The sequence below is a fragment of the Vulpes vulpes genome, chromosome 14 (genome assembly GCF_048418805.1).
Source record: "Vulpes vulpes isolate BD-2025 chromosome 14, VulVul3, whole genome shotgun sequence".
Taxonomy (NCBI): Eukaryota; Metazoa; Chordata; class Mammalia; order Carnivora; family Canidae; genus Vulpes; species Vulpes vulpes.
Window position 1 is genome coordinate 26,162,916 of NC_132793.1, and position 61,341 is coordinate 26,224,256.

At 45.8% G+C, this 61,341-nt stretch overlaps 1 protein-coding gene and 1 pseudogene across 3 annotated transcripts; both read right to left on the reverse strand.

The window, feature by feature from the left end:
• Positions 1–4,553: 4,553 nt before the first annotated feature.
• HCK (HCK proto-oncogene, Src family tyrosine kinase) lies at positions 4,554–46,034 on the reverse strand. Of its 3 annotated transcripts, none has more exons than XM_025986121.2 (13): positions 45,458–46,034; positions 28,937–29,054; positions 26,126–26,168; positions 25,728–25,827; positions 24,840–24,938; positions 21,391–21,494; positions 18,308–18,457; positions 17,833–17,985; positions 16,092–16,271; positions 14,603–14,679; positions 9,262–9,415; positions 8,240–8,371; positions 4,554–5,055 (listed from the first exon to the last, which is right to left on the reverse strand). In XM_025986121.2, the coding sequence occupies exons 1-13, from the start codon at positions 45,829–45,831 to the stop codon at positions 4,853–4,855; spliced, it is 1,887 nt and encodes a 628-aa protein (XP_025841906.2). In that variant the 5' UTR covers positions 45,832–46,034; the 3' UTR covers positions 4,554–4,852. The 3 variants fall into 3 exon arrangements, with proteins under 3 accessions (XP_025841906.2, XP_072592246.1, XP_072592247.1); XM_072736145.1 differs by having other exon boundaries at positions 9,262–9,408; positions 45,458–45,875; XM_072736146.1 differs by lacking the exon at positions 17,833–17,985 and having other exon boundaries at positions 45,458–45,622.
• A 2,882-nt stretch (positions 46,035–48,916) lies between these two features.
• LOC140595560 (U4 spliceosomal RNA) lies at positions 48,917–49,039 on the reverse strand (annotated as a pseudogene).
• Between the last annotated feature and the right edge of the window lie 12,302 nt (positions 49,040–61,341).

Genomic DNA, 61,341 nt, shown 5'->3' on the forward strand with positions numbered 1-61,341 from the left:
AAATATGTTAGGCTTTGTAGATTGTGTGATTGTGTCATAATTCTCAACCCTGCCTTGCAGTACAAAAGCCACTACAGACAACAAATAATGGGTGTCGCTGTGTTCCAATAAAACATAGTCTAGTCTGCCCTAGTTTCCCATGCCCTGGTCTAGACTTAGCATGCTAAAGAAAAAGCCAGTAGTGCAGATTCAACGTTAAGTGTGTTGTATCTGTAGCTGTTACACACAGGGCAGCCCTGGTGGCTCAGCAGTTTAGCGCTGCCTGCAGCCCAGGGTGTGATCCTGGAGACCCGGGATCGGGTCCCACATCGGGCTCCCTGCATGGAGCCTGCTTCTCCCTCTGCCTGTGTCTCTGCTTCTCTCTCTCCTCTCTGTGTATTCTTATGAATAAATAAATAAAATATTTTTTAAAAATGTGACAGTATTTGAAACTCTTACCTGAGTTAGGAAAAAAGTTGGTCATGTCATTGACTAATGACTGAAGTTCCAATGTACATCTTCATTATTTCATTTTCATTGTATTCATGAATATAAATACAACTATCAACCCACAGTCATGTCAGAGCTATACTTGGAGAGGGTATGTTGTCAAGCAAGTTACCTCTGTAAGTAACTGAAGTGTAATCCTATGGGAAAACTCTAGAAAACAACCCCAAACACACACCTCACAGTTATCCCACCAAAAGAGCAAGGGAGCTGGGGTATTTATACACCAACTTCCAAAAGTCGTTAGTGAGGATTTATCCAAGAGAAGGTTAATTTCTCAGCACTTTGACCTTCTGAGAACACTGGCAGCTGAGGCTTTCTGCAATGTTAGGAAAAGAGCCCTTAGACTCACAGTGGTGGAATTAATGGCAGCTAAAAAAATCTAGCCCACTTTAAGGGATACTGACAGTGCATTCCACACTCTCTGAAGTAAGTCTGGAAGACCCTTCTAGTTGCTGTGCTGGCTGTGCTTAAAATATTGTCAGATATCTAGGCTCCATTTGGCTTTACCATCCCTAGAGTTAATTCATGTTCCTCAGGGTCCAATATGATAGCTACAGCTCCAGCCTTCACATGCACATTCTAGGCACCAAGATAGAGGAAGAGATGAAAAATAAGGAGCAAAGTGTCCACATCAGTTGTCTTTTAAGGGAGGATATTGAAAGATGCTTTAACACACTTCCACTTACAACCCATTGTTCAGAACTTAATCACCTGGCCTCACTTAGCTGCAAGAGGGAGTGGGAAGTGCAGCCTTCATTCTGGGTAGTCACGCACCCCCTGATAAAAATATCGTTTCTCTGGAAGAAGGAGGAATGTGGAAATGGCGACAACTAGCAGTCATTGCCAACTCCCAAAAGGGAAGAGATGCAAATGGAATGCAAATTGATATAACCTTATGTCAAAATATACTGTGATGAGGATAGACACACGTCAAAACTGAGGACCCAGGTCAGGGAATAAGGAGGTAGTTTTACTTCAATTCACCAGGGAAAAATGAAACAAGTCCTTTCCCTATATTTAGACTCAAAGCCACAGCTGGATACTAGATTACAGCAAGTCATTGATACTTAGAGTGGGGGCACCTTATTTGTGCCTTCCTGTGCCACCTTCCAGGGGAGGAGTGCATCAGTTTTCTCAAAGTATTGGTGGCACAAAATTTATCTCCATGTTTTTGTTTGCTTTTTTATTTAACAGACTTTATTTTTTAAGAGAAGTTTTAGGTTTACAGAAAGATGAATAGAAAACACAAAATTACCAAAATTACCGTATACCCTCTCATCCAGTTCCCAGTTTCCTCTGTTATTAACATGTTGCCTTAGTGTGCTACATATGTTACAGTTGATGAGCCTATTATCATTATTAACCTAAGTCCTTGGTTCACATGAGGATTTACTCTTTGTGTTGTACACTGAGTTTTGACAGATTTATCTACCATTAAGAGTATCATACAAAATAGCTTCACTACCATAAAAATCCCCTATATTCCATTCTATTCATCTCTCCCTCTCTGCCAAACCCCTGGCAACCACCAATCTTTTTATTATCTCTGCAATTTTGACTTTTCTAGAATGTTCTAGAGCTGGAATCCTACAACCTTTTCAGGTTGGTTTCTTTTACTCAGCTATGTGCATGTAGGTTTCTTCCATGTCTTGATAGCTTGTTTCTTTTGACCACTGAACAATATTCCATCGTATGGATATACCATAGTTTGTTGACGGACATCTTGGTTGCTTTCAAATTTTGACAATTATAAGTAAAGCTGCTACAAACATTAGTGTGTATGTTTTTATGTGGAAAAAGTTTTCTTTTTTTTCTTCTTTTTAAAAAATATTTATTTACTCATGAGAGACACACAGAGAGAGGCAGAGACACAGGCAGAGGGAGAAGCAGGCTTCATGCAGGGAGCCCGACATGGGACTCGATCCCGGGTCTCCAGGACCACGCCCTGGGCTGAAGGCAGACGCTAAACCACTGAGCCATCCAGGCTGCTCCTGGACAAAGTTTTCAACCTGCTTGAGTAAATATCAAGGAGTACAATTACTGGATTGTATGGTAAGACTATATTTAGTTGTGTAAGAAACTATCAAATGTCTTCCAGAGTGGCTGTACCATTTTGCATTCTTGCCAGCAATGAATGAGTTCTTGTTGCTCCATGTCCTTGTCAGCCTTTGGTGTTGTCAGTGTTTGGATTTTGGCCATTCTGAGTAGTGTGCAGTGGTATCTCATTGTTATTTTAATTTGTATTTCTCTAATGATATATAATGTTGAGCATCTTTTCATATGCTTATTTGCCTTCGGCATATCTTCTTTTGTGAGGTGTCTGTTCACGTCTTTGACTATGTCTTTAGTGGGTTGTTTGTTTTCTTATTGTTGGCTTTTAAGGGTTCTTTGTATATTTGGGATATTGGTCTTTTATTAGATATATTTTGCAAATATTTTCTCCCAGATTGAAGGTTTCCTTTTCATTTTCTTAACAGTATCTTTCTCAGAGCAGAGTTTTTAATTTTAGTAGAGTCTGATTTATCAATATTTTCTTTCATGGATTGTGCTTTGGTGTTGTATCTGTCCTCATGTTTTGATCTATCTTTCCTGTGGCTGGAGGGATAAATCCACAGGACAGTGTAAACTAAAAGAGCAAGAGGATAGGAATTGAATCCTGGTCTTGTCCGTGTAGCAAAAGGCTCCCTTGTATGGATTACTGAACAATGTACCACAAATCATGAGTGGAAATTCCTACTGTAGGAGCCTGAGCTCTGCTTTCAGATACCCAAAGACACATCCCAAATGAGAAAGCAGGAGAGAAATTCAGTTACCAACTAGGTACGTTGAAACACTGCTAGCTTCATTTTACACTGCTTATACTCAGTTCCTCTGTGCTTCTCAGAGGTACAGAATCAATTCAGTATAGGGTTCCAGGAGATCCCGGCAGGTGCTGTGATGTAAATTCTTCAGGGGATGCAATAATATAGAAAGGAATCCTCTCACTGTCCACCTCTTCCCATAATTCCCCTTATAACAAAAGCTAATGCTTTCAGCTGAGAAAATATGAAAGAAGGGCTCACTGCCTCCTTGTCTTCTCTGCTTTCTTCTCATATCTCCTCCTCCACTGAGAGCTTCCCATGCAAGTTACCAGATACCTCTCAGCAGCCACATCTCTAGACCCTGGTATTCCTTTTTTTTTTTTTTTTTTAGACCCTGGTATTCCTACAATGGTGGGTACCATCTTAATAACCATGATGGCTGCTTGTGCATGGGAAATGCTCAGACTGTGGACAGCCCTGCAGCCCTTGGGGGGACCCAGACTAACTAGCTCATGTATCAGTGTGGGTTGTCAGGAAAATCAGAGCCCCAATCATGAAAAAATCATTCCTATAATTTTGGCAAACTCAAGCTCTTTGGAGATAAAACCCCACTGGCATCCCAGTGCCAGTGTGATAGGCAGAATAATGCCCCTCCACCTTGCCCACGATGTCACTGTCCTAATCCTTGAAACCTATGAATGTGTTGCCTTACGTGGCAAAAGAGGCTTTGTAGATGCGATTAAGGATCTTGAAATGGAAACGTTAGTCTGGATTATCGAGGTGGACCCAATGTACCAACAGGTGTCCTTACAAGAGAAAGAGGGAGGCAGTAGACAGACTCAAAGTGGGAGATGTGATGTCAAGCAGTTTGGAGTGATGAGTGTAAGAGAAGAACGAGTCAGGGAACATGTCAGCCTGTAGAAGCCGGAAAAGACAAGGAAGTGAATTCTCCCCTAGAGGCTCCAAATGCACATAGCCCTGCTAAACCCATTTCAGACATCTGACCTCTGGAACTGTAAGGTAATGAATTTGTATTTTAAGCCACCAAGTTTGTGGTCATATGTTACAGAAGCCATAGGAAACGAACACATACAGGGACTATTTTGGGGCAGTTAGAAACCTTGGGAGACTTAGACCCCTTTTCTCTTCATACTACTGTTTTTTGGAAGGGTCCCTTTCCCCTTTCTGACTCATCATCCAGCAATAGGCAAATAGATATTCAGGAACTGGCAGGACAAGACAAGCCGAACTGTCAGTAAAGGCTTTAGCATTCATATCTTTTATTTAAATATTTATTTCATTATTTTTAAAAGTTTTCCATCCAAAGCACGCTGTAACTGGAATCCAGCTGTCCTAGGCAATAGAAATATCAACTTGGGGTCTCCTGAGGATGGCGGATTATAGATTGCTAGAGTCAAAAAGAGATTGTCCTGTTCAACCCACCCACTTGACAGACGAGGAACTGTGGGCTGGAACGAGGTGGGGTGTCGGGATGGGAAGGGTGAGCAGGCACCAGACAGACGGCATCAGCTGGGTCCCTGGCCCCGCCCTGGTTCCTCCCATCACGGCTGCTGTTGGTACTGGCTCTCAGTGGCCGTGTAGAAGTCCTCCAGCACACTCTGGATATATTCAAAGGTGGGCCGCTCCTCAGGGCGGTTCTTCCAGCAGCGTGTCATAATGTTGTAGAGCTCCTCAGGGCAGTGCTCTGGTCGAGGCATCCGGTATCCGCGCTCCAGTGCCCGGATCACCTCAGGGTTTGACATCCCTGAGAAGGAGCCGTGGAATTAAAAAGGGAAGGATTGGGACAGGGAAACCCCAGGTGCCTCTCCAGCAACCATCACTTCCCACCTCCCCAGGGAGCTGAGCCCCTCCCACTATGAAAGCCAGGAACCCCTTCCCAGACTCTCCTACTAGGGCAGGAGCATGGCACCCAGTTTGGACCAATGAGAGCTGAGGAGCATTCTCCCAGAGACTGCCAGGAAAAGTGTTCCTCCTTTGGAAGATACACCCTTCTTCTTTCCTACGACACTGAGAGACAACATGATCTTTGGAGCTGCGCAGCCTCCCAGGGAAGACCATCACAGACAAGCTAACCTAGAGTCCTGAGTGCTATTGAGTGCCTGAAGCAGCCAGTCACCAATGCCAGACTCCTTGTCACGGAGACCAATCACTGGCCTATTGTTTCCACCACTCTTTATTATTTTGTTACTTATGGCCTAATGCTTCCTAATGGATATAGGTTCCATAACCCATTGCCTGGTTTTTACTGATGTACTCTCAAGACAAAACAGGAAGTCTATCTCAATGTCACTCTGTGAGTGGAACTATTTCCTTGCTCCATTGAAGTTTATGCGAGATATCCTTAAGAACAGTCTTCTAGGGTGACAGGCATTAAGGAGGGCAAGTGATGGGACGCCTGGGTGGCTCAGTGGTTGAGTGTCTGCCTTTGGCTCAGCGCATGATCCTGGGGTCCTGGGATCAAGTCCTGCATCGGGTTCCCAATAGGGAGCCTGCTTCTCCCTCTACCTGTGTCTCTGTCTCTGTCTCTCTCTCTCTCTGTATATCTCTCATGAATAAATAAAATCTTAAAAAAAAAAAGGAGGGCAAGTGATGAGATGAGCACTGGATGTTATACTATAATGTTGGCAAATCGAATTTAAATTAAAAAATTAAAAATAAACACATGCACACAAGAACAATGTTCTACATGTCTATGATGCCCAATTTTCTATTAACAGTCTAAAGATCCAAACTCATATATCCAAGTGCTTCCCTGAACATCTTTACTTGGATCTTTACAAGTCACCTCAATTTCAACAGGGCCAAAACAGAACTCTTGAATTTCTACCCCCAGACCATCACCCACCTGGCTGCTCAATTAAAACCAAGAGGATCAACCTTGATTCTTCTCTCTCTTTCTCTCTCTCTCACCTTCCATATCACCAAGTCACATTTTTACTTCTTTTGAAACATAGTATCAATCCATCCACTTACCTCTGTCTCCATCACTTCTTCCTGTCCCACTGCTGTGACTGCTACCTTCTCCCCAGCCCCCAATCCACTCCCATGCTGAATGAACCAAAGCTTCACTTAAAGATGGAAATCAGATGATGCCACTTCCCTGCCTCAAACCCTCCCATGGCTTCCATACACTTAGACTAACATCCACAGTCCACACTCTTCACCATGACCATGGGCCCTCTGGATCTGGCCCCTGACGACCTCCTCATTTACCATCTGCTCTCATTCCTTGTCTCCAGCTACCAGGCTTCCTTGCTTTTTCTTCAGGCACACCTCAAGGCCAAAGAGCTAGCAGTGCCTTCTACCTGGAATCTTTTCCCTAGTTCTTCACTAAGCTATCTTTCAACTCAAATAGGACCGGCTCTGATAGGAGCTGGGGAGCACCATAGGTGCTCCATTCACTCCCTCTCACACGCCCTGCTTCATTTTCTATTCAGCAGTGATCTCCAGTTGAGAATGTGTATGCATGTTCCTCCAGGCTAGAATGTACTCATCTCACTATATCCTCCATGCATAACACACAGGAGAAATCTGATAATAATGATGAATGAACCAACTGTCTATGCCTTTTATTTCTAATCTTCACAACCACTTCTGCAAAGTAGATAGCATTACCCATATTTTTTAAAGGTGAAGACGCTAGGGTAGGAGAAGTGACGTGAATTTCTCAAAGTGTGATTGTTGATGGGGCAAGATTCAAATTCAGGATGGTTTATATACAAAGTCAAGGATCTGCCTTTCTCCTTCTCCCCAGTGTTCTGGCTATAGATAGCCAAGAGACATCTCAACCAGAAAGGAACAGAGAATAACATTATTTATGGAGTCTCAGGCAATCTACATACACATTGGGTATATCTTTGTACCTACATGGTCTACTCAGCATAGGGTGTTGCCCATAGGCATGGGGATAAATTCATCCATTCAACAAGGAGTTATTGAGCACCCACCATGTGCCAAGCACAGAGGTGGGCAGTGCACATATACTAGTGAGGAATATAGACATGATTCCTGGCCTCATGGAGTTCAGTGTCCTGTGGGAAAAATGTTAAACAAATACTACTTATCAATTTCAATGAATGCTATGAATGAGACTGTATGGGGTCTTATGAATGAGAAGCAGGGGATGTATGATACTTTAGATGACTGCCTGGTGGGGTACAGAATGAGATGAAGCTGGAGAAATAGGCAGGGGCTGGATCATGCAGGACCTGCAGGCCATAATTAGAAGTTTGAGATTATGTCCCAATTATGATGGGAGACCATTAAAGAGAGGTAGAGAAGGGACAAGATCTGTTTCACAATCCTAGAAGGATCCTTCTGGCCTCAGAAGAGAATGGCCTATGGGGGAGAAGGGAGAAAGCAGGGAGACTGCATAGGAGGCCACCGCACCATCAAGGTTGGAGATGATATCGGCCTGAATGAGGGTGGAGGCAGTGGAATTAGAAGTAAGCCTGTATTTTGGAGTCAAGTGGCCAGAACCTTGGGATTGTTTGGATGTAGTAAGGGGTGAGAGAAAAGGAAGGGCCAAGCAAGCCCCCAGATTTTCAGCTTAAGAAACCAGGTGGGGGAGCCTGGGTGGCTCAGTTGGTTAAGCATCTGCTGTCAGCTCAGGTCATGATCCCAGGATCCTGGGATGGAGCCCCGCATAAGGTTCCCTGCTCAGTGGGGAGCCTGATTCTCCCTCCCTCTTTCTCTCTGATGCTCCTCTCTGCTCTCTCTCTCTCTGTCAAATAAATAAATAAATAAATAAATAAAATCTTAAAATAAAAAAAAGAAACTAAGTGGATGGTGGTACCTTTAACTGAGATGGGGCAGGTGTGGGGAGGTTGAGGGCAAGGATCAAGAACTGTCTGAATGGACACACTGACAACAGAAGAGACCCAGGTTGGAGCATGGAAGCAGCTACCAGCTGATGCCGCCTTCACTACCTGGGTAAGGGATCCGGCCGTAGGTGACGATCTCCATCAGCAGAATACCAAAGGACCAGACATCTGACTTGATGGTGAAAGAGCCAAAGTTGATAGCTTCAGGAGCTGTCCACTTGATGGGGAACTTGGCCCCTGTGGGGTTGGACAGGGTAGAGTCAGGGAGAGTCTGGGAACAGTCAGGCCTGGGTGTCTGCTAGAGTGAGGGAACAGGACAGGGACACAGCTGCTAACATCTGTCCTCAATCTGGTCTCCGCAGAAGCAAGGGCTCTCCATTCTGAAGACAGGTGTCTAGTGTGGAGAGGAGTGGGCAGAGGGGTGCGTGCTGGGGGAGCTGACACTCCATGCCACCTGGGTGATTCAGCCAATACCCCAGCGAACTACAGATTCTGAAGAGTAGAGTCCTTGAGGACTCATATAAAAGGAATCATACAATATGCAGTCTTTGCCACTTAACATGATGTTCTGAAAGTTTTTCCACGGTCAGCACGTAGCTCAGTACTTCACCCCTTCTTGTGGCTGAATAATATGCTCTTGTTTCTTCCACTTTTTTGGCTGTTATGAATCATTGCTATTCATACAAGAGTTTGCCTGTTACTGAGTTTTATAAAAGTGGAGCTGTCCAGCATCCGCTTTTTGGGGAGTCTGATCTCTTTCATTTCAATATTCTGTCCATGAGAGCCAACCATTTTGTTACATGGGGCATTGGTTTGTAATTTTTCATTGCTGCATCACATTATATTGCATGAATGCACCACAATTTATATATCTGTTCCACTACTCATGGATATTTGGATTCTTCCCAGTTTTTGTCTATTATGCATCAAGTTGCTCTCACCCTTAATTTCAACATGCACTTGGCGAACTCAGTCTAGAATTGATCAGAGTCTATGGGCCAGGACACTCTATCCAGAAGGAATCCATCAAGCTTAATAACACACAGCTAATATGGAGACAAACACATATCTTAACTGTCAACTCTCGCAACTCATCCAGGTGGATGTCCCCTGGCAGTGCTCCCTACCTTCCCGAGCGGTGTATTCATTGTCCTCGATGACACGCGCCAGGCCAAAGTCTGCAATCTTACACACCAGGGACGCAGAGACCAGGATGTTGGCGGCTCGGAGGTCTCGGTGAATGTAGTTCCTCTGCTCAATGAAGGCCATGCCTTCTGCAATCTCCCCCCCAAAACAGAGACACCCTCATTTTCACATCTGGCTCAGCCTCAGCCCAAGATGGGTCCCACCCAAGAATACAAGAGGAGCATCCAAGTTTGAGAAAACAGGAAAATGTGTGTGCCAGCTTTCCCTTTCTTGTGGAAGGATCCTGCTGGCATTTCTCTATCCCCTCATCTAGGCTGGGGGGAATCTCAGGTCCTAGGCTCTTTAGGGGCTTCTCTGAGGTTCCAAGACTTCCAGATACTACTTTGAGGAAAAAACAATGGCATTATTTCCTCAGGACCTACACACACACACACACACACACACACACACACACACACACACACCAGAACACTATAAGATACTCTCATCCCCAACCCTCTTTCTGGGGGACGACCTAGGTTAACATCATATTCTGCTGTATCTCTTGTCTTCCTTCATCCTCAAGCCTGGGTAGGGAAAATTCATTTATTCATTCAACAAATATCTACTGAGTGCCTCATGGGTGCCAGACATATTATTTAAACAAGTGGTGAGCCAAGCAAGGCTCCTACAAGGAGTAGTAAATGCCATCAAGGATAAAGCAGGATAGCAGGACATGAAGTGTAGAGAGGGCTGTTTTGGATTGAGTGGTCAGGGAAGGCTGCATTGAGGAGGTGAAATTTTAGCAAAGATCTGAGTGGTGATAATAATAAATGTATCAAATAAGAGCATTCCTGGCAGAGAGAACATCACGTGCAAAGGTCCGGAGGTAGGAATGAGTTTGGGTGTTCATGGAACAGGTGGCTGAGCAGAAGTTGGCCTAGGGAGATGGGGGCTAAGGTGAGGGAGGGGAGCTGAGGTTAAGAGGGAGGCTTCTGATTATGATGAACCTTCTAGATTTGGAGAGGAGGTTGAAGGGATAGTATTCTGAATGCAATGGGAAGATGGTAGAAGTCCTTGAGCAGGAGTGTTGACATGGTCTGATATATTTGAATGTCATCATGGCTGCTGAATGAATAATAGACTGTGTGGAGAATTCTTATTCACAACGGGTGCCTGGAAGCCTCTGATGGAAAGATGTGGGGTATTTCCTTAGGGACCTTTTTCAAGGACTTGTGCATTAACCCTCATAAAGAGGCTTATAATTAACACCCAGACACCCAGAAAACAGCACTTATGGTTTACGAACTGGCCTTCGAGCTCCTCGAGACAGATGTTATCACAATCTCTGTTTTACAGGGGAGGTGTGTGTTGGGGGGCGGGGGAAGACACTTTTTCCAGATCATCCCACCAGGAAAATTCCCAATGTCAGACTCCAACCAGTCTGCGGATTTCCAGTCTTTCTGCCTCATGTTGCCTCTAATTACTGCAGAACTCCAATGCTCTGGAGCTGGGTGCACCCCACCGGGGTGGGAGTGGGGAGTAGGGGGTAGGGTGGAGCCTGGCAAGACAAACCAAACATAAGCCTGCTCAAGGTCAGACAGGCGGGTGGTGCACTTGCGAGACGTGGCCAGCAGGGGGCACCCAATAGCTACCGGAACGGAGGTGTGAGGCTTCAGACTTTCTAACAAAAACTTGAGACTGATTTTGCTTTTGGAGTAGCAAGCCAGGGCTGAGAAGAGAGGTCTTGCCTGGGCAGGAGAGGGCGAAGGGGAGGGCGATTTAGCAGGCGTCCTCAAAGAGAACAGCTAGCAAGGGTATAATGTTAGTGGCAGACACTGTAGCTTAGTCATTTGTTACAAGATGATACCTGAGTTTAAGGAGCATTTGCTCTGCGCTTTGGGGGAGGTACTGTTGCTGTCAGCCATCACAGGAGAGTCATCTACAGGCAAGAAGGCTGAATCCTAGAGAAATAACCGGTCCAAGTGGAGACCAGGAGTGGAACCCCGGCAGCCCCGCTCAGAGTCTGTGCCGGGATCCATCACTCTACCTGGAACTTTGGCCTTGGATTTGGCAGAGCAGGCACTAATGCTGCTGGTTTCCACTTTTTTAGTACCCGTGGGCAGATATTCACGTTATTGATTCTCGCAGGCCCTCAGTGGGGCAGGTGGGGTTAACCCAATTCAGGAGACTGCAGAGGATAATGCCCAAGTAGCTCTGGAGCTGGACCTGGGGCTCTGGCTGAACTACTTCACTCCTCTGTACCTTACTTTTCTTCTCTGTAAAATGAGGACAACAATAGAACCTGCTTCTGAGGGGTCATGTGAAGATTGATCCTCTAAACCTACATCAAAGGTGTAGAACACTGGCACATAAGTATTCACTTCAGTCATGGCTATTAACGCTCCCTGTTGAGGAAGGTGGCATTCAGAGAGGTTAAGCAGCCTGCTCACAGCTACACAGGCGGAGCTGGGATCAAAACCAAAACTCGATGTGACTCCTGAGCCCCTACACTTTCACAGCGTTGCTTCTCAAGGGCTTGTTACCTGAATGGATGATGGAGAGGTTCACTGGGTTCAGGGGTTGGTCTGAGAACTAGGGTTTGATGAAGTGGTGACATTTCATGACCAGCGAGCAGGCTGCCATGATGTTGGGCATTAAAACTTGGGTTTGAAAAAAAACAAAACAAAACAAAACTTGGGTTTCCTTCTGATGGTATCAGGGAACCACAGAATCAGAGCTGGACGGGCCTCATGGGGGCTCTTCAAACTGAATCCTGCTGATACCTCAGGGTTTCCGGGAGAGTATGGGGGGCAAAGCAAAAAGCACTCTCTTCAATCAGAGCAGCTGTTTTGACCTAAATTTTAAAATATTCAGCTACTGTGTATGATTTCATTTGACCAACAGAGTTATGGCTTTATAAAAGACTTTTGAACTTGAAAAGCACAAATGTGGTCTAATTTCCTCATATGACAAATGAAGACACCAAAGCCCACACAGCACGTGGGTGACAGGACTGGGGCATGTTCTACTGCACCACCTGCCTCTCTCAGACTGGAGGTTAAGCCCTGGTCCCCAGGTTGCCTTCTTGGTCTCCCTGGGCCCTCTGCTCCGGGACATACAGGGGCCAGGAACTTCCTTCCCTCCCTTGGCTTCTGTCTTCCCTTCTGTGAAGCAGGGAGAATGGCCTTGCCCAGCCTGACTCTCCCCCAACAACATTTCTGCCAGTTTGATGGTTATAATTTAGTTACAGGCCAGACTATTGTTTCCCTAGGGATGGGGCCCATTCAAGTGAAAATGTCTTGATTTCCATATGCCTCTGGCATTTCAGATTCCAAAATTTAAAGCCTTTTTTAAATACCACTGGACATTCCCTCCTTCTCCTGGGATTTGCATACTCAAATGAGTTCTGCCTTAGGGATCTCTAGAAGGCACCGCCTTAGGCCGTTTCCCTTAACACCCTCCAGGCTGCAAACTACACCCCTCTTATCTATGCCAGCCCCAGGTACCAGCTGCCCAGGCTCAGTTCTTTTGCTTTTCCCCATGGGTTTTGCACTGGCTGTTTCTTCCATCTAGAATATCCTTCTCTCTCCAATTCAGCTGCCTAACTTCCATTTATCCTTCAGGGTTCAGCCCAAAAGCCAGTTCCTCTGGGAAGCCTTCTTGGGTTGCTCCTGGACCAGGCTGAACACTCCAGCCATATCCTCCCACACAGCATCCCTTTCTTCTCCTGTTTTCCCACAGAGAGGAGAGGATGAGAGAGGACAGACGCGAAAAGCACTCAAGCCGGGGGTAAGAGGAGCTGAAGAAAGTGAGAGGAAGATGAGAGAGAAAATGGGATTTTAAGAAGTGTTCCTGGGGTTTGTATACATTATTTATTTTGCTGGATACTGCATCCTTCAACACTGAGCCGGGATCACTTGCATAATGGGTGTCTTGGAGATTTAGTTGTCTAATGTCTATAAACTCTGGGAGGACAGAAATACTCTCCATTTTCATTCACCGCTGGATCCCCTGACATCAACACAGTAATTTAGGCAAACTACTTCACCTCACTGGGCCTCAGTTTCCTCATCTACACTCAACTTCTTTTCGATGCCTTACTTTCCTATTCTGTAAAACGGAATGACAATTTCCTACCTGTGGGTGGACTGTTACATTGGTGACCCCCAATGGACTGTGCCTCCTGAGACTCATGCCCTTGTGCAGCCTCCTCCCACACTGACCTGGGGCTGGGCCATGGGCCATACTTTGGCCAATGAAACAGTAGCAAACATGATGGGAGCAGAAGATTCACAAGTACTTGCACATTAGGACTTAGCCCCTGGGAACCCTCCCTCTTGGAACCTAGCTACCATGCTATAAAAAAGCTCTGGCTGGACTACTGAGTGATGAGGGGCCACAGGAGAGACACCCCACGGGATGAGCCACCGTGTTGGACATTCTAACCCAGGCAAGCTCTCAACAGAATGCATCCACACGAGTGACCTCAGTCTCATCACGTGGAGCAGAAGAGCCACCCAACCAACCCCAGTCAACACACAACATACAAGAAATAATACACTGCTGTTGTTTTAAGCTACTAAGCTTTGGAAGAATCTGTTACATAAGAATAAATAACAAAGGGGCACCTGGGTGGCTCAGTCAGTTAAACATCTGCCTTCAGCTCAGGTTGTGATCCCAGAGTCCTGGGATAGAGTCTGCTTCTCCCTCTTCCCTCTGCCCTCCCCCACTTGTGTGCATGCTCTCTCAAATCAATAAATAAAATCTTAAAAAAAAAAAAAAAAAGAATAGATAATAAAAATCCCACTGTCTAAGGCTGATGTGAGGAAAAAATGAGTTAATATCTGCAAGACACATACAAAAAAGTGGACATTTGACTCTTGAACAATGTAAGGGTTAGGGGTGCCAACCCCTGCACAGCGAAAAACCCACATATAACTTCTGATTCCCTCAAAACTTAACTACTAATATCCTAATGCTGATGAGAAGCCTCACCAATACCATAAGCAATTGATTAATGTGTTTCGTATGTTATATGTATTACACTCCATATCCTTACCATAAAGTCAGCTAGAGAGGAGATGTTATTAAGGAAATCATAAGAAAGAGAACATACATTTAGAGTACTGTACTCTATTCATAAAAAAAATCTGCTTATAGGTGGACCCATCACAGTCCTAACTCACGTTGTTCGAGGGTCAACTGTACACTCATATGGAGTGCTAAGCGCATGTTAGCTATTACTGCTGGCACTACTACTGTGCCTGTCCAATAAACATGTGTTAAATAAATCATTGAATTCCTGTCCCCTCCCTGCTGACATCCCCCGTAGACTCTCACCTGGGCTGAGAAGTCAATGAGTTTCGGCAATGGCTGCTTGCTACCCTCTGAACTTTTCAGGAAATCCAGCAGGCTTCCTATGGGGAGATGAGAAGCAACACGTACTGCTCACACTGCTTTGGTCTATGGTTAAAATTGTTCAGAGTAATGGATTTTTTTTTTAGATTAATTAATTAATTAATTAATCCATTCATGAGAGACGCAGAGAGGCAGAGACACAGGCAGAGGGAGAAGCAGCTCCATGCGGGGAGCCTAATGTGGGACTCGATCCAGGGACCCGGGGATCATGACCTGAGCAGATGCTCAACCGCTGAGCCACCCAGGTGTCCCCATAGTAATGTATTTAAATAAAAGTCTTTGGGACGCCTGGGTGGCTCAGCGGTTGAGCATCTGCCTTTGGTTCAGGGAGTGATCCTGGAGTCCTGGAATCGAGTCCCACATCGGACTCCCTGCATGGAGCCTGCTTCTCCCTCTGCCTATGTCTCTGTCTCTCTCTCTGTGTCTCTCATGAATAAATAAATAAAATCTTAAAAACTAAAATAAGCAGGGACGCCTGAGTGTCTCAGCCATTGAGCACCTGCCTTTGACTCGGCGTGATCCCGGATTCCCGGGTTTGAGTCCCACGTTGGGCCCCTTGCATGGAGCCTGCCTCTCCCTCTGCCTGTGTCTCTGCCTCTCTTTCTGTGTCTCTCATGGATAAATAAATAGAATATTTTTTAAAATAAGTAAGTAAATAAATAAATGTCTTTATTTACCAGTCCTAGTGTTTGTGAACTAGAATTTGAGTGTTTTAAAAATGACTTGGTGATTACTAGATGGGGGGTAATCACAATTTCTTTGACCGAGACCACTTTCTAAGTCTGGATGGCTGACTGGGGCCGTGCTTTCACAGCGCAGGAAGAACTGTGTATTTAGAACACCGAAAGCGTTTTTGAGATTTCAGAATCGCACCAAATGAGGTTGTGTGAGATGTTTGTGTTCATAAAAAAATGGGCAAGGATTGAAGATGGATGTGAAGTGGTGGCCAAAAAAAAAAAAAAAAAAATCCCTTGGAAACCTTGGATTGTGGGCTGGCAGGGTGGGGGAAGCCCAAAACAAATGCTTTGCCAACTCTTAATTCCAGGGCATGGGTCTACCCCAGGAAGACAGCTTGTGAGGCAGGAAGCTGCCCCAAGCCTTGAAGGCTTATCATGAGCCCATAAGCCTCTTCTACCATCACCCAGCGGGGTTCTGGCCCCATTCCCCTCTCTTGTAGTCCCATGAGCTCCCCTTCCCCTGGCATTCCCTTAATGGTTTCACCCCGTTAACCGGGAGGGCTGGGCCATTGCTTGTGAAGGCCCAAGTACTCAAGTTCAATGGGTACTTGCTAGAAGAGCCCCTGGCCAGACTGAGGCATCTGGAGGGCAAGAACCATGTCAGGGTCACCTTTGAGTCTGCAAGTGACTAGTATGAGCCACAGCCTGCACCCTCAGCCCCCAGAGTGCAGCACCTTTGGCCATGAACTCAGTGATGATGTAGATGGGTTCCTCTGTGACTACCGCGTGCAGCTTCACCAGCTTGTCATGCTGCAGAGTCTTCATCAGGTTGGCCTCTGCCAGGAAGGCCTCCACAGACATGCTCCCTGGCTTCATCGTCTTCACAGCCACCTTGGTGTGCTTGTTGTAGGTGGCTGGAACAGGAGAGGGGACAGGAAAGGTGGTCAGAACCCTCTGCTCCTTCCCCCAGCCCTAGAAGGCCCAGCCGCAGACCTGCTTCCTCTGGGACACCTTCCCTGCTCCTCTCAGCCCTCAGAGAGGGAAAAGGAAATGCAGGCTTAGGCTTTGGAAAGATGTAGGTCAGAAGTCTGGTTCACCACTTCCTAGCTCTGTGCCCTTGGGCAAGTCACTTAACTTCTCTGAACTGTGATTTCCTCATCTGCAAAGTGGAAATGATCAGCACTGCCTTTCCAGAAGCTATTGTAAGAATTAAAGAATAACCTCAAAACATCACTCAGATTGTTACCTGCGTGCACACACACATGCACACACACACACCACCTTTGTTTGTCACTCACTGATATACACACATACCATCTCTGCTTAAAATATTTTCATCTTAATACTGCCCTCAATGAAACGACCAGTCTCACCATGGTCCACAAGGCCCTGTAGGATTTGGCCTCACCCACCTTGCCAGCCTCATCCACCAAACTCCCCCTTGCCTTTTGTGCACCAGTCAGCCTGCCTATTAATCAATCTCAAGCACCCAGATCCTGCTCCTAGCATAGGGACTCAACCCAACCCACCCCTGGTTCATCTTGTTGCTCTTGTAAATCTCTTAATTATTTTTGCTTCCATTTTTGCCTTGGCTGCCAGGAAACTCAAATCTAGATTTGGGGTCTTCCTGTAGTGAGAAGCTAAGGCCTAATATAATATAATATAATTATATAATATTTTTACATAATATATAATTATTTACATAATTATATAATATTTTTGGTTTTCTAACCTTATCACTCAGATCCATTTTGCATGCTTCACTATACTTTCTTTGCCACATTCTCTTATTCAATGCTTGGCACACAGCAAGGTCTTGGTAAATGTAGTTGAAACGAGTGGATTTTAAACTGATTTTTTCTGGCTGAATTGTTTGCATCTCTGTAAGTTGTCTTCGCTCCCATGTGAAACATGGTGGAATGCATCAGGCCCTGGGCCAGGCACTGCATCTCCCCCACATTCTGCAAAGCAGGCATCACTGTTCTCAAGTTATTAGGAGCAGGACAGTAGGGGTGGCCCGTGCCTTTTGGGTACCCCACAATGCCCTAGCGTGGTCCTGGGTACATGACGGGTGCTCAGAGCTGCTTACTCATCTGTTGCCAACATCAACTTGCCTGGAAATCTCCAAACTACATTTCCCTACTCTTAGTTTTCTTCATCCTAAGAGGTCTCTGATTATCTCAACCAAACTGGTGGGCCACCCCAGCTCCATACAAGGGAGAAGGAGTAGATCCCTCACCCAGGACTCCTCCTTCCCAGAAGGAAGATCTGGAGCCCAACAAGCCTGGCCTCAAAGGCAAATCAGTGTTTGCATAGCAGGACAATGTGGTTACTATCAGAGGAATTGCTCCTTTATGGTTATTCAAATCTCCCCTTCTACCCTGGGTGGCATCCCCACTTTGCCTCAGGCTGTTCCTGAAAGCAAAGACCTCCCTCATCCCATCCTCCCACCACCCTCTGGCCCTAGGTCCTTACCCATCCACACTTCCCCAAACTGCCCGGCTCCGAGTTTCTTCTCCAGCTTGAGAGATTCCCGGGGGATCTCCCAGGCATCTTTCTCCCATGGCTTCTGGGGCTTGGAGGACACGCAGGGCACTGTCAGCTTCTGGCAGAGTCCATCACTCCCCTCTGGAACAGAGCTCCTGGTCAGTCGAGGGCAGCCAGCCAGAGGCTTCCCCTCGGAGGCCTCCCTGCCCCGTCCACTGCCTGGGACCAATGTTCCAATGGGTTGCCACCACTGGGGACAAGAGCACAGAGCATGATGACATGCCACCTCAACCCTCCTGCTCAAAAGGCCTAAGACTTCAGGAAAATCAAAGCAACTCTTTGTCTGGGGTGGGTCAGGAAGAGCTCAGCAGGCTCCAGAGGCTGCAGCGCACCTCACCCTTCGCTAGGATTCCGGGGAGACAGGTCCCCACCCTAGTTATGATGCCCCCCGGGCAGGACTCACTCTTGTAGTGGGCCACCAGCTCCTGCAGGCTATTGAAGGTGCTCCGTGGGGAGATGTAGAAGCCTCCGCTGTCCAGGGTCCGGATCTTGTAATGTTTCACCGAGTCCCTGTGCTGGGGGTCGTAGTCTCGCACAGACAAAGAGTAGCTTCCTGTAATGGCCGGAGGGAAACCCCTCAGTTGTGGGATCTCAGAGCCCTGCCACCTCATGTCAGCATCCTGACACCTGCTCCTGGCACCCCTGAAAGGCCCCTGCTGGCACCGTGTGAGCCCCCAGGCAGCAGGGACAGGGTAATAGTGGGTTGTGGAGTCCGGCTGTCCGGGCTCTCGTCTAGCCTCCTCCATGTCCAGCTGTGAGGCTCTGAACTAGTGATTCTGTCACCACTTTGTGCCTCGACTTCCTTATCTGTATGATGGGCTTGGTCAGCATATCTCCGTATCTCCTCACATTACCTGATGATTAAAAGAAGTAATGCTCCAAAGCACTCAGGGTGTGAACACTCAAGCAAATGTTGGCCTCAATCAGCGTCTTCATTATTTCGATCTATCTATCATCTGTTGCAAAGGCCAACACACCACATCAGATCCGCAAATAGGTTACTCAGAAACAATGGAACAAACAAAAAGATCTGCAGCAACAACAAAATGCGGTCTGATTCTGGAAATGTAAACAACAAAATGTACCATGTCAACAGTAGTGGTGGTAGGCTGAATTAATGGCCCCCCCAAATGGCCGTGTCCTCATCGCTGGCACTTAGGACTTTGTTAGCTTACACGGTTAAAGGACTTGGGGGATGTGATCCTGTTAAGGGTCTGGAGATGGGGAGGTTATTGTGGATTGTCCAGGTGGGCCTGATGGAATCACAAGGGTCCTTGTAAGAGGAGGTGGGAAGGTCAAAGTCAATAGGAGGGGACAGCCCGGGTGGCTCAGCAGGTTAGCACCGCCTTCAGCCCAGGGCATGATCCTGGAGACCTGGGATTGAGTCCCACGTCGGGTTCCCTGCATGGAGCCTGCTTCTCCCTCTGCCTGTGTCTCTGCCGCTCTCTCTCTCTCTCTCTGTCTCTCATTAATAAATAAATAAATCTAAAAAAAAAAAAGTCAATAGGAGGATAGGTGAAGATGGAAACACAAGGTTAGAGGGATGTGAAAAAGGGGCCATGAGCCAAGGAATGCCGGTGGCCTCTAAAGCTGACAAAGGCAAGGAATCAGATTATTTCCTGAAGCCTCTAGAAGGAACCAGCTCTTTGGACACCTTGACTTGAGTCTAGTGAGATTTCAAACTTCTGATCTCCAGAAAGTAAGATAATAAATTTATCTTGTTCTAAGCCATGGAAGTTTGTGGTAATTTGATAGCAGCAATAAGCATGTAATGTGTATGACATCACATAGATCAGAAACACACAAGTCTTTTAGTGGGTGACCATGCTTCTGCCATTTGCAAGCTGTGTGTCCTTGGGCAAGCTATTAGCCTCTCTGGCTCTCAGTTTGCTCTGTATGCAATGTGTGCGCTATGTCACAGGCTTTTGGGGAGGCTTAAATTGTTGCATGGATAACAAGTGACCATACATGCCAGCCACTGTTCTAAGAACTTCAACCACATAAGCCGTGAGTGCATATGAATAGTGATCACTCTAATGAATTATAATTATATGAATATAATGAATTATGTTATTCATTATAATGAATGAATAACCCCACAAGGTAGACATTTTAGATCACCATCATTTTACAGGCAAGGAGACTGAGGTCCAAGCAGATAAGCTAACTCACTTGCAGTCATGCAGTTGCGAAGTGGCAGAGTCAGGATTCAAACCCAGGAAGCTGGCTCCGGGCCCCACTCTGCCACTCTGCCTGGCCAAGATGAGGCTGGCTTGGCTGACACTAGATGGGGTGGGGAGGAACCCAAGAAGCTCTGGGATGGGATTCAGGGCACTCGTGGTGCCAGTTTTATTAAATTGGCTCTACTGGCCCCTCTGCTCCACTTCTAAGGAGCTGTGAGAGTGAACCAGGCTGACTTTCCTGCCCTGCAGGTCTGTGGGGTGGGGTGGGGGGCGTGGGGGGCTTTGTTTCTTTAGCTTCCCTGCCCCTATCTGCAGGATGGACCAGCCTAATCAACCCCCCAGCTATCCTGGGAGTAGCTGGAGAGTAGAAGCCGGGGCCTGTGTGTACAGCTTTGTCTTTTTGCCCTATTTCCCTTGCCCTGAGGCTTGAAAGGGGACTTGTTGGGTGGGAGCAAATAAAGTCTAAATATTCACTGGCTTGAAACATTGGTTGTGAGTGGCATTATCTTATCATGTTCAGGCTTGGTCAATTCGGGTATCTAGGGGTAGAGTAGAAGGCCACACAGATGCCTTTGATGGACGTCTGCAAGACTGTTTGCTCAGGGTACTGTGAGGTCACACTTTATACAATTTACTTGATTGATCGGAAGCAAGCAGCTTTGAGACTAAATGTATTAGAAAAGAATCACTCCATGTGTGAAGTCCGAAATCCCAAGACTCCTTATTGACATCCATTCCTTTGGGAAAATTAGCCTCAACTGATGGGAGTTTGAGTTATGTTATGTTTGGGGGGTACTGTTCTTGCTTCCTGTGCACCAACCTGGCAGAAAGCCACCTTCCCAGCACAGGAATTTCAGGAAATAGTTTGCCAACATCAAAACATCCAAAAAACATCAAAAGAACCAGTTGAAGCAGAGTCTTCCAGGAGGCTGGCCTGGGGCTCTTCTTGCCTCCTGGTCTACCCTCTCCTTATGGGAGGAGGGAGATCAGGTTTGCGGATAAGATCTATTGTGATGAGTATTTTAAGTAATACAAGCTACTGAAGATCAAGCTTCAACAGAATATTAGTTTTGGGGGTCCATGACCCCTTGGGCCTGCTTCCAGGGACCCATCTAGGAACTACAGAGGCTGAGAAGACCCAAACCAGGCTCCAGCAAAGGGCAGGAGAAAACTTGACTGTCTGGTGCCTGGGGGAGTCACTCAGCACCCCCTTGCCCCAGAGCATTTACAGAGGGAGAGTGGTGGCCAGTCATGCTCAGGGTATCCCTGCAGGGCAGGGCAGGGTGGGGAGGGCTGGCGTCACCTTTGGTGGTCTCGCTGTCCCGAATCATGAAGGAGCCCAACACGTTGCCGGGGGCCAGGAGTTGGCGCTCTGCATCCTTCCGGCTGATGCCCTTGAAGAACCACCTGGTGGAAAGGGGCAGGAGTAGCGTGTGAACCCAGGGTAGGCAGTCCTGGCATGGAGATACCAAGAACCTGGCTTCCCGCAGCATGGATTTTCCCACAAGATCCTTTGGGAAAAAGAACCATTCTTTTGATATCAAAACAGACATTTTACCAAGAGTGAAGCCAGTTTGCTGAGATGGGAACTTATGCAGTTTGGGGAGCTTTCTTTAAGAACAATACCAAAATACCAAAGGAAAGAGGTCCCCCAGAACTCTAAGAAAAGAAAAGGAAAAACTTTTTTTCGAAAAAAAGAACACAGTGTTACAAATACAAAATGCCCATGGGTCATTCCAATGCCACCCAATGTGAAGTATATGGTGATGGATAGAAAAACTGGTAAGATAGGGCAGCCTGGGTGGCTCAGCGGTTTAGCGTTGCCTTCAGCCCAGGGCGTGATCCTGGAGACCTGGGATCAAGTCCCACATCAGGCTCCCTGCATGGAGCCTGCTTCTCCCTCTGCCTGTGTCTCTGCCTCTCTATCTCTCATGAATAAATAAATAAAATCTTTTAAAAAGAAAAAGAAAAACTGGTAAGATAGAGTAGTCTTAACCAACTGTGGTCAAAATCTTGCTTTTGCAAATTTCACAGGCACACATGACCATCCTCTCAGGGTCTCAGGTCCATGTGAGTGGGGAGGCTGAGGTTCATAAACTTTATAATGTATCCTCTTCTGTGTGTGCAAAGTTGGATATAAAGTCAACATGAATTTTCACGCTAAAATGTGAGGTTTCAAAGAATTTTATACTTGGGGCCATATCCTTGGACCTTTTTGTTTTTCTCTCTGGATATTTGGGATATTGAGTGGAAAAAGTCCAAGCAGCAGCATCAGTAGCAGCCAAATCCATTCCTACCCTCAGCTGGGTGAGGAGTAGTTTGTGTGCTGTAATGGAAAAACGTTCCAGACCCAAGGTCAGCTAGCCTTGCATCTGCCACAGATCTGCTGTGTGACTTTGAGCAAGTCGCTTTCCCTCTCTGGGCCTCTGCTTCCTCTGTATCAACTGGGGAAGAAAGACAGCTAACATTCATCAAGTTCTTGTTATCTACCCAACAACTACATGGAAATCATGGTCCTGATTATCCCCATTTTATAGATGAGGAAGCTGAGGAACGGAGAGAGCAAGTTACTTGACTGGCATCATAACAGCTGGTAAGTGGTGGAGGCAAGATTCAACTTCAGGCAGTCTAACTCTGGAGCCCACACTCTTAGTCACCATGTGACACTGCCTACTTGGCCTTCTTTGCTTTCATCTGTGAACTGCGTCGTGCTGTGTGAAATATTCAAGCAATGTAACAGAGTACCTGGTAAGAACCAACCATCTTCCTGGCAATCCCACCCTTGGGAAGTTATCTCAGGGATCTTGCATAAGGAAGAAATGACAGATACACCGGAGAGTCACTATAGCCCAAGACTGGAAGCGGTTTCAGTGACCACTAGTTGGGGACAATAGGGCATCTACATGATGGACACTGCAGCGGTAGAAGGAAAGAGGCCACTCTAGGTGCTTCATGTAAAATCTGAACAGAAGGTGCAGAATGCCATGTGTAGTATCTGCTACTGGTGTAAAATAAAGGGAAATATATGTATTTTCTCACACAAGTATGAAGCATTTGGGAAGACTCATAAGGAACTGGTTGCCTCTGGGGAGAAGTGGCTAGGTGGGGACAGGGTGGAAGGTAGACTTTTCATTCTTTATTCTATATCCTTCCCCACACTTTGCATTTTGAAACATTTGAAGTATTGTCTATTTCAAGGAGGGGGAGAACATAAGATCCCCAACCCCCTGCCCCGGCTTCCCAATGCCCTGACTGCCCTCCCCAAAGGCACCCTCTCTGTTGGTGGTTTCTTGATGCAGACACAAGAACCTGTGAGTGCACTCTGCAAGCCTGATATGTCTATATTCATGTCAGTGGTTCTCCAGGTGAGTCCCTGGACCTGCAGCAGCCTCCTCTGAGAACTTATTAGAAATGCAAATTCTGAATCAGACAGTTGCAGAGCAGGGCTCAGAAATCAGCCTTTTAACCAGCCCTCCAGGTGATGCTGACGCACTCAAGTCTGAGAACCACCATTTAGGTTATCCCCTTTTGTTCGCAAATGATAACCCATCATACATGTTGTCTGTACCCTGCCTTTTGCACACAGCAAGTTTGTTGCCTTTGGGGAGTACCATCCAGATGGCGCCTCCTCTCAGGCTGCGGGGAGAGGTGTGGTGCAAGGATTCTGTGTGTGTTGAGATCCTGGAATCTGGGAGCAGAGCCCTGGGGTGGCCCCGGACACAAGGGTCAGTGGTAGGACAGGGAAGACTTTTCACAGCACTTTGTGTACCCTGTGCACTAAGAAGGGCATGACTGTAAGATGGGAAAAGCCCAAACATTTTCATTTTTAGTTAGGTCAGCATTTCAAACCCTCAATACCATCTAGCCATACCATCTAGCCGGAGGGAGGAGGCAGGGGATATAAAACTCTAGGGACTGCCATGTCTTAACTTTTTGAATGGCTGGCTCTGAATGAGACCTGTCGTTGCATGGCCATTGTTTTACTTGCCACTCACCACCATGCTGTGAGCCTCTCCAGGGAGGAACCCTGTCTGAGTCACCTCGTGTCCCTAGAACAGGGCTGCTGGATGCTCAACAAATGTCTGTTGGATGGTGGGATGGATGCACACACACCGTATAACTGTGTCTTCAGAGTCAAGCTAGACATGGAGAAGAACCTGCAGCCTAGCCCTCTGGGTTACAGGTTGCTCTGTGAGGGCTGGGGTGTGCTGTGTCTTTTTGGTTCTTGCAGCCGCCTCTCGGGCACTGGTGCCATGCAGGCACATATCTACACTGAACCAAATGAGGGATGACTGACCAGGTGCGGGCAGCCTTGCCTCTCAGAAGTCCCTCTTTGGCATGACCTCAGTCAACAAGTATTTATTGAGCACCTACTGCATGCCAGCCTGTGCTGAGGATACACTTGCAGACAGACAAGGTCTCTGTCCTCAAATGCTCCCATCTAGTGGGGGAGGTAGACAGTGAACATGTGAGCAACCACAGAAACAAGATTGTTTTTGCTAGCGAGAAGTGTGCAGAAGGGAATAAAACAGGTCTCTCTGGGAGGCAGAGTCCCAGAGGGGATCTGCTTTAGACAGCGTGGTCGAGGAAGGCCTCTTTGAGACCTGAAGGGTGAGAAGGAGCCAGGCAAGTAGAGATCCTAGGAAGAGTGTGTCAGGCAGGGGAGATAGTAAGTGCAAAAGCCCCGAGGCAGGAACAAACCTGATTTTGCTCATACTTCCTTCTGTAGGACAAGAAAAATGGAATACTTACTCCTCTGTCTCCAGAGAGTCAACGCGGGCGACGTAGTTGCTTGGGATGTAGCCCTCTTTCCGGGTGGCCAGTGATCGAGCCTTCCACCACTCCCCAGACCTGAGGACAGGAAGTGAGCAAAGGAGTCAGGGAGCAGAGGGAATCCCCTGGTTCTTCTTGGGTCCCCCAGCCTTGGCCTAGGATACCCCCCAACCCCAGGAAGCTGATAGGGTAAAGGGCAGGGTCACCACTGCCTGGGCCCCCAGCATGCACTCCACAGTTAGGGTAGGGATCTTTACCACAGTCCCCACTGTGCATCTGAGGGTCTAGAATCAAGCCTGGTTCCTGCATTCACAGCCCACAGCCCTAGGTCCCTGGCCCCACTCTTTTCCCCTGGACCTGCAGGGGTCCGTACTTAGGGCATGGGGCCCTGTGCCCATGGAAGACTCATTGTGGGCCAAGAGCCACAGGGAGTGGTCTGACCAAGCATAACCACTCCCATTCTTGAGCTCCAGCACACAGTGACACTACACCCACTGATGGTGAAGAATATAGGGGACTGGAGGTAGCAAACTCAGATCCAGAGATTTCTGAATGCAAAGGTATCTCAGCAGGGTCTGGTCCATACACCTGTAGCTTAATTACAGGAGCCTGAGAAAGGCTTCCCTGAAAAAGCACTTTCACCGGTTCATTGTTGCCTGGATGTACACCGCTAGTAAGCACACAAGCTCCTTTGTGTACTTACTCTCATCCAGGTTAACCAAACCCTCCATCCTCTATTATTATTAGGTTTTTATCAGCCATTATACTCCCTAATATAAGATAGCTCAGGTTCTTTACTGAAACACAAGAGAGCATGATTGAGTATTGGAGGTAGCTATGCCTTAGAAGTGGGATAGAGAGACTCACTCTTCCAGGACCACCATCTGATCTCCCTTCTGGAAACTGAGGTCTTCATGGTGAATGGCCTCATAATCATACAGGGCGATCACAATTATGTCATCAGGACCTGTTGGAAGAGAGATACATGGGATGGTGAGGCTTTATCTGAGCACTACCACAACCCTGAGTGTTTCCTATCCCAACAACTGGCACCCAGCCCTGGACCCATTGACATGTCTGTCTCATGGTATAAGTCCTAGACAGTGTAATAGAAACAAAATAGCTTGCACAAAATACTTTGGGAGCAAGTTAAAGGGTTTTCAAGGGTGGTTTTGACTGCTTGGGATTTTTGCCTTAAACTCTAAGAACCCAACCTAATCCTCTACTTAACACAAGACTCCACCACATATTTGTCAGATACATACCTTCCTTGGACCCTGGTAGGTTGTCGTTACTGTGATCAGGACGCTGTGGGGAAGAAATGAGAGAAGGGGATGAATCTGATACTGTGTGGGGAGCTACAGAAGGTCTGTGTCAAAAAGGATACCCAAGAGTATCTCATCCCAGCTCTGTGTATCAAGGGAGGAAGACCCAAGAGGGTTGGGGATATATGGGAGGTCACAGCACACATCAGGGGCACCACAAAGATCCAGGTGTCTTGGGTTGTAGCCTTGGCCTTGGACATCCTGGGGGACGCTGGCTTGTCTCCCTCCTTGACATATGGAGAAGGGGTTGGTCCAGATCAGTGTTTTCTAAGATATGTTTGAAGAAACTGTAGGTCTACCAACACATCCCATGCATAAAGGCTCCATTATGTGTATGAAAGGATCTAAGTCTTCATCCAGAGGGGAACTGGCTTCTTTCCCTTGGCACGCTCACCATGGTGCTCTAAACAGCCCTCAGGGAGATGGAACTTCATTCTATGCCCAACTAGGTCTTAAAAATACATTGTTGAGTGAACAAAACTAGTTCTTCTGAATGAGCAACATGATACATTTATAGAGATCATGTACATACACATACATTCGGTGGACATATACTGTATATGTGTGAGTGTAAATTCTTGGAAATAAGTTTGCAAGGATCCACACTGACACCACAAGAGTTGATGCCTCTAGGGAGGGATGTGATACCACTGGGGAGGGGGACATAGGTCAGAAGAAACTGTAGCTTTAACTGTTATTTATGATTTTTCTTTTTCAAGGGCAATGTGTTTGTGTCTCACACAACTAAACTTAGAAAAACAAGTGTGGGAAACTATGACAGGTATGTCTTTTTAAGGGGAGACCCATAAAGCCCATCAAGATTCACAAAGCTTTGAGGACTCCCACAGGGAAGGAGCCTGTTTTGCCCCATGTTTCGTAAACTGATTTGGCCTGGGAACCCTTTCTCTGAAGAACACTTACTAACTTACCACTGAACTAATGCCCTGTAGGAGAACAACAAATGACTGATAATAGCATCCCTTAAGTCTGATGCTCAGGAGACAACCAAAAACTAGTGGGAGAAAACCCCCTGCCCTCCACTGGTGCCAAGCTAGAAGGCCTCAGAGAGCCTGAAGCCCTAACCATAGAAAGGGCCCAGGGCCACGCAGGTTAGGAAAGAACAGGTCTAGGAGTGACTTAGGGCTTAGGATGTCAGTTCAGGATGTCACTGGAGTGAGAAGCTCATATAATCAGGAGGTATTAATAGAAGTCAAGTGTCAGAGGGAGGGAGGTGACTATTCCACTATTCCCTTATTCCATGAATTAGCCCTGTTCTAGATACCATGCCTGGAGAAGGGCAAGCAGAATGGAAGGTGGGCAGGAAGCCATGTCATGTGAAAAATGATTTAGAAGGAATGGGTGATTTGGGTAAGGTCTTTGCCTTCATTCTCAACTGGTTGTCATAGGGCAAAGGGACTGGATGTATTTGGTACAGGGCTAAGGGGTAGGTTTGGGAACAAGCCATAAGCGTTATGAGACAAGAGGCTTCCCTTCCATCTGAGGAAGAACTTTCTGAGGGCCTGCCCGAGGAAGGAGTACACCCTTGCCCCTTGAGGCAGCAAGCAGAGGCTATGTTTCCCTAGATGAGCTCAGATAAGGGCATGGACTGCAGGATTCCAGAGAGAGCCCCGGCCTTGGGGTTAGAAAGACCTGGCTCTGCTGTTCCCAGCTGTGTGACTCCCAGAAGGCATTTCCCTTCTTTGAATCTTAGTGGCTTTAAAGTGCCATACCTCCTGCCTCTCAGTTTTTGGTGAGGACTAATGATGTAGAAGAAACACCTCACCCCAGTGCCTCAAACATGGCAGGTGGTCCAAGAATGGTAAGATTATTACAACCGTTCCTGCTGCTATAGTACCATCACCACCATCACTGGTTCTGTTACTGTTAACACCACTGTTAGTTCTATTGCCACTCTTGTATCACTCTCACAACTACAGGACAAGTAGTACCACTGCCGTGACAACTATGGCTCCCATTATCACCACTAGTACTGCCCTGACTACTTTCCTCATTAACATTTGGCTTCCGCCTAGTTTTTCCTGCTCCAACCACTGGTACTTTGGAGCTTGCACTGCCAGGTTTGACTCCTGCCCCTACCCCTTTCAATCCACGGCCTTCGGTAAATTATTAAACTCCGGGTCTCACCTGTATAATAAGAGTCATGACCTAGGATTACTGTGAGGCTTTAAGATGTTAATAACCATACAGCATTTAGGTCAGCACTTGGTGCCTCATAAGCCCTGCATATGCAGAAGATAAGTAAGCAAACAGCCTCTACTAGTATGACCACTTCTCTTATTTACTGCATCTGCGCTTGCCACTATATTCCCACTGGTCTTGCTGTTACAATGTTGTTATGGTTATTGCTATGGCACTGATATTATCATTCCTATCATTACTTCAACTGCTGTTGTTACTGGTCAGGTCACTGACTCCTCTCTGCACTGCTCATGCTACCGCCCAGGCTTGGGGCCTCTGCTGTGCCCACTGGGACCTGGTCCCTGGAGCCGAGGCTGAGGGGCCAAGAAGGCCTGGACAGCTGGACAAGGAGGAGTGATGTCATTGCCCTAGGTCCTTGGTGCAGTGCAGACTTGTCCCAGAGAGTTAGGGCACTGCTGGTGAAGAGTCAGCTCCATATTACCCCAAACACACCCTGCTGACCCTCTGGAAAACAGGAGACTGTTAGGGCAATTTGGGACGGCATGGGGCAGTCCTTCAGGCTACTGACCCCCCTTTTCTTTCCCCACTCACCCGCTTGTTTGCAGATGTGGGATCTGGCACATACACAGGGCTGTGTGGGTTGGCGCTGGGCTCAGTTTTTGAGACCTTGCCTCTGTCCTGGAGAAACTTGGACTTCATACACCCCATCCTGCATCAGAGAGAACGGAAGTGAGCCTGGTTTGCCCCGAGCCCCATACAGGGGAATCTTGGATGCTGGATTCCAGGCCGCCTGCCCTCAGGCTGGCTCCCTTTCCCCTACCCTGTCTCCCCCCACCCCCCAACCCACTGCCCCTGCCAGCCGCATTCAGTCCCAACCTTGCCACATAGAGCTCACTCTGCCCTTGTCACTGTTGGGCTTCCCCACGTCCATGTCTGCCACATACCCACACAGAGTTGGCAAGTTGTCATAGGGTCATGCTACCAAGGACCTCTGCAATGGGGAGTTTATTGAGAGAATAAGTCATGAGGATCATCATCATTCAGCATGCAGAGCCTTAGAGCAGCATGGGTGGTAGGCACCACAGGTTCTGAGATTAGAAAACCTTGAGCTGACACTTGGCCCCTCCACCCATCAACACCTCATTCATCACTCTCCCTGCTCCCCAGTCTCAGTTCCTTATCAGCAAAGTGGAGATGGCAATGATACCACATATTCTCAAGGTATTGGAAGGATGAGAAAACATGTAGGTGGGGAAATACTTAGCAGAGCATGGGACTCAGAGCAAACATTATAGGGAAACTATACTATTATTATATAATAAATTACCATTTTATATTAAATGACCAAGATGAGATCACATAATATGGCTCAGTCTAGCTAAATAATAGTCAAGGCATCATATTCCTTGTATCATTTTATAACTGCCTTATAATAGTTTCTTTCCTCCCTCCCTCTCTCCTTTCCTTTCTTCCTTCTTTCTCTCATTAGTTTATTTGGTTATTCATTCCTTTGTTCGCTAAGGAAACATTTATTGAGCACTCTTCTAAACGATGAATAAGACAGGCAAGTTCATTCCCTTATGGAGCTCACTCTGGAGGTGAATGGGAGACAGACAATAAACAGGTAAACAAATATGTAACAGGATAAATTTAGTCAGTGAAAAGTGTGAGGACAATTAAGGATGTGATAGGAAACAGTGCAGGGCTTTTTTAGACAGGGTGATTGGGGAAGCCTTTTCTGAGGAGGTGATGTCAGACCTGGGACCTGAGGGGTACAAAGCAGCCAGTCATGTAACACTGTGAGGGAACAGTGTTACAGGCAGAGGGAACAGCAAGTGCAAAAGCTCTGAGGCTAGAATGTGCTTGGAGAGAATGAGGTACTAAAAGGAGGCCATTGTGGCTGGAGGTCACAGGCAGGGAAGAGGAGTGCAGTTTGGGAAAAGATTGCCACATCTTTTTCAGCCAGTGAGGAATCTGAGTTTGATTCTAAAGATGTTGAGAAACCATGGGAAGTTTTAAGCAGGAGAATAATGGGATTCATTTGCATTTCAAATAATGGCTGCTTGGTGGAGTATGGACTCCAGGAGGCAGGGCAGGGAACCCTGTCCACTGCAGGAGTCCAGGCATGAGATGATGGTGGCCTGGCCCCCAGGTGGGGGTGGCGGGGTGACTGTCAAGGAGGTAAGCAATGGACAGATTTGGGGGAACATTTTGGAAATAAATCTGACAGACTTTGCTGATGGGTTCACAAAATTTAAAGATAAAAGTCAAACTCCAATCAGAGTCAAAACTTAATTGCAAAAGTGGCAGAAATGTTTTATTTCTTCTTTCAAAATGCCCACATGTATTTGCTGAGAAGATGAGCCATAAGCAGTCACATGAGAGAGTAATTGTTTTCCTCGGCTCTACACAATTGCAATTCTCCTCTAAAGCAGTTAGAACTCAGTTATACTTATCTTGTTAAAATAAACACATGTTTGTGGTTTAAGGGGAAAAAAATCCATATTCCTGGCTTAGGGGAGTTACTTTTTTAAAAAAGATTCTTTTATTCACAAGGATGTTTTTGTCTGTCCTTGTGGGAATTGGCAACAATTTACTACTTCAAGACTTAGGCGGTTTCTGCTTCATTTGCCTGTTGTGAATAAAATAAAGAACTTGTTCAGGCTCCCAGAGTGCTGGATCATTAATTTGAAAAATTATCACAATTAATCACTGCTTTATAATGTACTTATATGCATTTAAAATACCTCTCTTTGACTTGTGATAAATATGTATTACAGTTCTGGAAATAAAACAGCATATTGTGTGGTTCTGTATGGCATACAATCATATTACATTTCATATTTTTCGATTACATAAGAGTGTTCTGGGAAGAACACTGCTGTGTGATGCAGGGCAGTGCTTTTGCTTCTCTGAGCACCTACTGAGTATCATTTATGCCAGCAATTTACATATTCGAGATAGCTACAGGGTCCTGAACATCCGGTCTCAGCGGTTCTCATATTCATGCATGATCCGAGGCCACCTCTGAGAAAGGATGGTGGGCTTCTACACCACAGGGTGGTGGTGAGCACTGAATGACTTGATAAATGTAAAGATTCCTGGCACACAGCAAGCACTATAGAAATGTTAACCATAACCAGTTCTGTTTACTAGCAAACGTGGACCTACCCTGGAAGATAAAGCAGATACAGGTTGTAATTCCTCCAAATCACAAACTTAGAGATACGGCAACACTTAAGAAGTTAACTTTCTATTTTTATTTTATATTTTTTATTTTTATTTTTTTTAATTTTTTTTATTTATGATAGTCACACACAGAGAGAGAGAGAGAGAGGCAGAGACACAGGCAGAGGGAGGAGGAGCAGGCTCCATGCACCGGGAGCCCGATGTGGGATTCGATCCCCGGTCTCCAGGATCGCGCCCTGGGCCAAAGGCAGATGCTAAACCGCTGCGCCACCCAGGGATCCCTATATTTTTTATTTTTAAAAATTTTTAAGTAGGTCTGGAGTCTAATGTAGGGCTTGAACTCCGAACCCTGAGATCAAGACTTGAGCTGAGACTGAGTCACATGCTTAACTGACTGAGCCACCCAGGCACCCTAAAAAGTTAACTTTTTAAAATAAGGGGTTCCCATTAGATCAATTTTTGCACAATAAAATGATTTTTTAAAAGTTACATACTGGCAGGATTCAAATTTGCGTAAAATGCAACTGTCCCCCTAAACCAGGAGAACTATTCTACTGCTTGGCATAGAGTGACCTCAGACATACTCATTTTTGTGATCACCAGACCTGGAAATGTAATGGGAGCCATGTATATAATTTAAAATTTTCTACAGCCATATTTTTCCAGGTAAAAAGAAACAGGCGAATTAATCTTAAGATAAATTTATTTTCCCTTACGTGTCAAAAATTATTAACATGTAATCAATATAAAATTCTCATCAGTCAATAGAGTGTGTGACTCTTGATCTTGGGGTCGTGAGTTCAAGCCCCAGGTTGGGTTGAGAGCCTACTTAAAAATAAAAATACAATTATTTATTTATTTATTTAAAGTAAAAAATATTATCAATGAGATACTTTACACTTATTTTTTGCACACTAAGTCGTCCAATCCCAGTGTGTAAGTTACACACACATACAGCACATCTCTGTTAGGACTCGCCATGTTTCAGGTGCTCAATAGGTACCTGTGAGGAAGGGGAGTTGGGGGAGGGGGTAAACTGACTGATGGACATTAAGGAGGGCATGTGATGTAATGAGCACTGGATAGTGTATAAAACTAATGAATCACTGAACTCTACCTCTGAAACCAATAATATATTATTTGTTAATTAATTGAATCTAAATTTAAAAAAAATAGCCACCTGTGGCTCAAAGCTACTGAGTGTAACAGTGTAGATACAGAACATTTCCATCATGAGCAGAGGCTTGTTCTACTCACGTCTGTGTCCCTCAGAGCTTGGCTTAGCACCTCCCTGGCACATAGTAGGAGCATAATTCATAATTAGTGAATAAACTCATGCCCAGAGTCTGTCATCAGTTCAAAGTGAAAGCATCAGGACGTGGTTTCTGCTCCAGGAACTGAGTTGAGAAGGGAAGACTGAACATACAGAATGATATTCTAAAGCTGCATACAAAGAAGCTGTTACAGATGGGCAAAGACCTGTCAAAAAGCTATGTAAAGATCGCCAAGATACTTAGTGAGTAAAAAATGAAAACTTCAAAAGACATATAATATCAAGCCATTTTTGTAAAATGAATACATCTGGGTTCTGCTGCTAACATGTGTATTTTAATGCATTCATAGAAAAAGCAACCTGTTTATAATAATTGAGCAGCAGGATAACAAGTTGGGTTTTGAAGAATGGGTAGGATTTCAATCAAGATTTGGGGAAAGTCAAGAATCTTCCAAAGGGGTGCCTGGGTGGCTCTTGATCTGGCTCAAGCGTCTGACTTTTGTTTTCAGCTCAGGTCATGATCTCAGGGTCATGAGATGGAGCCTGCATTGGGGTCCTGCTCAGTGAGGAGTCTGCTTGAGATTCTTTCTCCTCCCTTCTCCCTCACCCTCTGCTCCTCTTCCCACTCACTCTTTCTCTCTCAGTCTCAAATAAATACATAAAATCTTAAAAAAAAAAAAAAAAAAAAAGAATGTTCCAAAGAAGCACTGAATTCCAAAAACAATTTGAGGGAGTTTATAATATTAGATCATATCCAGAGTGCTTCAAGACTCAAAAAAGGGTTATGCTACCCCATTTAGAAAGGAAAGAGTAATTGAACCAGAAGCCTAGGATGCCACTGCTACCATCTACTAGATTTACCTCTGAGCTTCTTAGTGGCCAAGATAAAAATAGAAATCTGTACATTGTCACTATAAAATTCCAGGAAGTACAGTAATTTTTTGACAGAAAAAAAAAATATTTTGTGAACACTAAATTCAAACGGGAATTCATTATGTGACTCCTTGTCTAAAGGTTACTGAAGAACACAATGGACAGTTTCTCCAGCTATGACTTGGCAGCTGAGTCTGCAGTATGTTGACAAGTTGGTTCCCAAATAGATGACGACGCTACTGTTTGGGTGGGTTGTGGGCCATGGGATGGGAGGGGGTGAGGAGAGGATGAGGGAAGAGGTTTATAGCCAAGGCTCTCTCTGCAGGATGCGACTGCAGAGGCCCTGTGACACAATGGCTTAAAGTGAGCTTAGAAATGTAACAGAGCACCTGGCTACTGTGTGTGACAGTGTGAGGACCAGCGGCAGCATCACACAGGAGCTGTTAGAAATGCAGAATCGGGTAGCCTGGGTGGCTCAACGGTTTAGCACCACCTTCAGCCCAGGGCCTGATCCTGGAGCCACGGGATCGAGTCCCATGTCAGACTCCTTGCATGGCGCCTGCTTCTCCCTCTGCCTGTGTCTCTGCTTCTCTCTCTCCTCTCTGTGTATTCTCAGAAATAAATAAAATCTTTTAAAAAAAAATGCAGAATCATAGTCCTCCGTCCATCAATCAGATTGTGCATTTTTTTTAAATTTTTTTGTATTTTTATTATTTTTTTTTATTTATGATAGTCACAGAGAGAGAGAGAGAGGCAGAGACACAGGCGGAGGAAGAAGCAGGCTCCATGCACCGGGAGCCTGATGTGGGATTCGATCCCGGGTCTCCAGGATCGCGCCCTGGGCCAAAGGCAGGCGCCAAACCGCTGCGCCACCCAGGGATCCCTAGATTGTGCATTTCAACAAGGCCCAGATGATTTGTGTGATTTTAGTTGAGAAGCAGTCATCACTTTTTGCTCTGGCTTCCTCAGCATCTATCCCTCTTCTGATAACAGCACCTGGATTTTCCTTGAAAAACTAGCTTTTTTCCACTCAATGCAAGGCATTTCAGGAGGCTAATCCCTCCCTTGCTTTCAGGGATTGACAACTTGATACAGGTCTGGCCAACCAGAGAATTCCACATTTCCCTGACAACTAACAGTGGCTAATTCAATTATACGTATGTATGTGATTCTAACTGAGGCGATCAGAACTGGCTTTGGGCTTTTACTGAAAAAATTAGGAAAAAGGCACTCTATTTATGTAAGGATTGCTGATGTAAATGTGGGGAACCAGAGCTCTTGGGACTCATTCTGACATCACAAAGAAAGAGACTGTCTTAGTGTAAAGCCATCATAGAGGCCAGCAAAGCTGAGTGATGGAGACAGAGTGATTCCTGAAGACATGTATGAACACCTGGATCCAGCTATGTCTGAAACTTGACAATCTCAGGCTTTTTCCAGTTTATGAACAAATAAATTCTCAATTCTGTCTAAGATAGTTCGAATCGTATTTTTACTGCTCACATCCAAATGCTTCTTGGATATCCCTGGGCTATAATCTGGATTGAATGAACCAGAGGCTCTGGGGGTGAGGGCCTGGAATTTGCATTTCTAACAATTCTTCAGGAGATTCTTACACACACCGAAATATGAAATCCATCAATGTAGTGGAGTAAGGGCTGAACTGGGTGTCAGAATAACTTGCGTTTGGATCCTCGTTCTGCCAGTGACTAGCCATGTGACCTTAGGTAGGTCGCCTCCCCTAGTTTCATGTTCTGCTCTGTAAAATAGGAAGCCCTTGCTTCTTAGGCTTGGCCTGAGGTCCTGTGTGACATGGTTGTGAAAAGTTTTTAAAAACCTCTGAACACATGATTCTTATCTAATGGGGTTTAAAATCAGGCTCTGGGACAGCCGGGGTGGCTCAGCGGTTTAGCGCCACCTTCAGTCCGGGGCGTGATCCTGGAATCCCTGGATCAAATCTCACATGGGGCTCCCTGCATGGAGCGTGCTTCTCCCTCTGCCTGTGTCTCTGCCTCTCTCTGTGTCTCTCATGAATAAATAATTAAAATCTTAAAAAAAAATAAAAATAAATAAAACCAGGCTCTGAGAGCAGAAGTTGCCTGGCTGGCCCCAGACTAACTTAGAACTGCTGACCCCTGGCAAAGATAACTTCCTCAGGTCACTGCCAAGCTCCTGGAAACTGAAAACTCGCTCCTCGCCCCCTCTGCTTCTGAAGGCATTACATGAGAGGGAAATGAGAAATGTCAGTTTGCTTGCCCTGGGTGCTTCCCACGGTCACCATGCGGGCTGTGGAGCCTCAGAGACTCCTCCTACATGCTCAGAGTGAAGCCCGAAGGGGAGAGGCCAGGGCGCTGCCTGGGCATTCTGTGGAGTGAGCAGAAAATGGTTTTAAATACCCCAGGTCCCTCACCTCCACCTCCTGCCCATGCTCCTAACAGGAGCTTTTAGGCTCAAGCAGAGGCCTGTGAGGGCTGAGGCTGAGGAGCCCCGGATTCTGGTTTCACCTGTGCCTCAAACTCTCTGTGTGAGCTCAGGCAAGTCCCAACCTCTCTCTGGGCCTCAGTTTCTCCAATATGAAGTGAGATGTTAGATGATAAGTTCTCTGAAGAGGACAGCTATAGTTCTTTCCTATATAGTCTCTGCTCCCCCTTCTTCTGAGAACAGCACCCCAGTCTTCCTTTGGGAACCATCTCTCCCCTACCCTCATCTCATGGATTGGGGTAGAGCTGACTTCAACCTCTGGTTGTCGGTGTGTGTGTGAGTGTCTGTGACCAAGTCTGGCTGATCAGAGTTGCAGTAACAGAAGCAGAGGTGGACATGTGACATTGAGAGTCATCCATCGGCCTTTGCCTGGAAAAGAGTTGCAAAGCAGAGCCAAGAAATGGAGAAACAGATTCCCAAGCTCTTGAATGCAGCCCTTCCTGAAGTGGATGTGTTCATGGACTTCCCAATAATCTCCCTCTTCTGCTTGGGCCAGTTTAAGTTGGATTTCTGCCCCCTCAAACCTCAGAGTGCTGCCCTGTTCAGAGGAAACTCTTATAAGGGGTTGCAACTAATACTTAAGTGTAAATGGTTATGGCAAAGACTTCATAGATAGCAGGTTTTGATGGATGAGAAGAGGGCATTAGATCTATTAGAATAGGTGAGAATGTATGGAATATGGACCCCAAGAAGTTGATGGCACTGACACCATGTCTAGAAAGTGCCTGGCATGTTTTTGGCCCTCCATATACACTTGTGGAGTAAATAAATTGTGTTCAACTTTCTATAGGCCTGACCATATTTGATTGAAGTCAGCAGGATCAGAATGAGGAATCCATTTTACAGAGGGTGACATGGAGATCCAGGGCAGAAAGGTTTCCCAGATGGTCAGTGGCAGGTAGAATGACAGCCCAGCTCTCTTGCCTCTCATCCTCCACTGGAGCCAGCCCCAGAGGCTGCAGTGGGGAACTGCAGAACGAGGACGAGGAACCCAAACAGGACGTTGGGGAAGGCAGACGTCTAGGGGCCCAGGGCTCAAGACTGTCCAATTAGAGGAACTTTCCCTCCTCAGAGCAGCTCAGCCATGAGGTGGGGAAAAGTTTGCCCCCATCAGGGACAACTTCCTAAAGAGTTTCCAAGTGTGCAAGGCCATATGGTTCCCACTCCTATGGTTCCCTATTTTTTCAATGAGCCACCTAACCCTCCAAGTGACTATTATCCCTTGTGGACATGTGAGGGTCACCTCGGCTCCTCATGTCTCCCCTTTTCTGATCCTCAGCTTCTTTTTTATCAAAGAGCTCAAAATTTGGACTTTGCAAACAGGAAGAGGTTGGAGAGACCTTCGTTACACCGGTGGAGCAGCAGCCTCAGAAAGGATGAGCGTTGTGCCCTGGTTTACACAATAGCAAGTGACAGAGCAACATGCTGAAGAGGAACTCAGGGCCTCTGGTCATTCACCTGACTTGGCCAGAGGGCTGGCTCTGAGATGCATTTATTTTACTACTTGTTCTAAACATGTAGTAAACTCCTAGCATGTCCATTGTTACCTCTGGGTCACCTGTTCAAGTCTGGATTCAAGAGCAATTGTGAACCTCCTCAGGATAATTTTATCTCTAAGGTAAGCAGGGGGCAGGCAGGTTTGAAAACTATAGGATGGGATTTGATGTCACAAAGAGCTGGGTTTGAATCCCCACTCTGCCTCTTATAGATCAGCAACCCTTTTAAGATATAAATCAGGTAGGGCAGCCCTGGTGGCTCAGCGGTTTAGCGCTGCCTTTGGTCCAGGGCCTGAGAGATGTGGGATCGAGTCCCACGTTGGGCTCCCTGCATGGAGCCTGCTCCTCCCTCTGTCTGTCTGTCTGTCTCTCTCTGTCTCTCATGAATAAATAAATAAAAATCTGTAAAAAAAATTTTAAAAAGATACAAATCAGGTAATGCCCCTCCTCTGCCCAACAACTCTGCTCAACAACTCCTGGGGATCTCATCTTACTTGGAATAAAAGCCCAAGTCCCCTCTGTGGCTGACAAGGCTCCAGGATCTGGGCTCCCCCCAACCTTGCAGTCCTGTCATTCTCCCTTGATGCTTCCTTTGAGCCACACTAGCCTCTTGCTATTCCTCAATTCACCAACCATGTTTCCACTTCAGGGCCATCACACATGCTACTTTCTAGAATGTTCTTCACCCAAAAAACCTCTTTCACATCACCCAAATCTCTTTGCTGATCTCACTTGTTCAAAGAGGCCTTGTCTCATCACCCTGATTAAGAATAGGAACACCCGCCCCCAACTCCCATCACGTTCTAACCCTTCCCAGCTGCCTTCTATATGGCTGTAACCAGCAGCTGATATGGCAGCCATGAAGATGAGCCTATCATCTTCTGCAGAGAGTGGAATGGATCAATGGCCCCAACTGCTGTGCTTTAAAGTCCCATTGCCATGGGCTGTTCCCAGCCAATGATGGAGTGTGTCAGGGATGCTGAGGCAGGCCATGCTAGGGGGACCTCTGACAGAAGGCTGTGGCTAAGGGCTCCTCAACAGCCTTGCCAAGCCTTCCTTGGAATTGCACTGGAGACTAAGACAATTCTACCCCTCTTTCCTTTCTTCCTTCCTTCTTTCTTTCCTTCCTTCCCTTCTTCCCATTCATTTGGAGTCCAACATGCCCTGCCATTTACTGGTTTTCCTAGCCTCTCCTAGTTGCTCCCATATGCATTCCTGCTAATATATTTCTTGCATATTTAATCTCTGAGATGAGAGTCTTCTTAAAGGAGCTAGACTAATACACTAATGTATTACCTAAGGATCTGTTTATCATCTGTCACCTGGAGAATGTAAGACACACGAGGGTAGTGATTGTTTTGTGCACTGCTGCATCTCAGTGTATAAAATGAGGACACAATAGGTGCTCAATAAATTCTTGAATAATTGAATGAAGTCTCCTTCTTGGGTGCCCTGGTTTTTCCCATTGAAACCAGTTACAAATGTTTGTCTAAACTGAAAAGGGATTCGTGTTTGTTTATCTCTGCTTGGAGAGGAATGAAGCCCCTCTTTGACTAGAACTGAGTGGAGGTTGCCCTCTTCAGACAGGACATGGTGGCTAATTCCCCCCCACCCCGGGGGGGCAACTTTTAACTCTAACTTCCCATCCTGCTCCAAAGTCAGCTGTCCCCAATCTGCCCCCACAAATAGAAACCTCGAAGCCACAATAACGCATGCCCTGACCCTTTTACAGCTGCTTTTTTATAGTTGACAGAGTCTCAGTTTCTTTTCTGTTTTGGAGGGTATGTATTTAAAAAAAATTTTTTTTTAAGATTTTACTTATTTATTCATGATAGACACAGAGAGAGACAGGCAGAGACACAGGCAGAGGGAGAAGCAGGCTCCATGCCAGGAGCCCAATGTGGGACTCGGTCCCGGGACTCCAGGATCACGCCCTGGGCCAAAGGCAGGTGCCAAACTGCTGAGCCACCCAGGGATCCCCCTGTATTTTGTTTTTAAAATTACCTTCCATCATGTGGTAAAACAGCACATCGTCCTTATTAAAAATGAAAACATTACAGATAAATCTAAGGTACTTTTGGATTACTCCCTTTACAGGCTGTCCATGGCCACCACTTTCCCCCCACAGCCACCTCTGCCTCTGCATTTACGCACACGCCTCTGGGCTCAGGGGTATCTGTCGATGTGCCACCCCATCACTGTGCTTTACCGTTTCAGAGCACTCCTGCTGGCAGCACCTGTATTTCCCTCCCTAAAAGATTTCTCTATGGCCATTGGCACCTGCTCTGCCCGTGAGCTTGGCAAGTGGAAGTGCTAGAGAAACAGCATCCCCCAGGAGCAGCCTTTGACCTGTGACTGACAGGAGCAGGTGGATAAATACCCCAGGTCCCTCACCTCCTGCGCATGCTCACTGGCTCCCGGGGCTCCCCACAGAACTGACCTCCTGGTGCCCACAGAAGTGACTGGCATGATAATACACCTTTAATGACTGCCTTCTCTTCTGTCTCACTTCCCCACTCTCCTCCCAGGGGTTTCTGGGATCCTCTCCCAAATAGACAAAATAGTAATTGCACATGGCCCCTTTCCTCGGGTCTGCTTCTAAGGAAACTCACACTAAGATTCATAGGAAACTCACATAAGATACATATGTACATAGAAACATATTTTCCACAGAAAATATGGAGTATCGTTTTTTTCCGTGTTGGCATCAAAGGATTTTTACTACATGAATTGGGGAGTAATATCCTTATTTCCATTTTTCAGATAAGGAATCTGCGATTCAGAGAGTGAGGGGATTTCCCAAACGCATTACAGCTCCTTTGAGGCAATGTGGGCACTCAGATGCTGGTCTCCTGGGCTCCTGGGCTCTGGCAGAGGTTTGGGAAGGTCTCCTATGCACTTGGCTGCACCTAAGTCTCCCAGGCCAAAGGATTTCAGGGTGACATTGTGAACTTCAGTGGGTGTCTCAGGGTAGTATTAGGAATGCAGGCCCCAATGCATTGCCACCTGGAGCATTGCAGCAACATGCAGAGGGTGCAGCATGTGTGGCCATAGGCACCAGCCAAGAACAAGGGCACATCTTATATTGGAGCAAGGGTTTCTTCTGCATCATTACCCATGTCCCTGGAGGTACAGTAAAACTCCCAGCCCTGGGATGGAGGAAACCGGAAAAATGAGGTGGGGATCAAAGTACAGTAGGGGTTGTTTAGAAAGATGGAGGCTAAGAGAGATTGTACCACTAACATGCTGTGTAACTTCGGGAAAGCTACTCAGCTCTCTGGACCTGATGTTCCTTTTCTATAAAAAGGGAGGCAAATTTGGGGGGAAAGACTTGAAAAGTCAAATGGCTATAGGGGCCTATAGGGACACCCACATGAGGAAAGTGATCCAAGGGAGGGTGGTGCGAACTGACAGCTCAGGGATAGTGAACAGGGTAAGCCCTCCGTGGCTTAACCAGTGCTGCCATGAGTAATAGCAGAGAGGATGAGAGACAGAGTCTCTAGTCCCACTATTGCCAACTCGGTTTTTTGAAAGACAGAAATCCAGGGTGCCTGGATGGCTCAGTCGTAAGAGCCTCAGAGAAACTTGGAATGTAGGAAGTATCTCCCTTGCCTGAGATACTTCAACACACAGGTATATTTCAGTTGGCTCCATGTTGTGATTCTTTTTAATTAGTTGCCAACTTTCAATATCAAAAGAACCCCCACCAATCTGGATTTCTCTCTCTTTTTTTAAGATTTTATTTATTCACGAGAGACACACAGAGAGGCAGAGACATAGGCTCCTGCAGAGAGCCTGATTCTCTGAGGCCCTACTATGTGCCAGGCATTTACTACGTGTTAATGATATCGTGGTTTAGGAGACTGACACGTCTTTGCCCTTACTTTCTAGAAGAGTTTAAAGTGCAAGATCTGGCTGCAATTTTCTCCTCACTCTCAGGGGTAAGGGCCCCCAGCGAGCAGCCTGATGGGGGTGAGATAAAGGTCCATGCTTCCCATACCCACTAGATTACTATAATGATAGTAATTTTTTAAAAAAGGAAAACAAGTGTTGGGAAGGATGTGGAGAAATTGGAATCCTTCTACATGGCTGATGGGAATGTAAAATGGTGCAAAACAATCTGGCAATTCCTCAAAAAGTTAAACATGGAATTCCTGTACGACTCAGTGATTCCATTTCTAGGTATATACCTAAGAAATTGAAAACAGGTTCTCAAACAAATACCTGTAGGCACATGCTTACAGTGGCACTATTCATAATAGCCAGAAGGTGGAAACAACCAAAATTTCCATCTACAGATGAATACATAAGCAAATTGTGGTATATACATACAATGAAATATTATCCAGCCATAAAAAGAACTGAAATACCAATACATGCTATAACTCGGGTGAACTTTGGGCTGGAATGGGAGTGATTGCTTTAATGGGATCAGTGCTTCGAGATGAAACTATTTGAGGACCATACAGAGGTGGTGGTTGCACAACTCTGTGAATGTACTAAATGCCACTGAATTGTTAAGATGGCTACATTTATAATGCTATGCGAATTTCAACTCAAAAAAATTTACAAATTGAAAACTACATAAAAGTGCTTTCCTAGGATGGTTAAATTATAGTGCATCCAAACAGTGGGATAATATGTAGCCATTAAGAATATCCAAGGATAGGGACACCTGAGTGGCTCAGCGGTTGAGCGTGTGCCTGCAGCTCAGGGTATGATCCTGGAGTCCTGGGATCAAGTCCAACATCGGGCTCCCTGCATGGAGCCTGCTTCTCCCTCTGCCTATGTCTCTGGCTCTCTCTCTGTGTGTCTCATGAATAAATAAATAAAATCTTTTTTTTTTAATTTTTATTTATGATAGTCACACACACACAGAGAGAGAGAGAGAGAGAGAGAGAGGCAGAGACATAGGCAGAGGGAGAAGCAGGCTCCATGCACCAGGAGCCCGACGTGGGATTTGATCCCGGGTCTCCAGGATCGCGCCCTGGGCCAAAGGCAGGCGCCAAACCACTGTGCCACCCAGGGATCCCATAAATAAAATCTTAAAAAAAAAAAAAGTCCAAGGATATTTTGGGGCACCTGGCTGGCTCAGTTGGAGGATCATGCAGCTCTTGATCTCAGGGTCATGAGTTCGAGCCCCACATTGGGTGTAAAGATTACTTAAATACATAAATAAACTTAAAAAATAAATTGACAATTAAATCCTAGGAGATTTTAATGACATGGATAAATGTTTATAATATAGGGCTAAGCAAAGAAGTAGGATGAAAATTGTATACCACAGCAGTTTACTGATTACGTTAAATAAAAAGCACACAGAAAAGAAGACTACACAAAAGTAAACTAAAATATCTGTTATCCAAAAAACTTTTTTTAAAAGATTTTATTTATTTATTCATGAGACACACACACACAGAGAGAGAGAGAGAGAGAGAGAGGCAGAGACACAGGCAGAGGGAGAAGCAGGCTCCATGCAGGGAGCCTGACATGGGACCCAATCCCAGGTCTCCAGGATCACGGCCCGGGCTGAAGGCAGCGCTAAACCACTGAGCCACCCCGGGCTGCCCCAAAAAACTTTAAAAAGGAGTCATTCTTCCATTGTTTGAGTTTTTACCAAGTGTCAGGCAAATGAAGATCTTTGCTCTCCTGCAGTGGAAAACACATCTGGAACAGGGGGCCTGGGAGGTCAGCAGAGCCAGACTGTCATCTCTGATCCAGACTACCTGGGTGACCCTTTCAGGTTTCAGTCCTCCTTGCACACAAGAGAGGTTCACAGATGCCCCCTCTGGAGACCCATCCAGCCTCTCAGTGTTTTCCCAAGAAACACCTGCACCCTCCCACCTTCACCAGGGCCATACATCCAGGATGGTCCCAGCAGAATAGTTTATTGTAGTAAAAGCCTTGCTACACATCTGAATGTCCAACAACTGGGGGATGAGAAATAAGATAGGATGGTCACTTGCAGGAATACTCCCCTGAGAAAGAATGAACTATGCATGCCTTTGTTTCTCATCCTGGCTAGACCTTGACAACTTAATGATAAGGCAAGGAATAGAAAAACGATATTGCAGAAGAATCTCACAGCTGGATAGCGTTTTTGGAGATCTTTAAAACACAGAAAAACAATTCTATGTATTATTTATGCATCCATATCTATGTAATAAATTCATAAAGGCACAGACTGGAAAGGACTATATTTCATGACTGGTTGCCTCTGGGCAGAGAGAAAAACAGGACTGAGAGAGAGACAAGTGGAGAGGCTTCAGTATTATCTGTTACTTTTAACACTTTTATTTTTTATTTATTTATTTTTATTTATTTATGATAGAGAGAGAGAGAGAGAGAGGCAGAGACACAGGCAGAGGGAGAAGCAGGCTCCATGCACCGGGAGCCGGACGTGGGATTCGATCCCGGGTCTCCAGGATCGCGCCCTGGGCCAAAGGCAGGCGCCAAACCGCTGCGCCACCCAGGGATCCCCAATACTTTTATTTTTTAAAAACCAGAGGGAAACATTTAATTCTGGGTGGTGGGTTCATGGGATATTTACTATATTATTTCTTTCACTTTTCTTTATTTTAATATCCTCCCCCCCTCCCCCAAAAAAAAGGATAGTGAAGAGAAATCCATGGGATAAATGAACCAATATCTATTGAAGTCTTTCTCTGTGCTGGCCAAAGGCTACAGCAATGGTTCTCAAAGTGTGGTCCCTGGACCAGCAACAGCAGCATCACCTGGGAATGTAAATTCTCAGATTCCCCAGCCAGACCTACTGAATCAGAAACTCTGGGGTCAGGGCCCAGAAATCTGTGTTTTAACAAGCCTCCCAGATGTACTGCTAACATTTGGGAAGCACTGGCTAGACGGTAATAGCGATGACAATAGTTCACGAGTATTAAGCACCTATACCTGTGACCTAACGCTCCAAGAGCTTTCCATGAATAACTTAACCTAACCTTCAAAACGACCCTGGGAGGGAGTCATTATTATTAATATCCCTATCCTATAGGTGGAAAAGCAGAGGCCTAGGAAGACCAAATCCCTTGCTCAAGGTCAACAGGCAGGTTGCTCCCAGAATCCCACTTCCCCTTGCATGACCCCCACAGACTCCAGCTCACTGTAGCCTTGGAGAAAGAATTATCGCCCTATCTGACGGAGGAGAAAACTGGAATTCGGAGAGGGAGCACGACTTGGCCCAAGGTCTCACCGAAGCGGAAAGGGGGCGGGGAGACACCCTGTGGTCTGTCCAGGAGGTTTTGAGGTTTGACCCAGACCTGCTGGCGATCAGGGCCCAGCGCGGGAAGAGGAGGGAGCGCGGAGTGGGCCCAGCTGCAGGCCCGCCTGGGTGTGGTCCGCACCGCACGCCTCCGGCCAGCTGTCCCCCTCCCCACGACGGGCTGCCAGCCGCCGCCAACCTGCCGTGACCCGTCACCCACCCCCACCAGGGACCGTAAGGGCCGTCCCTTCTCGGTCTGTAGAGCCTCATCCCTTCCTTCTCGTTTTTTTCTTTTGCAGAAGGGGAACCTGGACGGCTCAGAGGAGCGGAGGCCGGACCGAAGTCCCTCGGGGGCCAGAGCTCCTCTCCCCTAGAGCTCCTCCAGGCTCGCACGCAGCCCGGCCAGCCCGGCCAGCCCCGCCAGCCCGGCCCTCGTCGCGCGCCCCCGGTCCCACCGCGCGCCCGCCGCTCCCGCGCCCGCCCCTTCCTGCCGCGCTCCAGCCGCCCTGCCCGCGCCACTGCGCTGCCCCCGCCGTCCCCCGCAGCCGAGACCCTCCCGCTTCCGCCGTCCGCGCGCCACTCACCTGGGCGCCCGCTCCTCCTCCTGCGGGCAGCCCGGATCTTCGCAGCTCGAACGCCCCCCCAGCTCAGCAGCCCCCGGACTCCCGGGGCGCCCGCACCCGAAGGGAGACGGGCCGACTTTGGAGAAAAGGCAAAGGGCGGCGCTCTGAGGGGCTGGGGCGCCGCGCGGCTTCTCGGGCTCCCCTGGCGCTGAACCCCCGGCGCCCCCTCCTGCTCGCCTCTGGGCCTCAGCGGTGCGCTCGGGCTGGGACCAGGGACTCGGTGGCACCCACAGGCCATCTGGGCTCCTTAGCCGCGCCCTGAGCGATGCTAACCCCACCCCCGTGTATCCTAACCCCGCCCCTGAAGACTCTAACCCCACAGCGTGGACTCTCATCCCAGGCCCTTCCTCCCAGCACCCTAATCCCACCGCTCAAGGATTTTTTTTTTTTTAACCCCGCCCATCAGAGGCTTCCAACCCTGCCCCTAAGGATCCTAACGCTGGCCCCGAAGGATAATAAACCTGCCCCTAAGAATTTTAATCCGTCCCCCAAAGATCCTAACCCCACGCCCTCTTCCAAGCACTTAACCTAATGCATTATAATCCCCGCCTCCCCAAACCTTAATGCGGTCGCCAAAGGGATTAAACCCGTCCTCCCAAGAACCGCAACACCGTCTCCTCCCAAAATCCTCGTTCTACCCCCAAATGATTTTGAATTTCACATTTGAAGGATTTTTTAGCCTCACCCACTGGAGATTTCTAATCCTGTCCCCCAAGGATTCTAATCCGGCCAACGGAAGGATTTTATCCCTTCTCTTCAAAGGATTCTGACCCAGCCCTCCAAATTCATAACCCTAACCCCAGGGATTCTAATCCTGCTCCCGAATAATCCCAATCTTGTTTCCAAAGGATTTTAATCCCCCCTCGGATTCCAATCCGATCCATCCAAAAATTCCAACCCTACCCTCAAGGACTTTAACCCCTCATCAAAAGATTCTAATGTGACCCACAAGGATCCTAAACCTTTGCCTCGGCACTCTCGCAGGGTTCTAATCCCCCGCCCCAAGCATTCTGATCGGGTTTTCTCTACCACTCCAATCCACCCTTGGAGCCCAGGCCCCTCCCCCACACCGTGTCCCAGGCCTTCCTGGTCCTTCTGTGGTCAGCGGTTTCAGCTCCACAGGCCCCGCGCTATTCAAACCGCAAGCAAAGTTTCTCACCCGCAGACACCACCCTGGCTCATTCTTGGCGGGTTTCCGGCAGCTGGGAAGCTCAGAGGACTTTGAAAACTGAGGAGGCAGGATGCCCAGCTGGAGGGCACCAGGAGGCCCCACATGAATGAGATGTGCCCAGCACCAGGCAAGGGCAGAGCACAACTGCTTCTGGAAAAAGAGCTATTGTCGCCCTAAAGTCTGCCAAGCACACTTACAAGATGTGTAAGAATTTTACAGCTTTTCTGTATTCCCTCTGTTACCAGCCATTTCAGGCCACCGTCATCTCTTCATTCACTCTTTCATTCATTCAGCAATACTGTGCTGAGTGCTGGGCTACACAGGGTTTCTCAACTCCAGTACTGTTGACATTTGGGCTGCATAATTCTTTGTTATGGGGTGGGAGGACTGTCCTGGGCATGGGAGGATGATGACCAGCATTCCTGCTAGGTCATTGTCTACACCCTCCACAGTTTATTTGTCAATTCCTATAGCTATGGACACCTAGATGGCACGCAACTTTGCCCTAAAGACCTGTGTAAGGATTTTGTAAAGACTTGCTTTGCCAAGAATGATGAATGCTTGCAGAATGGCTGCTACCAAAATTCTCCTAACATTTCCCCACATTTAAGAAAATTTAAATTCAATTAATTAACATATAGTGTATTAGTTTCAGAGGTAGAGTTCAGTGGTTGATTAGTCTTATATAATACCCAGTGCTCATTATATCACATGCCCTCCTTAATGTCCATCACCCAGTTACCCCATCCCTACAAGCCCCTTCCACATTTCCCCACATCGTGATTGACTCTTGGTACCATCCATTAGTCCTTTTTTTTTTTTTTAAAGGATTTTATTTATTTACTTGAGAGAGAGAAAGCAAGAGATGGAGGAGGGGCAGAGGGAGAGGAAGAAGCAGATTCCTAGCTGAGCAGGGAGCCCAACGTGGGACTTGATCCTAGGACCCTAGGATCATGACCTGAGCCAAAGGCAGATGCACAACTGATGAGCCACCCAAGCACCCCTCATCCATTAGTCTTTAATTTGAGTTCCCCAGAAGCAGACCCTAGACATGGATTCAAGTGAAAGTGGTTATTTGGGAGATGCAGAAAACACTGGTAGGGGAGTAGGTGGATAAGACAAGACAGGGAAGAAAGAGAGCATTGTCAACCAAGTTATAACTGTGGGCTCCTGGAATTCACTCCTGCTGGAGAGGGAACTCTGGAGACAGTGTATTATTCCCAACTCATTGTTATCCTTCCTGGAAGTTGAAAGAGCTGGGGCATTTATGTACCAACTCCTGGCAGAGTTGGATGAGGGATGATCCCAGGAGGTACTAATCCTTCAGCACTCCTAGCCTGCTCCATGCATGCTCCAGTCACAAGAGAGAGCCTCCAGGAAGAGAGATACATGCGTGGAGACACGAAAGGGTCATCATTAGCATCGGCTACACCTTCTTCCACAAGTTTGTCATTCTGATGGCAAAGGACCACAGTTGAAACATTCTCCTGTTAACAGCCCATTCCATCTCCCCTTTTTTTGCTATTGAAGTAATGCTGCAATAAAAGTCTGTGCATGTGTTTCCAAAGCTCCTATCAACTTTACTGAGGCACAGCTTTATACATAAAATGCACTATTAAAATATTCAGCTTGATGAGTTTTGGTAAAGGAATACACCTGTGTAACCCCACCCTAATCAAGATATAGAACATTTATAGCACTCCAAAGAATTCCCTTATACCCTATTGCAGTCAATTTCTCCCTGCTCCATTGCCTTAGATAACCAGTGTTTGGCTTTTTGTCATTATAAATTGGCTTTGTTTTTTCTATAATTTTATATAAATACAATCATACAGTGTGTTTCTTTCATGTCTGTCTTCTTTCACTTACATATTGCTTTTGAGATTTTCCATGTTACATGTTGCAGTATTTTGTTCCCTTTCACTGCTGAATAGTATTCCATAGTATAGATGTATCACTATACACAATATCAATAACACTATATAATATACATAATATCTATAATATATATCACTATATAATACCAATAATTTGATAATTTGGTATTATTATTCTTTTTAATTAAAACATATTTTCCATCTAACTCTTATTCGCATCATAGAACACTTATACAATTACAAATTTTATCCTAGAACATTGCCTTACCAGTACTGGGGCGGGGGGCAAACATTTTATCTATTCATTCACTCACTCGTCATGCAGAACATAGCTGTCCACAAGAAGTAGTGCTAAATGCTGCATCTTTGGAGCCAGTCTGGAGTTCAAACCTTGGCACAGCCATTTATCAACTGAGTGATAGTGAACAAATCAATTAGCAATAATCACACCTCAGATAAACCTCATTGGCTATGACACTGCCACTATGTGAAGCTTGATCTTGAGCAAATCAAATCACCCCTCAGGGTCTTAGTTTTCTCATCTCATCAAGTGGAAATAATAATAGTATTTATCTCAGTGAATCATTGTGAAAATCAATTAACATCTTATGTGCAAGGGTGATAGGATTACAAGAAAAATAAATCAGGGCAAGAAAGTGGGATTTGAGACAAAATGGTCAGGGAAGACCTCTCATCAAGTGGAAATAATAATAGTATTTATCTCAGTGAATCATTGTGAAAATCAATTAACATCTTATGTGCAAGGGTGATAGGATTACAAGAAAAATAAATCAGGGCAAGAAAGTGGGATTTGAGACAAAATGGTCAGGGAAGACCTCTCTGAGGAGGTAGTGTGTAGCAAGACCTGCTGAATGGGGGAGTGAGTCATGTGATAATCTGAGGGAAGCGTGTTCCATGAAGAAGGAACAGTAATGGCAAAGGTTCTGAGGTGCAACTGCGCTTGGTATGTTTAAGGAATAATGGATCCATGTAGCTGGATCAGAGTAGGTACAGAGGAGAGTGACGGAGATGATGTTAGAAAAGTAGCGAAGTCAGATTGTAAGGCCAAGAAGTCTTGGTGTTGATATGAGACTTTAATTGACACAAGATGGGAGCCATTGAAGGGTTCTGAGCAGAGGAGTAAGCCACACTGTGTTTTAATAGGATCTGTCTGGCTGTTGGGTGGAGAATGGATTGGAGAGGCATGAGGAAAGCAGAGAACTCAGTGAGCAGGATGAGGCAGTCATTCAAGAATAATATGATGATTGCATGGGCCAGGGTGGTGGCAACTGACAGTTGTCGGAGCTCAGAGAGACAAAAGAGCATAATATCTGAGACTTGATGGGTATGTAAAAGGAAAGTCAATACTTTCCTTTTTTACTAGAAAATGATTGGAAATAACCTAAGATATCCATCATTTGGGGACTGGGAAAATAAATAATAATACAATAATGGAGTACCAAGGTGTTGTCAAAAAGAATAAGGATGTATAAAAACTAATTGTATGTATGTTTGTATGTATTTTGGGGGGGAGGGGCAGAAAGAGGGGGAGAGCAAGAATCCTAAGCAGGCTCCAAGCCCAGCACAGAACCCGATGTGGGGCTTGATCTCACAACCCTGAGATCACAGCCTGCGCTGAAATCAAGAGTCAGATGCTCAATTGACTGAGCCACCCAGGTGCCCCACAATGAACAATCTGAACAATCTGAAAATAAGGTTAAGAAAACAATTTCTTTTTTTTTTTAAGATTTTATTTATTTATACATGAGAGAGGCAGAGACACAGACAGAAGGAGAAGCAGGTTCCATGCAGGGAGCCCGACGTGGGACTCGACCCCAGGACCCCGGGATTACACCCTGAGCCGAAGGCAGACGCCCAACCACTGAGCCACCCAGGCATCCCAAGAAAACAATTTCATTTAAATATTACCAAAAAGAACAAAATGCTTGGGAATAATTTTAACATAAGTTGTGCAACATCATTCAAAAACTTTTAAAAATGCCTTTGAAAGAAACTGAAGAAGACCTAAGCAAAGTCATCTCATGGGATAGGAAAGATATCTCCTGGAAAAGACATTTCTTTATAGATTGGAAGACTCAATATTTTTAAGGTGTTGAAAGTCTTCAAATTGATCAACATAATTGCCATCTATTAAAAAAATAGACAATCTCATCCTAAAATTTATATGGAAATGCAAGGAATCTAGAATAGCCAAGCAATCTTGAAAAAATAAAACAAAGCTGGAGGACTCACAATTCCCAAACTCACTACAAAGTTACAGTAATATAGGCAGTGTGGTACTGTCATAAGGACAGAAATATGTAACAATGGAACAGAATTGAGAGTCCAGAAGTAAACCTTCACCTTATGGCCAAATGATTTCCAACAAGGGTACCAAGACACTTTAATGCAGGAAAGAATAGTTTTATCAATAAATGGTGCTGGAACAACTAGATATCCCCATGCAAAATAATGAAGTTGCATCCCTACTTCACACCATCCACAAAAATAAGTCAAAATGGATCATAGACCTATATGTCTGAGCTAAAACTATAAAAATCTTCTTGACCTTAGGTTAAGCAAAACCTTCTTAAATGTGACACGAGTAACAACAAAAACTGATAAAGAGGAGCTCATCAAAACTAAAAACTTGTGCAGCAAATGAGACAATCAAGAAAATGAAAAGACAACACACAGAATGGAAGTGAATACTTGCAAATCACAGATCTGCTAAGGGACTGATATCCCAAATATATAAGTGACTTTTACAACTCAATAATAAAAAAATAACGTAATTGAAAAGTGGGAAAAAGATCTGAATAGACATTTCTCCAAAGAAGTTATACAAATAGCCCACAAGCACATGAAAAGATGCTTATTATCATTAGTTATTGGGAAAATACAAATTAAAGCCACAATGAGGGACGCCTGGGTGGCTCAGTGGCTGAGCGTCTGTCTTCGGCTCAGGGAGTGATCCAGCAGTCCCAGGATCAAGTCCCACGTCAGGCTCCCTGCATGGAGCCTGCTTCTCCCTCTGCCTGTGTCTCTGCCTCTCTCTCTTTGTGTCTCTCATGAATAAATAAATAAAATATTTTTTAAAAAGCCACAATGAGACTTTGTTTCACAACCATTAGAATGGCTATAATCAAAAAGACAGATAATAACAAGTATTGATGAGAATAAGAAGAAATTATAACCCTCATACATTGGTGGTGGGAATGTAAAATGGTACAGTGCCTTTGGAAACTAGTGTGGTGGCTCCTCAAAAGGTTAAGAATAGAGTTATCATATTGCTCAGATATCTCATTCTTAGGTACATACCCAAGAGAATTGAAAATATATATCTACACAAAAATTTGTATGTGAAATTCTCATAGCAGCATTATTCATCATAGCAAGAAGTGGAAACAACTTCAATGTCCCCCAATGGACAAATAAAATGGAGTCTATCCAGGGGCGCCTGAGTGGCTCAGTGGGTTAAGAGTCTGCCTTTGGCTCAGGTCATGATCCCAGGATCCTGGGATCTTCTCCCTCTGCCCTCCCTTTGCTCATACTGTCTCTGTCTCTGTCTCAAAATAAACAAATGAAATCTAAAAAAAGGGGGAGGGTCTATCCATACAATGGAATATTACTTGGCAATTGGCAATAAAGAGGTATGAAGTATTGATACATTTTACGACACAAACTTTGAAAATACTATGTTAAATGAAAGAAACCAGTCACAAAAGACCACATATTGCATGATTTCATTTATATGAAATGCCCAGCATAATTAATTAAATCTATAGAAACAGAAAATGGCTAGTGGCTTCCTGGTGCTGGGGGTTGGCAAGAAATAAGGAGTGATTGCTAATGGGTTGTTTTCTTTTTTAAGAGTGAGCAGTGGGCAATGAAAATATCCTAAAATTTATTGCAGTAAGTGTTGCATAACTCAGCATATACCTAAAACACCGAATTGTACATTTCAAATGGATGAATGAATGTATGCTACATGAGTTATAATTCAATTTTAAAAAGTTCTTTTTTTAAAGAATGAAGAAAACTCCTTATGTTCTAATGGGGACAAGTGGATAAGTGGATTGGGGAGGAAGTAAGGTGCACAACAGCTTGTACTGTATTTTACCATTTGTGTAGAACAAGAGAACAAACATGTGGGAATTTACTGGTACATGCTGAACTGAGTCAGGAAGAGCTCCTGTAAGACACAGTCCCCATGTTTTCTTCCAGGGAGGGAAATTATACAGCTGAGTGACAGAGCAGGGAAAGAGACTTACTGATCCTAGTATACTTTGTACTCTTGAATTTTGGACCACTTGAAGATATTAAAAATTAAATGTCAATTTAGAAATCAGAGACTTCAGGGTCACCTGGCTGGCTCAATCGGCAAAGCATGTGACTCTTGATCTTGGGGTTGTGAGTTTGAGCTCCATGCTGGATGTAGAAATTACTTAAAAATAAAAAAAAAAAAGATCTTTGAAAAAAATCAGAGACAGAGATAGACGTGAGGCTGGGTACGATTTTTAGAGGATGAAAAAGTCAAGATAAGTTCTTGGTGTATATTTGACAGTGGGTCAAGGATGGAGGACCGACGGAAGCAAAGGCATTGAAGCTGGACTAACTACTTTTCTTTTTTTTTTTTTTTTTTTTAATTTTTACTTATTTGAGAGAAAGCACAAGCAAGAGAGAGAGCATGAGCAGGATGAGGGGGAGAGGGAGAAGTCGACTTGCTGATGAGTCTGACCTGAGCCAAAGGCAGATGCTTACTTAACTGACTGAGCCACGCAGGTGCCCTGGACTGACTACCTTCCCCTAGCTGTGATTTTGTTTTCTCATCTGCAAAGTGGAATGACCTTCACCAGGTCATTAAATTATTGCATTAAAAGCTCTTATTATTCTGCCCTTACTTATTTCATTTAGTCTCTTTGAGATAGAAATGCTTAAAAATGGATGGCTTAGAGAGGTAAAGACACCTGCCCAAGGTTGCACAGACAGCAAGCAACAGAGCTGGAACTCAAACTCAGGTCTGTGAGTCTCTAGTGTACTTCCAGAGCTGGTGCTTATAATGAGTACATAGACTCAGTAAGTGTGCTCTGGAGACTTGAGAAGTAGAGAGACAAATTCGGACTAAAAGATACATCCTGGGCTCAGTCCTGGAGGGAGGGCAGGCACTGGGGAACAACACGGGCTTCACTTAACAGTGAGTCAGATGATGGCTCTTTCAAAAATATATTTTCCTATTCCCAGGGGGCATTTGCATTTCATATTTCAAATTCTTTGGGACCACTGTTGATTGTTCTATATTCAAAACAGGATGGGGGATGGGGAAGAGAGCCATAATAATTATTTCAGGGCTCAGATATTTCCCCTTTTATTTGCAAAGTAAGTAGCCAGTGTTCATTTCATAGCAACACCATCTCATGCAGGTCACCACTGCCCCCATTTTTCCAAGACAGGCAAATGAAAATCTGAGAAGATTTGCCCCTGGCAAAATTCTCAACAACCCCAGCAGGTCTTTGAATCTTCTTCCTAAAGTTCCTCCATTCTCCATCACCTCTAGCTCCTCCTCCCACTCTGTATTAGTTTTCTCCAGAGAACTTGTCATCACAAGGCACTATAATACATATTTATAATAAGCTAATCTGTTTATTGTCTGTATGTTCTGCTTATTTGTAAGTTCCATACAGATACTACTCATGTGCCCATTTTGCAGATGAAAAAAACTGAAACTCAAGGTTTGTAAGCAGCCAGTGAAGGATAACACTGAGATCCAAACCCTTCATTCTTTAATTCTATTAATATTTATTAAGGGCTTATTATGTGCTTCCAGGGGCTGGAAGCACAAAATGATAGACAAGATAATCTTGGCCTTCAAGCCACATTCCTAGCTCATTAGAGAAACAAAAACTTAAATCAATAACTTAGATACAGAGGGGAAAATGCTGTGGGGGAGAGTGAGAGGCCCATGATATTGTAGGACCAAGTAGAAGGGATGCTGGTCCAGCACTGGGTGCATCAAGGTGGACTTCTTGAAGGAGGTGAGAGGCTAACATTTAAAGGACGCTAACTAGAAGATCACAGTGAAGGGTCTTTCAGGAGAGACAGCCTGACAAAGACTGGAGGGAGAACAGCCTGGCCTAACTGACCAACCACAAGTACTTCTGTGTTGTTGGTGCCTGAAGCTACCGGGCACAGCCAGGTGGAAAAACAGGCTAAAAAGGGCAGCAGAAGCTAAGGAGCTGGAGCTTTCTCCTGCCAGTGATCAGAGAGACTGTGGGTGTCTTGGAAGTTTACCTATGCCAGGTATCATCCTAAAGTCAGCTGACCTCCTGCTCAGAGGTGTGGTGGGACTGAGCAGGACTGGGCAGGAATGGGGCTGCTGAGGGGAGACCCAGAAGTTGTTTTTCTGCCCCCAGCTGCGTGGCCTCCTCCAGCTGACGGGTTTCCCCGCCTCCCCCCCAGGGGGGTTGGGGGACAGTTCAGTTTCACAACCCCTTGCCTTCCCCCAGCGTCCCGGGAGGGCAAGAAAAGAGGAAGCACTTATCGGACTTCCTCCTGCGTCCGGGTGCATGGGTGCACGGGGCACGGGTGCGCGCAAACCCAGCAGGTCCCTCGGGTAGGAGGGGGTGCTAAGCCAGATATGCACCCCCCAGCATTTCTGGATCCCGGCCTCGCCCCTACTAAGCGGCGGCCACGCTCCCACGGGACGCACCCAGGCCCCGGAACCAGGCGGACCGGAGCAATTCTGATTTACTGTCTGCTCTTGAACAAGACCTCCTCTCTGGGTTGTGCATCTTGAACAAGGCACATCCTACTCAGCAATTTAAAACTGAGGCAATGTGCGCGAATTGACGTGGAGAGGTCTCCAAGACACGCTTGCAGAATGGTATGAAAGTCCGCTCATTTAAAAAGTAATGTGGTTCTGTAATTCCCTCTATAGGTACGTAAGAGGGTAGAGAAAGGTGTGGAAACTATACAGCCAATAAGCGCAGAAGCTGTCATGAAGAAGAAAGGAACATTGGAATCAGAGGGAAGAGATGGTGACCTCTTTCTCAAGCTTTTTGTTTTTTCATTTTTAAACTAGATTGTTTTTATTTGTAATTAAAATAATAATAATGAGAGGACTGATATATGTGGTTATTGAAGGTCTTTTCCCCATTTTGTTATGAAAATTTCCAAATATACAGCAAAATTGACTTACATCAAAATTTCTACAGTACTTACCATTTACATTTTACCATTAACATTCTACTTGATTCACCACATGTCTGTCCATCTCGCTATCCATACAATTCACCTTTTTAAAATAGATTTTATTTATTTATTTGAAAGAGAGAGTGAGCATGAGTGGGAAAGGCCAGAGGAACAGCAGACTCCCAGCTGAGCACCTGTCAGGGTGGGGGTGGGGGTTCCCTCCCAGGACCTTGAGATCATGACCTGAGTCAAAGGTAGACACTTAACTGGCTGAGCCACCCTGGCACTCCATCATCAATGCATCTTTAAAAAATGCATTTCAAAATAAATTGCTTTAGCCCACATATTATTAACTAGAGTTCAATGTTTGTTTACAATATTTTTAGAGGGGGGAGGGGCAGAGGGCGAGCAAGAGAGAGACTCAAGCAGCCTCCACACCAAGTGAAGAGCCCCATGGGGGTCTCAGGACCCTGAGATCATGACCTGAGCAGAAATTGCCAATATTCTATGAGTCAGCATTCAACACAGGGCCAGGTATATAGTAAGAGCTTAATAAATGTTACCTGATGGGCGCTTGGCTGGCTCAGTCAGTGGAGTGTGCAACTCTTGATCTCGGGGTTGTGAGTTCAAGCTGCATGTTGGGTGTAAAGACTACTTAAAAATAAAATATTTTTTAAAAATAGATGTTAGCTGAAGGAATGAATGTGCACATGGCCTGCTCCCCTGAAGGCAGGAGCATGCTTTTTTCTCTTGCACTCCCCTACAGAACCAAAACTCAGTAAATGCTTAATAAAGACTTATTGATTGTACCAGGTATATATTGCTGTGGAACAAACTACTCAAAATTGAGCAGCTTAAAACATTATAAAGAGTTATTATCTCACACAGTTTCTGTGGGTCAGGAATTGGGGGACAGCTTAGCTCAGTGGTTTGGCTTGGGTTTTTCATGAGGTTGCAGTCAAGATCAGCCTGGAATCATCTGGAGGATTGACTGGGGCTAAGGATCCATTTCCAGGGTGCCTCACTCACATGACTCTTGGCAGGAGGTGCCCATTCCTCACCAAGCAAACCTCCCCATAAGGCTTGCTGAGTGTGCTTATGACATGGTGTCTGGCTTCCCCCAGAATGAGTGATCAAGGAGAGCAAGGTGAAGAACCACACTGGTTACACAGGTCATCCCTATTCAATGTGAGAATGGTCTACACAAGAGCAGGAATACTATGAGGCTAGACTAACTGCGGTCTTCTTGGAGAAGGTAGTCATTATGAATATGTATTCAAATTTTTTGAGCATTCACTTTGTGTTGGGTGCTATGCTGGGCTCCGGAGTGCAGGAATGAGTCAGAACTGGCTATCCTTCTTCCCCTCACAAGATGTGTGTGTGTGTGTGTGTGTGTGTGTGTGTGTGTGTGTGTGTTGGGGTGGTGGTTGGGGAGGTGATTAGACAGACATGGAAGCAGATGGTATTACAGAGTACAATAAATATCACAATAGTGGTTTTCAAAAAAAATTACTTTTCTGTAATTCATGCCCATGGTACAACATTTAAGACACAACATGAAAGAAAGTTGTCTTCCCTCCTTATTAAATAGCTATACACTCTTCCAGATCAGAGGGAACAACTAGAACCTGTTTCGTATTTCTTTCCAGAACTATCCCATGCATGTGCACAAAGACATTTCCCATCCTCTTTAAACAAAAAGATAGCACTATTCAAACTGCATTGCTCTGCACCCTGCTTTTTTCCCCTCACTTATTTTATCTTGGAAATAATATCCTATCAGTTCATAGACAGCTTCTTCGTTGTTATTAATGGCTGTATGGCATTCTACTGTCTGTGCAAGCCGCAGTTTATTTAACCAGTCTGCTATCGCTGAGCATTTGTTTATTTCTAATCTCAACGATTTTCCTTGCACATCCATCACCTCCACTTGTGAGAGTGTAAATGTTGGAGAGATTCCTGGCAGTGGAATTACTGCATCGAGGAGCCCATGCATTCAAAATATGGCTAAATAGGGTTTCTACCCTTCTGCCAGCAATGTGTGACAGCACCTGTCTCCTCACACCTGTACCGCGTGGTAAGTTATCAGACTTTCCAAACTTAGTCAGCCCAGTAACTGAACAATGTTCTCTTGATGTAGCATTAATGTGTGTTTCTCTTACTGTCGGTGAGGGTGACACTTGCCACATTTCAGAGTTACTTGTGTCTTCCGTGAACTGTACAAAAAAGTTGCCTATTTTTCTATTACACTGTGGGGGTTCATCATTTATTTGACTGACCTCTTTACATATCAAAGGCACCATTCCTTTGTCTACATGGTAAGCTTCAAAAATGTTTTTTTTGTTTGTTTGTTTTCTGGGTTTTTCGGGACAAGTAGCTTTTAGACAGAAATGAGATGCTTCTGCAGGTTGTGTCATTTTCTGAGCATTGCTACAGAGCTGCCCAGGGCCTTGCAGCTGGGCCATGTAGGGTTCTAAAAGAACCTGGTGGTGTGAGGTGGGAGGTGGGAGGTGGGATGGGCAAGGAGGCAATTTTAACTCTTGCACTGGATGGAAAGGGCTATCACAGAAGACAGTGAAATCAGCATCACAGGAAGTGGGCAGGACAGGCTGGCCTGGCTCTAAGACCCTCTGCCCTTCATCTGAAATGTCCGAGGATAGACAAGAAACGGGAGGACACCACAACAGGACTGCCAATTTCTGATTGATTTAAGCCTGAATGGGTGGATACTGCATCCAGAAGCTCCGAGTTACATTATTTAATAGTAACATAATCTTTCCAGAATGTAAACACGAGGCCAGGGTTCAAATGCTGAATAAATAGTTGTGGAATGAATGAAGGGAGGAATCAATGAATGAATGAATGTATTTAATCCAAGGATGTGAGAGGCAGCTGTTTCTGAGCAGAGCAGGAGCCCTCTTACCCCATCCCTCCCTGAACGTGCCCTCTCCTCTTCCTTCCTCCTACCCCATCTGAGTCAGGTCTCAGCCTCTGTCATCGGGTCCTGCCCCAGCCCCCAACACCCAGGGTCTCCTCTGGCCTCCACTCAACCCTCTTCTCCAAGCAGCTAGACCCCCTTCAGTGAAATGCAAGCCCTTTTGGTCACTCCCCATTACCTGCACTTCAAGAATCTTCTCTATCTGCCCACTCCTCTGCTTTCCCCTTCTATGAGTCCTGCTCATCAAACCCCACACCCTGTGTGCCTCCAGCAATAGTAATGGTCACATTTATTGAGCACTTACTGTATGCACTTTTACATGGATTATCCTGAAGTCTTGCAACAATCTATAAGAACTATGAGGGTAATGCTGTTATTATTCTCATTTTATAGATGAGGAAACCAAGACCAGAGACATTTGGGAGCTTATCCAAAGTCATCCACTTAGCAGATGATAGAATTGATTCAAAACTCACTCAGGAAAACACACACACACACACACACACAAAACCACCTCACTCAGTCTAAACCCTGGGGCCATTGTGCCTAACCACTGAAGTAGAGCTAACTGGTTACCAGTCTTGGAGTGTGCCATGCTCCTTCAAGCTCCCTGCCCTTTGCTCCTGATGGCCCCACCTGAAGGGCTCTCCTGTTTACCTTCCTGTACCTGCCAAAAGTCTTGCTCACCCTCCAAAGTCTTGCTTGTGAGTCATCCCCTCTACAAAGCCTTTTCCTTCTCCCCTAGGAAGAGTTAGTTGCTCACTCCTTGATTTTACAAGTGAGAACCTTATGCTGTAATGATCTGGGGACCTTTCTCCCCCACCCTGCTGTGAACCCCCCAGTGGACAGAGACTGTTCTATATCTCCCTCTTGTCTAGCAAAATGCCTGGTACAGAGGGCATGCTCTATAAATATTTGGTGACCGAATGACAGTAGCCTAGGGACTCCTCCCCCAACACACAGGTGTTAAGTTCTGCTGGGAGTCTCTGGCTGGAAGCTGGGAGGGAGTAGGAAGTCTCAGGGCCCCACACTGTAAGGGGAAGCTGGAGACGATTTCACTAACTTCACCACTTGTCCACGAATCAAAGCTGTCCCCAAGAGGTCTAGCTGGTAGGGAAGTCCCAGCCTTACACTACCCCTAGCGGTCTCTGGGAAGCAGCTGTCCCACTGCCAGGGCTTTTTCCTCTCTTGCAGTGCCAGGAATGAAACCATAATGGGAAGTGATCCTGGAAGGGTCTCTGGATGCTACAGGAGGAACTGTGGCCAGAGTCCCCATGCTCAAAGCCTAGACCGTCCCAGACAGGGCCCTTTGGACCTCAGAAACCAAGGGGTTACATGGCTTTGGTAAGACGGTAGTTCCGGGCTGGGTGGGGACTTCCTCAGGGTGTGAGGGAAATTACTCCATCTCTGGAGCTATGGGGTAAGAAGTCCCAGTGACTCTCATCAACTCTGTCACTGTGCTTCTCCCTCTGTGTCTGCTTCACTCAGGAACTTAGTAAGGTTCCCCATAGCCTCAGGACAAATGCCTCAGCCTGTGGTCACTACATCCCAAAAGCTGGTGGACATGATAGCAGAGCAGTTAGGGGTATGGGCTCTGGGGTTGGCCAGCAGGGTCCAAATCCCAGCTTACTGTGTAACCTAGGGTCATTCACTTTACCTCCTTAAGCTCCAGTTCCCTCACTCATAAAATGAAGATAAATAAATGTGAAAACATCAAAGTTAAGGATTTGGGAGGTGCCTGGTGGCTCAGTCGGTTAAGCATCTGCCTTTGGTTCAGGTCATGATCTCAGGGTCCTGGGATCAAGCTCTGAGTCAGGCTCCCCATTCAGCACGGAGTCTATTTCTCCCTCTGCACCTCCATCCTGCTCTTGCTCTCTCTCTCCCTCTTAAAAGAATAAATAAAAAATCTTTTTTTAAAAAAGAATTTGTTCAATGGAACAAATTTGTTGAAAGGAAGGCACAATAGGCCAGTGGTTTGCAAAGTATGCTCCCTGGACCATTAGCATCACCTGAGTACTTGTTAGAAATGCAGAATCTCGGGCCCCAGCCCTGCTCTATTGAGTCAGAAACTCTGGGGTGGGGCTCAGCTATCTGTTTTAGCAAGCCTTACAGGAGATTCTGGTACATGGTAATGTTGAGAACTACTGTCAAAAAAAAAAAAAAAGAGAACTATCACAGCCAAATCTGACATGAGCAGCATGTCATGGGATGATATTGGGAACATCAACATTCAAAAGGCATTAATATCTAAAATTTACAAGCTACTCCTGGGATCCCTGGGTGGCGCAGTGGTTTGGCGCCTGCCTTCGGCCCAGGGTGCAATCCTGGGGTCCCGGGATCGAGTCCCCCGTCGGGCTCCCTGCATGGAGCCTGCTTCTCCCTCTGTCTGTGTCTTTGCCTCTCTCTCTCTCTACGTCTATCATGAATTAAAAAAAAAAAAATCTTACAAGCTACTCCTGTAAATTGGCAAGAAAAAGATAGGAAACCCAATAGATAATGGGCACAAGACATGAATGGGCATTTCACTGAAGGGGAAGCCCAAATGCCTGACAAGTATAGGAGATTCTGAATCTCATATTAGCAGAGAAATTCAAACAATGAGATGCCACCTTACACCCAAAAATTACAAAGTCAGATAATGTAAAAACTAATGAAAATGTGGGAGACA

Coding starts and splice junctions, on each gene's coding strand:
- HCK (XM_025986121.2), bottom strand. CDS start 45,831: ATGAGAGTCCACGCTGTGGGGTTAGAGTCTTCAGGGGCGGGGTTAGGA. Junction 24,939..25,727: donor CAGATGGTGGTCCTGGAAGA/GTGAGTCTCTCT, acceptor TCCTGTCCTCAG/GTCTGGGGAGTGGTGGAAGG. Junction 18,458..21,390: donor GGACAGCGAGACCACCAAAG/GTGACGCCAGCC, acceptor CGGCCATTACAG/GAAGCTACTCTTTGTCTGTG.